The sequence below is a fragment of the Serinus canaria genome, chromosome 1 (genome assembly GCF_022539315.1).
Source record: "Serinus canaria isolate serCan28SL12 chromosome 1, serCan2020, whole genome shotgun sequence".
NCBI lineage: Eukaryota > Metazoa > Chordata > Aves > Passeriformes > Fringillidae > Serinus > Serinus canaria.
The window spans coordinates 92,180,986-92,253,074 of record NC_066313.1 but is presented as its reverse complement, the minus strand read 5'-3'; positions in this window follow the sequence as shown (position 1 = coordinate 92,253,074).

The window sequence follows — 72,089 nt, the reverse complement described above, 5'->3', positions numbered from 1 at the left end:
AGGATTTTCCCAAAAGGAGGTTTGGTAAATGAATGCACTAACATTGACTAAGGCGCAAAAGTCAAAACTCCCAGAAGCAGCAAGCAAAACAATCTTCCTGCACCTAGTATGATAGCACATAAATATTTTTTTCCTTAAGAAAATGGTCTGTGTTTCCCAAGGACCATTTCTTTTGGAAAAACTAGTAAGTACTTAATTTGTAACTGCTTTGTTTTTGCTCTCTTTCTTCGTTTTTCCCCTTCTGTGCAAGTCTACGGATAAAGCTGGAGGTGTGCAAAAGGCATTGCTCACAAACGAGCACTGCATGCTCAGTTTTTGGTTTAGGATTTGGATTCTTTTTGAAAGAGGACTCAGGCTCTATAGCACCTGATAGTGACTTAAAATACCATGGTTCCCATTCTCTGTGAGATGGAGCTCCATTTCTGGGCCATGCACACAGAAATTTCCCTGGGGCCCAGTGGTGGCAATCCACCAAGTGGCTCACAGTGAAAGAGATGCTTCCTGGAGTCAGGCATGTGTTCAGGTATCCCCTGCATCCTATTTATCTATCCCTCATGAAATTGCATCACAGGGTCACTAACCTTTGTCTGTGTCCTAGATTGCAAGGCAAGGCATACTCTATTACCATCTGTATGGCAGCTGTCTTTTGTCAAGGGGGCAATTTTTCCTTATCTCTCTCTGAATGATCATAATAACTCCTCCCTCTGGAGGGGACCTGTGCTGATAGCAGGCTATTGAATGCCACTGCATGACTGATAAGAACTATAGCATCCCATTGCGAGATGCTCTGCCCAGAAGAGCAGATGCCCAGGCATTGCTACCCAGATATAATCTGGAGATTCTGGAATAACTCCACAGCTTCTCCACTGGATTCCCCAGAGAAACAGCAGCTGCCTCTTCTTCCACTAGATCTTCAGAGGAACAATACATCCTTTCCTTCAGGATCCCTGCTCCACTAGAACCCCACCTGACACTTCAGGAGGACTGCAGCCACATTTCCAATTGGACTGCTACCAACACCCTGACCAACAGGGTGTCAGGTTGAGTTCTGACTCTGTCAGTGTTGTTCTAGTGCACTATATTGTTTATTTTATCCTTTTATTTTTCTTCCCTATTAAAGAACTGGTTGTTCCTGCTCCCACATTTTTTGCCTGAGAGCCCCTTACTTTAAAACTTATAGCAACTCGGAGGGGTGGGGAGGGTTTACATTCTCCATTTCAGGGGAGGCTCCTGCCTTCCTTAGCAGACACCTGTCTTCCAAACCAAGACAGTCTGTAATTAAAGGAGAGAGACGGTTATATTGAAGTGATTCTATACTGCACACTCGACACACTCCAGATGCCAACATCTTTTAAGTTCCTTTGTAGGCAATCCCATCATCTATCATAGGTATTTTGAGCCAATGGTCTAACATCAGTTATAATGCCCAAGTTAAATATAACCCTACCAACCCTTGGTGGATGGTCAAAAGTTTCCTTCTATTTCATAGGGAAAGATTTGAAGACACTGATACACACCAGCTCAAATACAAGGTGTTCTTCATATTCCCAGTGTAATATCAAAGTCTGATGTCTTCTTTCAAAGAACTGTTTAGAGTCCCTTCTAGACAAGTAAGAATCTGAATAAATTTGAATAGCAGAAGTTAGTACAGTCCAATAAAGCAGTGGAAATTATGGTTCAGTTTTATCACCCTAGTTGAAATAAGCACAGACAATTACAAATTTCTCTCTACTTTACAAAGTAAAATAATATTTAAGGTGTTTTTACAGTATTACCTGCTTACTGTATTTTAGAATTATTTTATTCTAATAGGAAACGTTGACATAACTAATATTTAACAATAATTTTTATGTTATTCCACTTTAAAATTATTCTAGTGTTTGAATGTACAGTAAAATGTTATCAAAATTGTCAAGTGCAACCCATTGATGGGTACAAATAATTTAGGAATTTCTTTAACAAATTTAATTTGTTAAATAGTATGGTCTGACATGCAATAATTTTTGAAAAATATTTCTCTAATTCAAAATTAAAAAGCTTTTTAATGAGACTCCTATCTGATGTTTAAAAATGAATTCCTATAATCAAATCCTCTTGTCAATGACTGTTTGATTTAAGCAGGCAAAATATCTTCAGTTTGGTATTAACTGAGTTTCCTCAACATGCTAAAAATATCATGGGTCCTCTTGAAGTCAATTTTCCAAGTACTTTACCTCTTATGAAGGTGAGATTACTCCCTTACTTTTCAGATGATAAAATTAAATTAAACTTATTTGAGGAGGAGATTTCTTTGTTATTATGGAAAATATTATAGAAACATTTTATTTTTTTTTAATGGATTCTACCCTCTTCATTTTCCCATCTCATTGGAAAAGCATAACAGGAGGAATATTACTGTTGAAGCATTTGGCATTTGTCTTGCAAACAATAGCAGGTGTTTAATTATGCATTTCAAAAAGACCATTGAAACTTTCCAAGCAATGTTGAGCAGGTCACACCATTAGAAAAATGCTTTTAGGGAAATCTGCACATATTGTTTTTCTTTTCTGACTTACTGCATTATACTTACTGAAGAAAGAGAAGTGAAAAAGGAAAATATAAAGTCAACTATATAAAAACTAAAAGCAAATAATTGAAAATATTTTCTTTCTGCAAAATGTTGAGCAGAAAAATTTGTTATTCATAGAATTCTGAATTTTTCATTAGAAGTCATCTGATTTGAATAGAACTATATAAATGTAAATTTAATAGCCACTTTTAAATGAAAGAGACCTTCCCTTGATGAAATGTAATGTACTAACCATACAGAAACTTTTAGGAAGGTACAGGAACAGCTGATTTGGCTCAGAACCAGCACAGAAGAGATATTAGGAAAATATTAAAGGCAGATTTCATGAACTGTCATAACCTCAGAAAATACAGAGAATAATAACATCTTTCCCAGTCATCCATATTAACAAAAAAGAAGACTATGAAATATCAAAAGTAGCTACGCCGTTTTGGACAACAACATAATAAACACACTCTCCTTTTAAATGGGATAGAAATGTTTTTAAGCCTCTGAGCACTTTGGGGAGCACTGACCACACGTGCTGAAGTTCAATGCTGTGTCATATCTCAAGTGGTGCACTTCCCAGCTAGTTAGGCAAGTACTCATCTGACTATGCAATACACTTCTTCAGAGACTTGAGATGAAAAATTGGAATATTCTCGATGTTTGATGGCTGAAGTTGCCATTTGTAATAATGACTCAGTTTATAATATTCTTACCTATAAAGTAGGTACATTTTCAGCAAGCTTATGTTACTATTCTGATCTTTCCTTCTTTGACATGTATCAGATAAGAAAGAGTTTTGTTACTTTTTAGAAAAAACCTTTGCAGTACCTTGGGTTTGGTACTAAAAGTTAGAGCTTGAGAATTTAAAAAAACACACACATAGTGTCAAGTTCTCTTTTCACAGAGTGAAGAAATCATTCATAATATTTGAAGTTCCCATTGTAAAACAATAGCCTACAGGAAGATTTCATAACTGAAAGCTAAGGAATTTTCAGTTATTGCAGGAATGGGTCTTAAGCTCTAAGCTCAGGAAACAGAGAAGGCTATAGAAATTCAAAGCAGCAAGAACCAAGTAAAGGGATGTATTTTTTTTTTCCAGGTTACTGCAGGTAACAAGCACCAAATTCAAAAGACGGAGAAAAAGATACTAAATACCTGAAAACAAAAGCCACTTTTCACAGCTTAGAGGTATGATAATGAAGTCAAGACAATTTTGGCCTTTGATTTAATGCAATTTTTCTTTCTGTTGCACTTTTATATACTTAAAAGTTCAGGTAAAATTCATAGAAAATCATACTAAAGCATATATAAATAATTTAGTTCATACATATGATTGCTTGTATGATATTTGAAATTAAATATTGATGAAAAAGATGTAGTTTATTGGAAAATTGTGAAAAATTTATTTTTCAATTGTGCTTTTCTTGGTCAGAACATTAAAAGTCATCTAACCAAAATCTGCTACATGGTCTTAACTGGAAATTGACTGTGGGTAATTTGTAGTACTTTAATTTTATTACAGATTTTAAAGAAAAAAATCAATTGGTGGATGAATGTCCAACCACCAGTACAGTCTCTTCTGCTTTTTTTCCAAGTTTATCAGAATAAAAAATATTTCTGAGTAATATTATGTGCAGTATTTGGCAAGCATCTATTTGAAACAAGTTTCATTGCAGCATTCATATAATTAAGTGTACTTTCATGGAGCACATAGTAAATATTAATAAGCAAGAGCCATTAAAAATGATGCAATGTATGCCAGTCATGGTTGATATGAAAACAATGTTTGCATCACATTATAGTATATTTCTTCAAAGTTTTTTTTTTTTTCCCTCTTTTGTTTTTTTTTTTTTTCTCAAATTTGAATTTTGATTCTCTTAGTGTTTTTTACCTCTTTTTGGACAACAATTTCCTTCAATATTTTCCTCTCTTGCAGTGCAACTTACTCCTTTCTGGATAGCTGCTCTCTAGATAAGATTTTGTGTAGGTGTAGATTCACCTAAAAAATTAGTATATTTCTGCTAAACAAGAATGGAGGATATTTTCAATTGCCTTTTGATGTTATCAAAAGAGCATTTGGAGGCAAATGGAAAAAACCTGCATCTTCATAGACTCAGTTTTGGAGAATTGTCTCAAATTTATTATGAATATGAACATCAGACATTTGGATCAGCAAGTCAACAACAAAGTTTAGCTAATAAAATATATTTTGAAGGATTTTCAAAACTGAGAAGCCCTGAAAAAATTCTTCCATACCCTGCTGAAATTAGAGCTTTGACAAAGATTTTTGGTTTAAATTTTTTTGTTGATAGTCTAACTACTCTTAGGTAGAGGTATAAAAAATGGTTATCTTTACATTGTTGAAGACTTAATGGATATGGTTTAAATCTAGCCCCAAAATCCTATTCATTTTTATTGAGGTTGCAACTAGAAGTATGTGGAAAGCACTCACTAATACACACTGAAAACTTTGGATGTAAGTCTACTAATTTTAATTTCTGCCAGTTAGATGCTGGAAAGCATTCTCCATGGAAAGCCCTTAACTGGATGTTTTCACCTTCTGACCAGTAACAGAAACACATATAGGCACCCTATAAAATCCTTTGCTCTGAGAAAATATAAGGATGTGATTTCTTTCATATAGGCATACAGTCTGCGATATAAAGACTTGATTCAGAAAGCTTAAGTTGGACATTGACTTCTTGACTTTGTTAAAAACCAGGTTTTGCATTAAAGAGGCTACAAACCAAAGAGATCTCTTGAAGGAAGAAGTCATGCCCATGAAACAGTGACCAGCAAAGAGGTGGAAGGTGTTCTTAAAAACCTCTGTGAAGGTCAAGGGTGGGAGTGGGGCAGAGTTCATGCCTTTTTACCATCTTACAGGTTTGCATGTTTTACCTGGTTTGCTTTTTTTCTATAATCTTTTTTTTTTTTTTTTTAATACTGAGATCTGAATGTAAAAGCTGCACATGAAAACTTAGTTGTTATTCATAGCAAGAATTTTCTTTACTGTTGCAAAATCCAATAATTATGCTTAAAAGCCACAATGCAGAGAAGCATATTCCTAAATGCTACATAGCGTTGGGCATATAGAAGGCAGAGTGGCAAATATTCAGATATAAGTTAATAATGATACCAGCAACAATAACAATCATAATAAATTACTCTGAAAATAAAACCTTTCCCTATGTAAAAAATTTTCCTATGGAAATCAGATAGTATGGTGCTGAAGTCAAATGCTTCCTCTTAATGCAACAGATCTGTGAAAATTTTATCAGCATTATCTTACAAAGATGAACAGTGCAGCCTAATAATAAAATGCAGAACACTTTTCTCTTTTTGTTTAGCCATCCAAATCTGCAGACCATTAGTATTTGTGAACATTTCATTTTGTTTAAAAAGTGTTATATCATTTCCCATCAGAGAATTCATATATCTTTCAAATCTTCTCTGACAAATAACATGAGGATATTAGGAAAATATAATGCTGGTGAACTTTCTTTAGGATAGAATGTCACAAAAGGCAGATCATCTGATTTCTTAGCAGAGAAGTGGTGGCTGATTGACTTCAAATTGCCCTTCTTTTTTACAATGGATTGGCACTGTAGAGAGTGACAGCCTTTCTGAACATTTAGTTCTAATGGGTACAGTATCAGAATCTGCTGAGAAGCCAGATTTCAAGGCATTTTCTTTTTTTAGTTCACTGCTTGCAATTGGGCACTAACATCCATATTACTTTTTTTTTTTTTTTTGTGTTTTGTTTTCCTTTAATTTATTTTGATTGAAGGCTAAGGCAGATGGAAAAAATAATAAAAAATAAAAATGAGTTGGTAAGTCCAAAAACATGTTCCTATTTTTACACAAAATCCATGTTATTACATCAGCCTGATTAAAGCCTTCCTAGGCAGCTCATATGTCATTTGCATCACATTTTACTGGATGCTTTCTTGCTTATATTAATAGCCTACAGCTCTACCTTTATGAGCTTCTCAGGCTCTAAAAGTACTGCTTTCGCAGCCAGCCTACATTACTCTCAAAAAATCTATGAAAAAAATACTTTTCCATTTATCTACTGTTGTAAATTTACACAGTGCTTTCAAGGGAGACATAGTCTTCCATCTTAAGTTCCTATAGGCAAGGCTTGGTCTGTACTTACACAATTTTCCTTCTATGACTATGTCAGATATTGAAATCTTTTTTTAACCATTACAACTACATTAATAAAAAACCTCGTATGGTGGCACTTATCCTAGTGAAACCACCTTGAAACAATATTTGTGGAAACATACAAACTTGAATCCTTGGATGCCTTTCTGTTATCAAAATGAATGAACTAGGTGTCTAAATACTTTAGATGGCAGGACTTATTTAGCCATAAATTTCCCCTGAAAGTTGTTCCTAAATATCAGTGGTTTTTCTGCCAAAGATTTATTTCTGGAAGCATATGAAAAAAAGCTGCTCAAAAAAAAATCTAAGATTGTGAGGGCCAAATACCAGAAGAAAATGCACACTGACAAATTAAAAAAAAAAAAAAATAAAGGGAACTTCTCTTTGGCTTTCAGTCTTGTATGATGTACTTCCATTCCCTTTTTCAATATACTCTTTCCAGTGCACTGAAAGTTGGTATTCGAGGCGTATTTTGTCCCAAATTTCCATTTACCCACTATACTTCACATGCTTTGTCAGCACTCCTGCTTATTCAACTGCTTCCTCATTCTGAAAACTCTTGAATTTTCAGTCACCATCACCTCCCCTTCATAAACTGGCCTTTAATGCACACTAAATGTAGCAAAATTGTGCTGAAACTACAGTGTAAAAACAGCATTTGAGTTGTTTGTCCACCTACACTTATGAAAAAAAATGACCAGCCATTTACCTGCATCTCTACTTCTTGACATGTGCTTATTATCATCTTTTCCACCACCATTTGTGGACAGACCACTGCCATCATAGGGAGTGGTGAAAACAAGTGGCACTAAGTGGATGAGGGGAGTAGTACCTGCCCTTTAGTCCTTTCTGGATGTGCAGTCCTGCAGATTCCACAGCATGGAAGTGGCAGGCAGTGTAAACTGGCTATATCCTACCTCCCACAGCTGAGTAGGATTTGATCAGGAACATGGTGACTTCGTCAGCCCCGTGACAGCCATTGTGGGGAAAAAAGTCCATTGCAACAGATGGACATTTGTATCAATTCAAGTCCTTCTCTAGAGCAGGTTGGTGGGGACATAATGATGTAGGAAAATATATTACTCCCCCAGAAACTCTCCAAGCATAAATAAAAAGTATTCAAAATTTATCAGAACATGTGCTTAATTGCATATTACTGTCTTAACCTCTGATGTTTTGGTTTCCAAGGAAAGCATCACTTCTCCTATTATATTTTGTGTGAAGCATCTGCAGGACAACCATGTAATCATAAAAATAACTAATTGCTTTCAACAGTTGGATAGGAACATATTGTTATTTGCTACTCTGTGTATGAGGTATTCAGTACTATGCCAATGTGTAGCATTATTATTCATATATGTATTTGATATTTAGATGTTCTTCATACCTCCTCTGAGAAAAGTGTAGTTGCCATATTTGAAATTTAAGAGCTTTATTTTAGCAATGATAATATTTTGCATGTCCACATGCTCCAGGAGGCATATAATGTTCTTAAAATATGTTTAAACATCAGCTTAGACTCACTTGTAGAAGGAACCTGGCAAACTGTTCACAGTGTATATTGCACTTGGCATATAAAATCTTTTATTTGTGAATTGTGTCTGAGCAGCATTTGATTTATTTCCATATTCAGAAATGCTCAACTATAGCTTGACCCACTGCCAGCTTCTGAATTACTCTTACAAAATCTGTATAATTTTCTTTTATGCATGATGTAATCCCTACCCAGATAAAACAGCATTATTCCCTTTCCCTCAGCAATTAGCCACAGCCAATTAAAAAAAATAGTTTTGTCTATATAACAAAGAGGCTAGATTCACCAGAATCACAGAACAGCAGCTTGTAAGAGGTTGGAAAAGATGTTAGGGAGGCAACTTGTACAGTCCTCTTCTTCATGTAGGACCACCTGGAACCATTTACGAAATTTCAATATTTTTATGTGTGGTATTTTTTAATTGTCTAAGTTCAATTATTTTTTTTCCCCTAGGTATTAATCATTTGTAGTAGGGCTTTATGAATGAAAATGCTGAAAAATTTGCTATTTTATATTTTGTTTTATTATAAGCTTGACTTTTTCTTTGGTTTGTAATCATTAGTTTACATGTTTAGGAAAAAAAGTTTATAATAACAGAAAGGACAAACATCTTTTTCTTAATATTACATAAATTCTGTTTAGAAGATTTCCATTGTGATTTAATAAATGTGGGATTATTTTTATATTTTTTTAATACTTCCCAATTTAGCTGCTTCAAAACCAGAAGACTTTAGTTTTTAAGTAATTTGAAGCAAACGACACAGTATTTCTTGTGTGTTGGATTTATAATTAAATAAGGATACATCATAGCAATCTAACTATTCTAAATTATTTTTGCACAGTTATTTTCTCTATCTGAAAAGTTTTAATTAGCTGTACATTTAGCAGCTACTGTATTCCAATAGGAAGTGTTGACAATTGTTCTGCAGAAGCAAGAATGTGTCTTGAGGCAAAAATTCCTGAATGTGATTACACAACTAAATAAAAAATAATTTCCCTATAGCTATATCATCACAAGGTGAAGACTTGTATCTCTTTATTAATCATGGGAGATTTTCATTTTTTGTTTTCTTTGAGTTGTTACTGCTTGCCTTTTCTTCATGCTTAATAAAGAGACATAGGTGACTCGAGATCATTCTTTTCTTCAGAACTCCACAATAAAATAAACTTTGGGGAGAAAAAAATCTAATAAAATTATACAATTCTACTTTGAGTGGATGATATTTTCAAAATTTAAAAAAAAATAGAAGCTTTTTCATTTTTTTAAAGCTAATCTTTTCCAATCTCTGAAAACATTTCTTCTGTTAAGTATTCAAGCACTGAAGAAAAGTTAGCTCTTAGTCAAATAATCTTACAGTATTTTGGAGCCAACAAGGTAGAGTTTCTTGGAAGTCATGGGTTAGAGAGTCAGTTTGATTGATCTGGCAGGGTTTCTGGATATATTTTTAAATTAATAAAAATGAAATGTCTCTGACTTACCGTATATTTGCAATGAAGTTTTCCTGTAGCAGTAGCTGCCCTTGTGTATGCCGCTTACTCTGCTTTAATGGGGTGGTTTTATGTAGCTGACAGGTTGAGAAATGGGGGGTTTATTTCTGCTGTTTTATGTTTCTGCTTTCATTTGTTGTTTATATAATTCTGGAAGAAACAACATAGGGTTTGTATTGCTTCTGTAATGTGTAAGAAGCCATTCACTCTTACTTCCCAAGTTTCAGAAGGGTGCCCATTAAAGAAAAATCAAAGACTATGGAAAAGGTCAGTCTTTCAAAATGTAAATGCAGGTGCAAACCTCATGCTGTTAGCCATCAGTCATATTGATTTCAAAAATTCGGTTCACTTTCAGTGTTGTGCTTTAATAAATTTGACTTTGACAGACAGTTGAGATTGATTTAATGTAGTTATTCACCACACACAAGTCAGACTACAAGCATGTTTGTTTGCTCTTGATATAGCAGTTTTTTGATTTGAGCTGATGTAATCATGCTGCCAACTCCAAGTCTTCTGCTTGTTGCCTTGGCAGCCAAAAAATAGATTGATAAGGCACCTAGGGCTTCTTCTTACAATTAGCAAATTGTACCAGTATAATCTCTAAGTCAGTAAGGTGGAAAATCTAATTAATTTCATACAGTATTCTTAATAAATAAAGCTTACTGAGGGAGTGCAAGCTTGTGGGAAGAGAAACTTGGTATAAAACTCTCAACTGAAAAACACTGGGACAGAACACCACCATTTAGACTGCAATAAAACAGGCTTGAATATGTAATTAATATCTCAACTTTTCACCCACAACCTTGATATTTCTTGACTTTGGCCTTGCATTGAGTCATGATTCAGAAGATATATAAAACAGAAAAGTTTCTTTAGGAAAGACCTCTTGTATCTACTTCAGCTTGTTAAAATTTGTTCAGTAGCAGTATCACCATATGACTTTTAATTGCTTATTTTTCCTAATTTCTGCAGCACTTCTTTGAAATCCAAAATAATAAATTTACCCTGAAAAATGCACTACCATCAACATTAGAAAAAAATAGGAATACAATGGTTAGAATTTTTTAATTTTAAAGTGTATTTATTTCCTGCACATTTTGTCAGTTTGAAGTTCTATACAATGCCTCAAGAGGGTTTTCCCACTGTATGTACTACAGGAATTTAAATAACCTTACTTTAGTCTTTGAAGGTTTGTTTCAACTAAAGTTAGGGATTTTTGGTGTAGACACTTGGATTTGGTCAGTCTCTTAGAGGTTCCTTTTGAGGATAAGGGCAGAAACATTAACTCTGACAGCAGACTTTATCTCATTTATGCTAAACACTAACCATAAGATGACTCTCAGGTTCTTCCAAAATATAAGGCAGCCCATTTTCACCCAGACTTATCTTGCAGGGTGGCTTCATTCCCTGGTCTGATGAGATTTCCTGAGGAGTCATCTCAGGTAAGTGTAAATTAAGTGATGTCCCCTTCCTTTTCCAGATCTTCATAGCATCATAAAACCACAAAATCATAAAATGGCCTTGGCTGGAATTGACTTTAAAGATCATCTAGTTCCAATCATGCTGCCATGGTCAGGAACACCCTTCAGTATACCAGATTTGTTAAAGCCCCATCCAGCCTTACCTTGAACATTTTTAAGGGTGGGACACCTACAACTGAACCTAATTCTTCTTTAGAGAGTTCTAAATATCTTCCTGTGCTTCTTTCTGTTGGAAACTTTAAATACAAGATTGGTTCAGTTGGCCATCACACCAGAACCCTAGAAGGTTCTCCAAAAGGACAAATTATCTGTGCCTTATGATGTGTGTTCCTATTACTCTATACCAATACCTTTTCCTGGAAAATTCTAGAGGCATGCTCTTCTTCTCATCCAGTAGCAACTGGGGAAACACAATGATATTGAAAAAATTGAATGTAACTGATATCTAGATCATAATCTTGAGGTTCCCTCTAATGCTCTTCATAAAACCAACTTTGAAACTAGAATCAATCATAAACTAAATCAGCACAAAACAAAGTATGTCTTTATTTTGGTTGATCAGCTTTTATCAGCTCTTAAATGTAAACATATTGCAGTTAATTGAATTACACTCTTATTAATGCTACTATATTTAGGTAAGGTATAAATAGAATGCAAAAAGATTTTGGTTTAATGTATATTTTTAAAGTTTTAATAAAGAAAAAATACTTTCAATATCTCATTATTGGAATGGTGGAAAAATTGTATTTCTCTGGTTTAGATATATTAGCCTTCAGACCTTTCTTGTGTTTTCTCTCAGTAGCCTATTATTCTAAACTGTGCTACCTTCAAGATTCGTATCAGAAGAGCTCTCTTAACATCTTGCAATTTTCTGCCAACGAAGAGTAACAATCTGTTCAGTGTCTGTAGTGGAAAGACATCCCAGCAGAAAAACAGATAAGATTGCAAGAGAAATACACAACAAGAGGAAGCTCCCAAAAATTTTACATGGCAAGAAAACTCAGGAGGGAAGTAGAATCTTGTCCTGCATTCTCCATCCTGATTTTGGGTGAATTTCTGGTGACGAAACATGTTTTCAAATATTGCCTTGGGTTACAAAGTGAAATAAAGATGACAATTTCAAACTAATTTAAGTTCATATTGTGTATTTTTTTACTTGTCATGGTTTAATCCTGGTGGGCAGCTCAGCACACCCAGACACTCACTTTGACGGAATAGGGAAGAAACTCATCAGAAGGGTTGAAACAAACATCCTTAGGGATTGAGATAAGGGCAGGTTAATAGGTAAAGCAAAAAGCTGCCCAGACAATGCAAAACAGGAACTCATTCACTTCTTCCCATCCACAGAGATGTTTGGCCATCCCCAGGAAAGCTCTATCACACACAGCAGTTACTTAGCAAGACAAGTGTCATGAAGTGTGTACCCCATTTTCTTAGTCTTTCCCCCATTTGTAACATTGAGCACAATGTTGTATGGTATGGAAAATAATTTTGGTTAGTTGAATAAATGGTTCCTGCTGTGTGTGTCCTCAGTCTAATCATTGGCAAGACATCATGAGGGGCAAGAAAGAATAATAGAATTATAAAATGTTTTGGGTTGGAAGGAGCCTTAATGATCATCGAGTTCCAATTTCCCTACAAAGGGCAGGGACACCTTCTACTAGACCAGGCTGCTCAGAGCTAAATCCAAGCTGGCCTTAAACACTGCTAGGGATGTCCACCCATTTCCTGGAAAACCAGTTCCAGCATCTCACCATGCTCACAGTAAATGATTTCTTTCTTATCTCTAATCTGACTGCTCTCTTTGAATTTAAAACCATCACACCTTGTTCTGTCACTGTATACCCTTATAAAAAGTCACTTTTCAACTGTCTTGTAAGCCTCTTTTAGGTACTGAAATAAAGTATTGGCAAAATGCCTCCCTGGACTCTTCTCCAGGCTGAAAGACTTCAACACTGAACTTTTCAGCAGTAACTAAATCGTCCCAATGCTATCAACAATGTTTTCATCAGAAATACACAACATACTGTCCTCTGTGGAGAAGTTGAAGTCAAACCCAGACAGGACCAGTAGATTAGGTATTGGGGTTTTTTTTTAAATAAATTAGGCCTTTTGGTAAAATGACACATGTCAAGTAGTCCAAAACCAGACAGAACCGTGTTGAGGAGTAGGAAATGTATTTCTAGTAGCCAGGCTATTCCCTAAGAATAACCCAAGAAAAGAAAACATAGCAAAACAAACAAACCAAAACAAAACCAACAAAAGCTAAGTATCTCAAAAAAAACCTCAAACAAACAAACCAAACCAAACCAAACCAAACCAAACCAAACCAAACCAAAACAAACCAATCAACCAACCTAAGAAAAACCACAAACCCAAAAACAAAACCAAAAAAACCCACCAAACAGAAGAAATACAAAGAAAAGGGAGAAAACCCCAATATTTTCATTCCCAGTCACAGAGACCTACTTCAGGCTCTTATGAATTTCTGGTATTTTGTTGATTTCAACAGACTTTGCATAGCTTATTTGCAGGTAATTCTTGAAACAGCCCTCTAAAATCAAAAATTTGTCTTTTGCATATCTAATCACAGAATTGTCCTCTGAAAGGTAAAAAACCAAAACATAGTACCACAGAAGTGCTGAAAACAGAGGAGGGCTAAACTCTGACACTTTAATTCATGAGAAGATTCATCTTTTTCACTTTTATTCCAATTTCTATATAGCTTTCAAAGCAAATAATGAAAGAATGAACATAATGAAGGAACAGAAACGCCAGAGAAATGAACTGTTACTGTCATGCTAACTCTACTGAAAAATATTTCTTAAGACACAAAGGCCATAGTTTTATCCATGACATAATGGAATTCATCTATTTAGTTAGCCCCTAAAGGGAAAAAAAAAAAACAAATAAACAAGCAAACAAACAACCTCACCAAAAGCAAAAAATTATTTGTCCAGCACAAAATGCAAATGCACAGACACATACTTTGGCTTTGTTATCCTTTTACAAGACAGTCAAGTGCAATTTTTTTATTTTTTGAACTTGTGTTCAACTTCCAGCAGAAAATCAAAAAGCTTTGTAAAGTATTTTTAGGATTCAGGTACAGCTGGTAGCTTTGACCCTTTTGCTTCCCCCTCACACACACTTTAGCTGGAGGACAGTTTTGGTTGGCTTCTAGCAGGGAATTATATTGATTAAAAAAATAACGTATGAATAAATTGTGTAGTAAAAAGGATGATCCCCTAACAGTGTCTAAATGAAATTTAGTCAAAGTGTTCTGGAACTAACTACAGCAATATGAAAGCAGGAGCATTTTTTAGCAATGACCCAAAATATATATGCCTACAGATAACATGGAATTGCTTCAGAAGTAATTTGATGCAGTGAAATAAACATTTGTATGTTTCATGTACATTATGAATCCTAATTGCCTTGTTCCAACAAAAGTTATGAAAACCATTTTACCTGGTCTGCTCAAGAAGCCTAGTTAAGGAAGAGACAAAATTCAGCTTTGGAAATGAATTTTTCTTCTTCTTTTTACCAATGTAATTTAATTACAAGATATGTGTAAGTTAGTAGATGCTTTATTTGTTCAGATAAATCTTCTTGAATTTCAGTTCTTAAGGAGAGCATGTTCCACATAGAACCATGTGCAAATTGATATCAAATAGGGCACTTTGAAAACAGCACTTGTTTTAAAAAGTTGCAATTTCTGATTTTTTTTTTAGAGTGAATAATACAAAATCTGACCTTTAAATTTGAAGGGAGAATACTTTGGTGCATTTCAGATTAACTGAGATGAAAACCTCATGTTCATGGCAGAGTTTCTTCAGTATAAATTAAGCAAGTCATGGCATTAAACAGATAATTATCTGTAGCTAACCAGAAAAATGCAGAGAGAGAAAGACAGCGAGACAGAGACAGAGGAACAAACTACAAAACTTCTTGGTGTTTTTGGTGACATGTAGTGGGAAATTTTATCTTAGAGTGAATGTACTACAGCATACAGAGTCAAACCGCGGTATTATTAATTATATATACAAGGCAATAGTGAAACTGTATCTGCAAATCCATGGCTTTTCTTATTATCACCCATTCCAGACAGTCTGAAATGCCTACAGAGAAATCCAGCAAAAGTAGTAAGTGAAAAAATAGAAAAAGAAATCAAAAAGGACATCAGTTTTGACATTAGAGAAATGCTAGTGGAGAGGCAATATGATATCTCCCATCTGAGGTACCAAGAATGGGAAAAAGTAAATTACATTAAATTAAAATTGGAGTAGATTTGGATGGCTTATTCAGGATCCAGGAACAAGTGGAAAAATATTTAGCCAATGTTTGACAAATTTAAGCTTGCAACTAGACTTCTAATCTTTAGTGTGTTTAATACCACCCCATACAGGCAAAGTGAGGCCATAAAGGTGGAGTTTAAAATAGACTTATGACAGGAATTTATTATTTTTTCTCTATTGTAATATAAAATGGTGTACCAGAATTATTTATTGATTAAATAAAAGAAAGGAAAGCTCCATAGAATCTCTGAGATTTTCTTATGAAATCTCACTATTTTCTTTCAGCTTACACTGGCATTTGCAACAAGTTCCTTCTTTTTCTAATAACTAAAAATAAAAATTGTAATTACATTGGGGCACTAGAAGTGATGCAGAGGGTAGGAAAACATGCATATTACCTGTCATTAAACACAGAAAAACAGTAAGGCAATTCTTTGAATAAATGTACAACAGTTTTACAAGACTAATTTGAATATGCATATTGATATATTATTCCAGAGATTCAGCTCCTTGACTGAGCACAATTACTTTAGGCTGGGTGCCACCAATTTTATTTCATTAAATGTTAGTTTATTAGCTTTTCAAGTCATTCAGTTATCTAGTTAATATTTACTCTGCTTTCATCTGATAGAAACTTAGGTTTCAATGTCGAAATCATGTCCAATTAAAATCATATAAACACAAGTGCACATTCATCATTTGCACATTCACAGCTTGCCCACACTCTATAAACTTAAAATGATTTTTCAGAATTTTAAAATAGCTTCCAGCTAAGAATATAAACAGATAATTTCTTTCCAATTAGTGCCATAAGAAATAGGCAACATTCTAGAGGTATTAAGATCCTCAGTTTCCTTTTATACTCCATGTAAAAATTTATGAGTCATCTATTTTATTATTTTAGGCTAACTACTTGATTGAGTCATTCCACTGACATCATGAGAATCGTTTAGAAAAGGAAAGACCATTCAGTGTACCTCATGGTGGCAAAATCCTCAAGTGTATAGGAACTGAATTTTATAAAATTCAGTGACATATCACTCATCTTTCATTTGTTGGGAATTATGTGGTAGTACAGCAGAAGAAATATGTAAAGGTTTTTCTTCAGTTATTATTGTATTGATTTCAAATTAATTGATGTAAAGAACTATCTAACATATAAAAAAATGAAGGTGTGAATTGTAAGTAATGTACGTATTATTTTGCTATTGCTGAGTTCTTATTTCACTTAATAAACCAGAAGTGGTCAGCAGGCCAGAAATGAAAAGTGCTTATTGCCTCAGCTCATGCACACAGTGCTCAGAGCAGCTCTTGGGAAAGGTCTGTCAGTGAAGAGTGGAAAGTGAAGAATGGTGGGTTATCTAGACATTTTACATGCAAAGTGAGTAGCTAAAGGTAAGCCAGGCAGCTAATCAAGCATCTTTAAAGCCTGCATTTTATCTGATTGAGTCAACATTCATAGAAAAGAGTTTGGCAGGTGAAAATTAGGGAGAATAGCTAGCTGTCCAAAGAAAATTGCTTTTTCAATTCCCTGTAAATTGTTGTGCTCTAGAACAGTATTAGAGGCAGACATTCAGGCTGAATATAAAGGAGGCTTGAGTCTTTAAGAAAGGTCAAGAAAGTGAGTGGGAAAAGGAGTCTTCATACACTAGTATTGTATACTACCGATTCTCAAGAAAAAACACTCCAGAAATAAGATATATAATATACACTGATTATACCAATTGTACAAGTGTGAGTAGTGTAACATGTAGGTCTGTTCTTTAAAATAAATGTCTCCTTGTTGTATATTACTGTTTATGCCTACTTGTACCCTTATTTGCACAAATCCAGGTGGTTAAGTGTTCACTGAAAAACTTAACTGCATGAATGCATTTCTGTGAAATTTGTTAGATAATACATACCTGTCCAAATTATCATGCTTTGCCTTCAGGTGCAGAAATCACCAAAGATTCAGCGAGTAAATTGTATTGACTGACTATCTAACTTCATCATACAACTAAACATAGAATACTCTGAAGAAAGGGCTTGAGAAACCCTCTCCTTTTTTATTTCTGGAGCACCAGGTAAAGGTCAAAGACAAAAAAAGAAGTTGAACATAGAAACTGCTATGCAGTAACTGTAATGAGTCAGTAGTTCAGAAGTCAGTGATGTAGCTAACTGTGTATTTGACAGCCTTCTGAATTTTTAGCCAAAATGAACCTGTAACTACTTACAGCTTGGCAGTTCTGGGAAGAATTTCTGTCAGAAAAAAAAGCTGTTAAAATTGCTCTTCCATCTACCAATATAATCATACCTTTGAAAACAGTTAAAGATGTCTGGCTATACATTTTGCTTCATCAAAATTGAAATGACAGAGAAGAAATAATATAAAATTTTAAGTAATTGTCTTCCATCTATAAACCATAAATCAGGTCCGAGCACTGACATAAATAAATAAATTTTGACCTATGTCAATCAATATAGTCATCTGACTGATAGAGTTAAAAAAGAAGTGGGGGCATTCAATGCTCTTTTTGCCTCAGTCATTATAGTGATAGACGAGTGTGGATCCACTGTGAGCAAACAGCAGATTTCCTTCTGTGGATGCTGAAATTTTAAGGGAGCAGCTTTATCAGCTAAACCTTCACAATACTATAGGGCCCAGTGACATTCATCCCACAGTACTGAAGGGTGTGGAGCTATTGGGTGTTACAGCTAAAACCCTCTCAATCATCTACCAAAGTTCCTGGGACTCTGGGGAGGTTCCTGCTAACTGGAAGACAGTGTTATTCCAGAACACAAAAAAGCTTAAGGGAAGGCCCAGATAACTATAGATCTGTTATTTTGACTTTTTTTTTCTGGAAAAAAAATCTATGGAATGTATTATACTAGGTGCTACTGAAAGCCATTTAAAGAATAATGCAATCACCAGGCACACTCAATGTGGGTTCCAAAGGGAAAGTTCCTTTTAAAAAATTTGAGATCCTTCTATGATAACGTCACCCACCTATTGGATGGAGGGAAGGCAGTGGATTTCTCTGGATTTTAGTAAGATTTCTGATACTTTTCCTTTCAGCATCCTTCTTGAGCTGTTATCCAGCAATGGGATGAGCAGGTTCACCATGCACTGGGGGAAGACTGGTGGAAGGTCAGGGCTCAAAGGGTTGTAGTGCATGAAGCCACATCTGACTGGTCTAGTAAAAAGTGTCCCTGCTCCTTGTGACAGGGGAGTTGGAATTAGATGATCTTTAGGGTCCTTTCCAACACAAGATGTTGTATAATTCTATGACAATTCTACTTTTCACCATATTCTACTAAATGAGGTTGGATGTGAAAGTTTTATTTGTAGAACACAGTGTTCCTTTGCATGCAGGCCAGAGGAGACAGCTCTTAATAAGATGAATTTCAAGAGATTCGACCTTTCTTGATTTGAATCTAAATTTTAAAATTAATTTAATCTTAGCTAATTTTTCCTTATGCTCATTTAAGGAGTTCTCTGAGGTTTGGTTTGATTGGTTTGGGGGTATTTTTCTGTTTGTTTATTTGTTTGTGATATTTTGGTGCTTACTTAGACTGCTTTACATCTGATGAATTTCCACACATTAGCTTTTCAGAGTCTTTTGTTGTCTCCACTGTAATTTTCTCTTTTTGCAGTGTTTCAGGGGTTAGGGTTTCCTTATTCTGTTTTTAGCAATGAGGAAACAAATGAAATTTTTCTTTGTTTTTCTCTAACTGTCTTTTACTTATTTCAGTATCTTCCAGTTAATGTAAAAGAAAGGCATGTCAGAACACATGCAAACCAGATCAAATATATTATTGTAACACTTGGTTGAAATATCAGCTAATTGGAAGAGTTGCTCAGCTGGAGTACAGTGTGAGAAAAAATAAATAATGGATGTATCCATTTTGTCTTTTCTGAAAAACTCAGTGCAGTTCAGTACATGCACTGGAGTCCCTGCACCTTTTGTACCTCAAAGACTGTCAAAGGATTTCACTCCATATTTAATACCAGAAATTCACAGTCATCCTGTGAATTCTGTACACTGAAGGGTAGTGAATGAAGTCTAAGATCTCTTCACAGATATCTCTGTCAAAGGGTGCAAAATTTGTCCTCTGTATGCTCACAAAGTAGCATTCTCCTCAAGATAAAAGATATAGCAGTGCAAATAATGAGGTGAATGACACCTTGTACCAGTCATGAAGAAGGGTGAATTCACCCCAGCTGAAAACTGCAAATAGGAAGAAAAAATGATAAAGAAAAGCAGTAAAACTCTTTAACCTTAAAAACAGCTGAGAGCTTTATTTTCTTATTATGTTTTTAACAATAAAAATTACTGTTATAATACATTATAAGAGCATCAAGGCTGTTAGATCATCACTTACTACTTACTATTAAACACGGAATTTCAGAATTTTTATCGATTTATTGTTCTCTAGAAATTCAAGGAACTTGTTCCAAATGTAGTAAGAGGTTTAGATTTTTAAATTATCAAATTAAAACAGAAGTGAACTGAACTTAAGAAAGTTTTAATAGATTCTTCTGACAAGCATGAGAGTTCCTAGAGCTGAAACAGATGGCACAATATGTATATATGTAAGTACAATATGTATAACCTGTACAATATGTATAACATCTACACTCTGTTCAAACTCCCAAACACTTCCCATCTTGTAAATACCTTACGGGTATTCAGATTAAAATTGATAATTAAGTTCAGGCATGATACAGAGATCAAATAATTGCTCTATAATTGTATGCAGAAAAAACTAATTTTATGCTAATTTTAAGATCAACTACTAATATATTTTTGAGGCTAAGTTTACTCTTAAAATTAGATCATCATATCTCAAAATACTTTACTGTGTAACATAATATTTCGAAGTTTTTATGCCTTCCAAAATTACCATATATCTTGCATCAATTAGGACACAGAAGCTGAACTCTATTGTATTAATATTACATTTATAATTCCAAGATAAGTAACTATTGGTGCATTTAAAGTTCTACAGAGATGTCGTAGACATTCTCGAGCCTCATTTCAGCTTGAGTTTTCCCAAGTCTCTCTTCCTACATGGAAGGAATTGTCCTCACCACAAGGCAGCAGTCCTTGCTCCTCAAGGCTTATTGTGAAGGGAAAAACAAAACCAAACAAAAATCCCCCAAAAGAAACCACAGAAAATAACTGTTTGTTTTTTAAACTGTTAGTACATTTGTAAATACTTATATTCAGGCCACCAAGCTCCATTTCATTCATATGTCTGGACATTTAAATCTTCACCTGCCTTATCTATAACTTTTACATATTTTGTGTATTTTGTAACACTTGTAGACTGTTTAGATTCACCCCACCAACCCAATTAAATAGGGAAAAAAATTTAGAAGAATTTAAAAAATCAATTTAGTCCTCTGAAAAGCATGAGATGCCAATTAATTAATTAAGAATAACAGCAATGTATCAACGGGACAACTTGCTTCCTTTCTGCATACGGTATTTACCAATCTTTTTCAAGAAAATAGTTTTGGGGTTTTTTCCTCCTAAAATTAAAATTTCACTGTTAAAGAAAATAAAAAGAGGGGGAAAAGGCCCTTTTTATTAGATTTGTCCAAAACTTTGAAATTTAACTGAAATGATGGCATTCCAATCAAGTCCAATTGCCTCTTTGTCTATGAAGACTAAATGACTTTTGAGATCCTAGTGTGTCAAAAGTATTAGATTGAGAAGTTTTTCTGGGACACTGAAAAAGCAGTTATTCTTGTACTGAAACTTGGTTTGGACCACTTTTTGGTAGTGGTCCAACTATTCATGCAGCTTTTTAGATTCTAACTTTTTCTAACACAGAGTGAATTAAATAACATAGACTTTCATAACAGTTTGCATTTTGAGAGTCTTTTCTTGTATCTTTCTACACCCAGATAAGGCCATTCAGGAAAAAAAAAAACAGCAAAAGAAAAAGAAAAAGAAAAGAAAAATAAAATGAAAAGACATGGGAAAAAGAAAAGAAGAAGAGAAGAGGGGAAAGGGAAATAAAGGGCTTGCAGAAGAACATCTGTGTTTCATAACTTGAAAAATAGTAGTTGTTTAAAATACATAGAATCATCCTGCAAAAATCCAGTTTTGGAAAACTTCATTACAATTTTAATTTAGTCTAAACTTTGCCACACAAAATATTTTGGGATGTAAGACAGAGTTCATAGGGAACACTGGGTTTATGCTTGAGGTAGCAAGGTAGTTGTACATCTGTGTTCCCAAGGTGAAGTGAGAAAGATGTGAGGAAGAAGGCTTGATGGAGACATGCTCACAAACAATTTGAATTATTATCTAGTAGCAGCATGAAATTTGACGGTGGATTACACCTCACAGATAACCCTGTCCACTGAATAAATGTTATTTTCTCAAGCAATATAATGCATCATGCATAAAAAAGAGGTAGAGACGAAGAGAAGAAAGGTCTGCTTATTTGTACAGAATTCCCTTAGGCATTTTCTTCCAATAGGTGCAATTCTTTCCAAATCTATAGTTATAGTATATTAAAAGAGATAAAATCCTCAGTGTATTTCATACTAAATAATCCAGTTCATGAAAAGAGCTCCAGTTCTCAACTAAATGTATGCCTCAAAATCATTAAACAATAACATATTGGCCTAGAGATCAAGTTTGAGAACAATAACTATACTATGGTTATTTGTTAATTTTGAAACAAACGAGTTCCTGACTAAGAAAACAATAAATAAATCTTTGTCTAAAATCCATAACTGGGAATATGTTATATAGAAATATAGCAGCAGATCATTTATATTAGTGGAAGCCAGAGTTATTTTGAGCTTTAGGGCTCTTGTTGCAGAAAGCACATGAAGAACCTTGTAGTTATAGGATTTCAAGAAATTTGCTATCAGGATTTCCCCAAAAGGATTATATCCTGGATTTCTGCCCAGGAAGACATCAGAACTAGTCCTGACAGCATGTAGCCAACATGTAGAAGATGAGCTCATTAACTGCATCTCTGGAACACCTTGAATTGCAAATCTCCTGCATGCTCCTCCTTGTCAAAGAGTTGCATTTTCCTAAATTGTGGGGATTCAGCAAGAATGGAGTATTGGTATTCCTACTTGTTCTTAGCATCAAATTGGTATCCCTGAGGCATAAATGAAGCTCAGTCTACACAGTAGCTACAAACACTGCTCTATTATTTCTTTTTTTTTAATCTTAAGAAATTACATAAACCGGGATATCTCTGCTGATAAATGAAACTAAAAAATTGGAAATTCTGTTCCATATAAATGTGTATTAGCTTGATCCTTGTTCTTCCATTATGGTCTTTGTGGATGCCTGTAGTGGTTTTACCTTTGATTCTTTTTAGCAGCTGGTACAGTGCTGTGGTTTTGGATTTAAGCTGAGAATAATCTTGATATTGTTGATAATATAGATGTTTTATCTGTTGCTGAGCAGTGCTTACCTTAAATCAAGGACTTTTCAGTTTCCCATGTTCTGCCAGTGCAGAACTTCTGAAAAACCCAGAGGGGAGCATGGGCAGGACAGATGACCTGAACTGACCAAAGAGAGTGATTTCTGTGAGAATGAGAAGTATATTAAAAATGAAACTTTTCAAGCATAGAATTAGTTTTAGAACATAAAATAGATTAAATTTGGTTTTCTGTAATGTAACTTTCAAGTAATTAACTGAAATGTAAGTTTCACAGAAGTTCAACTACATTATAATTTTTAAGAGGGTTTTTTGGTTTCTTGGTTGGTATTTTGCAACATAGATAATATACAATTCTTTTGCTGAACAATCATCTTACTTGACCTCTTCTTTGTTTTTCATTATTTATGTTAAAAGTCTTAACACAGAACAAGCTGCAGTTATTTTAGTTAGAGTTCTTCCGAAAATCTTCAGCAGAAATATGACATGTGTTTGAGTTGTAGTTTTGTTTGGGTATTTTAATTTTGTTTACATGCCTGGGCATTGAATTAATGTTACTGGCAAGTTCTTTCTAATGTATGACTACATAATCATAAAAATTTCAGTGATCTATTAGATTAATTAAATTCTAAGCAATCAGGAGATAAATACTTCTTAAGTAAGATGATAGTATAGGAAAGAGAAATTTTCTTTGCACATCTTTTTTATTAAATTAAGCTGCTGTAAATGAATACCTTTCAACCAGATGAAAAGACAGAGATTTAAATCCACACAGTTTATAACAAGTAAACTATCTGCAGGGTTTTCATATGGCTAGAAATGACAGGAACAGAGTACTAAGCAAAAAAAAAAAGAATTTATGCCTGGTTTAGAAGTCTTAGAAAGAAAAGTCTTAGAATGAACCAGTACTCTTACATCATGCTTTTTTTTTTTAAAGCAATTATTTTCATTTATTATAAATTCATAGTGACAGAAGTAGACTTTATATTTTAGCATAATTGAATACGAGATGGGAAATCACACAAAACAAGGGAGCACTAAAAGAGAGAACTCCAGTATTTTCCTGGAGTGAAGTGCTGAAACTAGCACTTCTTTCTTGAGATACAGATTGTATTCAGAAAAAAGCCCCAGTGTATATTTTCTTTTTTTCTTTAATTTTAAGTATTTTTCTGTTGTTCAGAAAGAGATTAATTTACTTCCTCATCTAATGAAAAATGATATTTCTTCTTTTTTGTTTGCTTCTTCTCAAAGAGAGCAGTTTGCAGAGATGATTATTGGATAATTCAATTAAAAGAAACTATTTTTCTCAACGGTCATGGTTTTCAGCCATTCCTTTTTCTCAGTAGCCATGAGGGTGTGGAGCCTGGAGCCCTGTGGATGTGTCAGTGTTTTTATTCTATGCCATCTACTGGGGGAAGAAATAAGGGATAGTCACCTCTGGGAAAGAGGGGGCCATGGCTTTCAGAAGAAAGATGTCACCATTAAGGATTCATTCACCATTTTGTTCATTGTCTCATGGTTGTGCCATGAGCAATGGTGAGCAATTTTTGTACATAAATCACCTTAATTTTCTTATTGATATTGTTGCTGTTACTGGTTTGTTTTTTTTTTTTTTTACTCTCATTGTTGTTACCAGTAAATTGTTTTTATCTCAAACAATAATCTCTCTCTTTTGTTTCTCTCACATTAGGGTGTAGGAGGAGGGGAGAGAGAGTGTTGTTCCTAAACTTCAATAATAATTCTGTGGGGTTTTCCCATCTCTGTATCTGTGATATTTTCTATCCGTTTCCTAGAACACTCCTAGGGGTTAGCTACCCAAGTCTTTTTTTCTCACAATATTTATTTTCCACAAAGATAATTTGGCTGTTGAATCAGGGAGACCTATGGCTTCCTGCAACACCTGAGAGTAAAAGAACATCGAGATCTTCCATGTTTGAGAAGTGCAATATCAAATTTTTGATCTAAAATATTAGAAATTATGAGCAATCTGTTTGGGTTTTTTTTTCCCCAAAGAAATGGATATTTCACAAAATTAAAAAAAGAAAATTCTCAGAAAAATTCCAATTTAGTGTAGCAGAAGTTAAGAAGCTCTCTACAGAACCTGGAATTATGTCAGAGGTTTTCCTGCATCAAGTCCTGCTCTCCTGTTGCTGTATCAATTGCATCCCTTGGGTGACTTAAGCATGTATTTTAACATGCACAAGAATATACCAGTAGTAGTGTTGCATGGGTGGATTTCTCTTTAGTAAATTCTTATGCAAATTAGTCAGTGTGCAAAAATACAAATTTTGAAGACTTTACCCTCTAGAATTAATATGTAGCTGCAGACAGAGTAGACACATCTCAAGAGTCTGATTTCAGAGAAAACTGTTGAGATTGTTACACGATTAAGCGCAACTTTCAGAAAACAATCATCAAGGAAAACTAATAAAAATATTACCAGGGTAAAGAAAAGGTAATCTTTATAAAATAAATATGCAAAAGGCTTTCAGAGTGAATTTTTAGAACGTTATTGAATCAACCCTTGGGATTTTCTTAGAAATAAATTCTTCAGGTTCTCATATATACTGACTTGCTGGAATGTGCTGTAGGTAATTAGATATTGATTCTCACTGTCAATGGGTATACCACCTATTATCCATTTCCATGCAATGTGAAATGTATAAAGTCTGAACTAATCTTGGAACTAATTTTAAATAGCTACATTTTAATTACATACTCTGTGCCACTAAGAAAACTAATCCCATTAGAAACTGACGAGTGTAAGAAATTTCTAATGGCTAAGTGACTCAAACATGAGGAACAGTAACTGAAATTTGCTCACCGCTCTTTTTCATATATACATATATTTGTATGCTTTCTGATTTAATCATGTTTGGTCTCATTTGTTAACAAACATCTGTAGAATAGATGTTAATAGAAATAACTAAAATCAATCAAAGAGTAGTTTTTCTTGAAAATTTATTACCAGATCCATGTCTAGTTCCATCTACAGTAACTATTATTTTTAGAATAGCTAATCATAGAATCACAGAATATGATGAGTTGAAAGGGACCCAGGAGGATCATTGAGTCCCAGCACTGCACAGGACCATTCCCAAGAATCACACCACGTGCTCCACAGTATTGACTAAACACTTGTTGAACTCTGACAGGCTGGTGCAGTGACCACTTCCCTGGGGTTATTGTTCCAGTGCTCAAAAACCCTCTGGGTGAAGACCTTTACTCTAAAACCCAGTCTAAATCTACCCTCACACAACACCAGACCATTCCTTCAGGTAAATGTGACCTTAACAATCTTACATTTTATTCCTGTGTGCTCTACTTGATGATATTATTCTTCTTTGTCTTAGATAAATTTAGAGAAAAAAATATTTTTGAGTGAAAAAAGTAAACAAACAAAGCCAAACAGAATTGTCAGAAGAAACATAAAAAAGCTCAAAAGAAGTAGCTAAATATGCTGCTTAGCTGTACTTACATATTGAATATTTTGCTAGTACAACAATAGGCTGAATTTTTTTGGCCTTGACTGAGTTTCTATCTGCAGTTTCTGTGCAGAGTAAGAACTGGGTATAGAGAGTTGAAAGCCATGGCTTAAATGTACTTTTTTCCTAAGATATATCATATTGAGCATGAAGCATAAAGGTTTCTTTTGAAGAAATTTTGTAATTATATGGTGCTAAGAGGATCAATACGTTCTTAAGTTTTCTTTGTGTTTCCAGGTGTTTCCCTGCCTTGATGAATTAAGAGTATTATTTTTTCTTTTTAGCAAATTAAAATTCTTACACATATTTAAAAGTCTATAGGAGTAAGATTTTTATATGGATGAACTCCTTTGTCACGGAATATAGTACCTAATTTATATTACAAAAAGAAAATGTTATGTATCCTAAAACCTTTCTATTTTTCTTAATTATTTTTGTTTTATTTCTGAGTTTAAGGAGTCTGCTGATATGAATTTAGAATATTGACACAACTGTGCTATTCCCTGCAAAACTTGTGGCTTAAGTTTTGCTTAAAGTATTTAATTGAGAGCTCAAAATTGAGTAAATCACCCTAATTATTTTGATGTCTCACTTAAAAATTATCTCACTTATGTCAAATTATCTGAGCCATGAGTAAGCTTCTGAAAACAGGTACTTTCTCTGTTATTCCACACATGTAGTGTGTCTGAGTTTTTTTCATGTCTTTCTGGAAGAAACAGAAATAGAAGTCCAGAACTTCCAGGCAAGAAAAGTGTGTGCAATGCCTTATTGTGCCAAAAGCATACATTCTAATGAAAGGATCTCAATGAAAACAATAAAAAAAACCAAAACAAAAAAACAACCAACCAAACAAGAACCCCTCCCAAAGCAGACAAAAACTAAAACAATAGGAAAAACAAGATTTATCGAGATTTAAATGTTAGTTGTTTACACAGTTTTGAATAAAGTAATTTGCCTCTTGCTGTCTCTATCCAGAGGAAAAAAATAATTAATGTTGCAGTCTGCTAAGGACAATTTAGTTTTCTCCTCCTGGCAGCTGATGAAGCCAAATAAATGTGGGGTCTCAAGTTTATATAACTTGGCAGCATTCTTTAGACATTAACAGCAGATGGTGATATTTTCTCATTTCAAAAATTTCTCTTCTAGAGATGATCATATTAAAAGATATTCAGGCTTTAATAAGAATTATTGTTCCATGAAAATACTTTTTTTCTTCCTTCAGGTTTACAGATTAGAATCTCAATAGTTATTAAAATTAGTAACTTAAATAATGACATTAGCCTTATCTCTGGAGGAAATACATAAGATTGGATGTATCAAACAATGAGATCTTATTTTGTAGTAATCTTCCTATCACTAAAGCCCAGCAGGAAAGATCTATTTCATCTTATATAGTAAAGATGGCAGACTCCCAGAAGTCAAGAAAGTATTTTGTTACTGGCTTGCTAGTAGCACAATAAGTCTAAATGACAAATTTACAGTATTATGGACACCCTTTAATTTTTCCTTAAGGCTTGTCAGAACCCTGCCAATAACTGAGAAAAAGTGGGTTGGGTTCAGCTGCTGAGAAGAAAACATAACAGGATGTTGCCACAGTGTTTGCAACATTAAATATTTGAGTGAACATCTAACCCTGAGATCAGGTGGGAAAACACAAAATCAATGAGAATTAATTATCAGCTGCTTATCATCACAAATTCACACACAAATTATCCATTGCTTCCTAGCAGCTTGAATGGTTGTCACAGAGATGCACGGGCAGACAGTGAAAGCATGTTATGGTACCACACAGAAGAAATGGTCAGCAGTGAATATGAAGGTAAATTGCAACTCCTGCATAAATTTTAATTCATCTGACACATCTGACAAGTTATAAGAATGATATCAAGCTGGCATATGCATTTTAGGAATACGAAATCAACAAAGGAGTAAAGCAAAAGGAAAAAAAAACTATGTTTAAAATCCAAAAAGGCCATGGAAATTATCAAGTCAAGTTCATAGACACCATGAGCTTGATATTCTTCTATGACAACACTACCATCCTTAGTGGATGGAGAAAAAATCTGTGCATGTTGTATATCTGGACTTCAGTAAAGCATTTGCACCATCTCCTAAAGCATTCTCATGGAGACACTAGCTGCTCATGGCTTGGATGAGTGCACTCTTCTTTGGGTAAAAATGTCTGGATGACTGCACCCAGAGAGTGGTGCTGAATGGAGTTACACCCAACTGGCAGCCAGTCATGAGTGCCGTCCTCCAGGGCTCAGTATTGATGTCAGTCTTGTGTAACATCTTTCTGAATGGTCTGGATAAAGGGGATTGAATGTCCCCTCAGTAAGTTTGTCACCAACACCAAGCGAGAAAAGGATTACTGGCTCAAAACCACTGAAGCATGTGTATGTGTGTGAGTGTGTGTGTGTCTCCCTCTTCCCCCCAAATATTTCAATTGTTTTAAACCAGTAACCATTTTCTCCATCTCTCACAAGTTAGGGTATTTATCCACAGGAGGGAACAAAGGCTCTGCAGAGGAATCTGGCCAATCTGGATCCATGGGCTGAAGCCAATTGCAAGAGGTTCAATATGGGGCTGTACCAGGTCCTGCACTTGGGACACAACCTATGAAGCCCGACAGGCTGGGGGCAGATTTCCTGGAAAGCTACTCAGAGGAAAGGGATCTGCTGGCTGAACATGATCCAGAGTACGCACAGGTGGCCAAGAAGGCCAATGGCCTCCTGGTTTGTGTTAGAAATGTTGTGGCCAGCAGGACCAGGGCAGTGATTGTCCCCTTGTACTGAGCACTGGTAAGGCCATACCTTGAGTGCTGTGCTCACTTCTGGACCATTCTCTACAAGGAAGTTGTTTAGGGGCTGGAGTGTGTCCAAAGAAGAACAAAAGGCTTGTGCCTCCCCAGAGAAAATAAACAAGCTTTTTAAAAGTATCAGAATTGAAAAAAAAATGTCGTGGAGTTGATTTTCTTAGGTAGTTTAGACATGTTGAGATGACTACATATGCATTTGGTCCAACTTTGTAATATATCATGTACTTAAAATCCCTGTGGATGCAAAATTATTCTTTCAAAGCAGATTTTAACATCAAGCAGTTTGTCTCTTTGAAGCAGTTTCCTGACTCAGTGGTATAAATTAATTAATTAATAAAAAATGAAAAAGGTCTTGAAAACTTAATACATTGCTAACTGTAGTTGGCTATATTTTTTTCTTTCTCATTTACATTGCAGATACTGTGTTCTAAATGTTGATTTGCCTTCAGCATATTATTTTGCAGGAAATGGTATGTAATTGACATTCAAATCATTCTCCTTATACTGCTAGTAGTGGGTTCCTTCCAGAAGGGAAAATTGTCTTTATGTTCATTTTAAAAATCCAGCATGTTTTCTTATAAGTCACTGGTTCTTTTCTGACATAATTTAAATTTAAAAGAGTAAAATAAATTCCACCTCAACTCAATAACTAGGTTCTGTTTAGAAAATAAATGATACTGTGTTAAAGTAAAAACAACATACTCCATCACAACAATTTGCATATATTATCGATCATTTGAGTACACTTCATTTGGTATTCTATGAGATAGCTCTGAACAGAACAGAGCAGAACAGAACAGAATGTCCTCTTCACTCTCATAATTTCTTTCCTTTATTTTTTTAACCATTTAGTGTTATGGAAATCTTCAATACTGAAATCAGAACCATTTTTTATTCTGTCATAATAATCAGATGATTAAACATATAGAAATTTAAAATGCTGTGTAAAATTATCTTGAACTGCAGTACAAAAATGATGAAATTTGAAAATGTGTGTTGAATATATTTTCAAAGAGATGTAATAGTAGAACTGAAAGCAACTACTTTGTTGACAAGGTTTTAGACAACTGAAGAAGATGTTGAAAAAGAGAGAACAGAGAGAAAACAGAAAAAATGTTGATCATATTTGTGCTGAATAACAAAGTGATGAAAGTTAAAGATAGCACCATCAGGGAGGGCTGGATCTCACACGTCCAAAGCCAACTTATGAGAAACAGCCAGATCCCATACAAAAAATGGAGAGGAGCACAGGGGAACCTCTGCAGAGTATGATCTTGCAAGGAAGGCAGTGCCTAGGTAACTTTACCAATAACATTGTGCAAGGCTGAGACTGCCTGCACAGCAGTATGAAAATGGGTTGTACTACCATTTGGAGGTACCTTTCCAGTTTGGACAAATGGGCAAGGAGGCAGCTCAGAAATTTCATCAAGAGGCATGTGCTCAGTCCTGCAGCTGGGAAGGAATAACTCTATGTGCCAATACATGCTGGGGGTTTACTGGTTGTAAAACAGCTTTGCAGAGGAGAGCCTGTGAGTCCTGCTGTACCCCAAGCTTAATATGAGCCAGTAGTGCACAATCACAGATAAAAGAAGAACAAACAGCCTCCTGGATGCTATGAGGGAGCAACCATCAGATTGAAAGAGTGATCCTTCTCCTCTACCCATATGGGAATCATCTGGAGTGCTGCGGTGCTGGGTCCAGTGCTAGCATCCCCATTACAAGGAGAACATGAAGACCCAGAATTGAGTCCAACAAAAAGCACAGATGGTCAGTAGATTGGGGCACTTCTCATAGCAAGAGAGACTGAGAAAGCTAGGGCTGTTCAGCTTGAAGTGGAGAAGGAGATTTTTCCAATGTGTAGAAATGCCTTACGTGAGGGTGTTCTAAAGAAAATGAAGTCAGACTCTGTTCAGTGGTGCTCAGTAACATGGCATCCACTGATCAATGGATGCAAATGAAAATGCAGAAAATTACATTCAAACATAAGAAAACAGTTCTGCTGGGACAGGGTTCAAACACTGGAACAAGCTGCAGAAAGAGTGCAAGGTTTTCTATCCTTGGAGATATTCACAACATGATTGGATCAGCCCTGAGCAACCCTGTTCTAGCTGACTCGGCAGTATTACAGGACCTCCAGAGGGGTTTTCAAAATTTAACTATTCCATGGTCCTGTAAGTTTATAAAATATTAAATGTCCATACAGATGTCACAAATGGGGGAAATCAATACAGACTAGATGTTTATCTGGAAGGACAGTAGGACCGAGAAAAGGAAGGAGGGCTGATGGAGGGGCAAGGGCTGCAGATTGAGTGGTTTGTGCTTCCAGGCTGCCTGGAGTCACTATCAGAAACCTTGCCTGGGTCACCCTGTCTGGGGCCAGACATTAAATCTAACCCATCACTGTTGATACTTCATAGGAGAGGGGCTGGATTGAAAACAAGTGGAAGACTTTTTTGAAAAGAGACAAGGAGAAAACTATTTTCTGACATAGAAGAATTGAGACCCTTTTTGTATCTCAAAGCCCCACAGGCTTATATTTTAAGAAAACTTTATTTTTGTATTTTACGATTACCTGCAAAGGCTTATCCAAAAAAGAAAAGTAGATCAGAGCAGTAGAAGAATCAATAGGTTGTGCAGCATGTCCCACTGTTTTTCTGGTGAGAGAGAATCCACCTGTATCAAAAGGATTGTACAGGACAATTGTAGCAGCAGCTGGATATGAATAAAACTTTCTATCAGGCTACCCTAGGGATGGAAGCAGCTGTATTGGCTTTTGTCTGCATTATTTTTTTTTTGTTTCGGTTTTTTTTTTGTGGTGGGTTTTTTTTTGGAGGTGTTTTTTGGGTTTTTTAGTTGTTTTGTTGTTGTTGTTGTTGTTGTTGTTGGGTTTTTTTATTTTTTTCTCTGTCTAAGTAACATCAAAGCTAAGGTAAGTAGGTAATCCTTCCTGAAAATGTCTTAATAAGGACTTCAGACTTCTTCTGTTTCTTCAAGAATGCTCCAGTCAACAACAAGGATGTTGCACAGAAGCAGTTAAAGAACTGCTAGAAAAGAAAATTCATACATGAAGTCTGGACACTCAGGAAACCTTGTGGGGTCAGATTACCTAATTAGGAGTTGAAGAGCTTTTTGATTTCAGTACTCTTTTATAAAGGGACAAAACCAAAAAAACATAGGTGTTTCCCAAGTGTTTGTGGCTTTGTGAACCTTTGTGAACTCCATTACTTCAAGGAAAGCTGGTTTTTGATGAATCAGCAGTTTAAGATTTAGGGAGCTTTTGTGGTTTTTGCTCATCCCTGAACTGTAATTATTGAGTCATGTGGTACATTAGGATGAACTCTTGGGCTCTCTGGGTTGGTTGCACAGGTTATTTTTGCTTTTGCAACTTTCAATAATCCTTCAGCTAAGCAGAAGGTTATTACTAAGAGACTGAACAACATCCTCAGTTATTCAGTTTAGGTAACTGGAAGTTTTATTTAGAGTATTCATTTGTGGACCTGAGATGGCTGTATTTGAAACAGCCTTTTGTGTATGCCTGTGTCTACCTACACAGTTTATTGAAGATAAATGAAAGGAATTAAAAGAGAGGCTCAAAGAATTTATTGGTGTTGTCAGTTGTGAATTTATAGCAAGGAGAAATGCTCTTGAAAATTAAGACACTAAAATAGATCAAACTGGGAAAAAGGCCACAGGAAAGCTTAGTAAATTTTATGCAAATTGATAGACCCAAATAAAACCATCAGACTTCATAATTGTGTAAGCACAGGTACAGCTTCTCTATCTATACAGGATATTAGCTATATAACTCAAGTCTTTGCTATGTAGATAGAATCAACCATTTCTTAGAGGAAACTACCAATTCTAGACAACATTAACATTAAGGGATATTTTAGCAAAAAAAGTTCAGTAACAAAAATTTAATATTTACAAGTTATATACAAATACACTCTTTATACATGTACAAATATGAAATAGCAAACGTGTACATAATATTATAAGTAGGAATAAAACTTATTATATAGTTTGAATGTGAACTTTTTATACTAAAAAGAGGTTATTTAGCTAAACAGCAGAGATGGAAATGAATTATAACTTGCCTGCTTGATTTGCCCAGAAAACTGTTTTTCTTTTATAGAAAAATATTTCTAGTTTTAAAATTTCCAAATTGGTCACCTGATCTCGGTAGAAGACCACCAATTTGGAAAGAGGATGAATTTTAAATCTCCATCTCGACACTTCCAAATTCCAATTTTATGAGAGAAAAGACTGTGTCTTGCTTTTTTGATGTCAATGCCTTGCTCTTTGCTCAGGTAAGGCTCACTGAGCTCAGGGCCTCCACTGAGCTGTGTACACCTTCAGCTATCAGCCAGAACCTGGGACTGGGCCACATGTTTTTAAGGGGTGACATTGGAGTTGATGTTTACTTAAGTTATTTAATTTAGGTCCTGCATATGGCTGATATGGCTAGATCCAAGAAATCAATGGAGACCTGAATAACTTTTACTTTGTTATCATTCTCCTGGAAAAGATCAAACTATTCATCAATTTGAGGTTGTATATACCGAGGCCTTGAGAAAAATCCTGCAGTATATTGCAGCCACATATATTATAACAAGTACTTAGTAGACACCAATCACAGAATCACAGCAAAACTCAGTTATGCATAATTAGTCAAATCAAGCTATTTTTGAACTCTTTTAGCACTTGGCAGAATTTTTCTCCTAATAGTGCTTCGTGTTCCTTAAATCCAGCCACTAATTCTTATGACTGTCAAACGCCCCAGTGAGGGTTTATAGAGCAACATGGAAAGTTCTGCATTTTATTAGCTTCAAAGAAAGAGTCACTATATACAGCACCAGTGGGTGTTTTTCCTCTTAGTGGCAGAATAAAGAATTTGGCTGTACCTGTTTGCTTTAATGGATACATCTGTTCCTTTTTGGCCTATAAATTTCAATGTCATCCTAATGTCAAATTCAGATTCAAGCCGTGTTTTAAAGTGATAGTGCATGACAAGTTTATGCAATTTAACAGCAGATTTCATTCTTTATAACTGCTTTTGAGAAAATTGTTTTTGTCATGGTGACACATCAAATAATGTTTAGTTCTTCTGGTTTTAACCCTGTTAAAACCTTACCATTTTAAAGATTATTTCATCTTTCAGCTAAGTAAAAATACTCGATTCAAAAGATTGTTCTCCCGTCGTGTAGTAAAATCTTTTGAAGATGTCTGCTAAGGAGTGTTATCCAATGGCAAGGAATATATTTTATTTTACTTATAAATGTTAAGAAAAAGTTGATAATTTTATGTCACATTCACCCAGCTTATTTTGTCCTGCATATTTAGGTTCTGCTAATAAGACAACATATTTCTATCTTGGAAGAATACTCGCCTTCGGTTAGTGATGGAATTTAAATCAGAGAGAAGAAGATTACATGAGAGGAGTCTTTCCCCATTTTCACAGCCCAAATGAGGACTCATCTTTCAAATCAGGTCACAGACTCATAGCCCAGGCTTGGATTTTGAAGTCTGAGGAAGACAACTGGCAGCTTCTTTTCATAATTTCCTTCCTTAAATGTATTATCAGGACTACCAGTGAACATACCTAAAGCCCCATACTTTTTCAATTTGTTTTTGATAGATGAAAACTCAATTGACTAATTTTTAAATGTTTTTACAATTCTGTAATTGTAGAAGGGATTAATATAGCTATAGAAATAAAGAGAATTCTAGTGTTCATGAAAAAGAATTAAAAAGAAACATCAGGGTTTATACAGGAGTGGTCCTGTGCAGGGCCAGGAGTTGGACTCTGATGGTTCTTACGGTCCCTTCAAAGTCAGCATATTCTATATTTTCATTATACTTTTTATATGGGATATAAGTTTGCTTGTGCCTGTTTGTGCGATTACAGCAATCCCTAAGTCACACATTAAATGATACTAAACTGTGTTTTTTGCCTCTTGTATGCTTTATAATTCTTCTAGTCCCTATTTTAGGTTAAACAAGCTTTACTAGGACCATGTATTTCTTATAGAAATTTTTTTACCTTTAAACCAACTTGCATTTAAAGAAAACCTCTGGGGTTTTTTGGGGTTGTTTTGTTTTGTTTTGTTTTTTTGTTTGTTTGTTTGCTTGCTTTGGTTTTTGTGGGTTTTCTTTGTTTGGGTGGGTTTTTTTTTTTTCTCTTGTTATTTATAAAACAATTTTTATTTAATGGTTTCTGGAATTCCTGTTATTTTTCTGTGTGCATGCAAATCAGTGTCTTTTGAATTGAAACAGAATAATAGATGTATAAGAAAATAAATAGATATAATTTATGTATAAGAATAAAGGATAGATGTAGAAGAATAAATAGATATAATAGATGTATAAGAAAATAAAGTAAGTGTTTTTACAGATAAATAATAGAGCAGTTTGCAAAGCACAAAATCCCTATGATGTTCTACAACATGCAATATCTTTTATGCATAGATTTGTGATGGAGTTTTAGAATTGTATACTCAGATATTTCATGTATAGGAAAATTCCATAGGGATAATACAAAACTGTGAAAGTTTTCGAAGAAGAGTCAGTTTTTTTTAAAGAAATAACCAAATCATTCATTTGATAAGCTAATTTTAGGAAGAGGTATTTTCCTGGTAAATCTGAAATTGCAAGGTAAGGAATTTTTTTTTCTTTTTCTGCTATATGCCTTACAAGGATAAATATACACTGAAGCAATTATTATATTGCACTGTCATATAAAACTAGGGTAACAAGATATGGAGCTCATTATGCTAGGATGAAGCCATTCTATTTAGTTACTTTCCTAGTAAATTCAATGAGCTTCTTTCAGGTGTTTACTTTCAAGCTAACTGGGTCTGAGGTTTTCTGTAAATTAAAAATATTTCTCTGTGGGGTAGGCTTTAGATTTCCAGCTTCTAAATCCACTTCTGCTGCCTTTGTTTGTGCTGAAAGACACAATTAGAATTCCTGTGCAGTAAAATGCTTCTCAGTATTCCTGAAAAAGGAAGATCCATCTATTTTAGTCACAAAAACATAAATAAATAACTAGACCCTGTATTTGCATGTGTTTGTAGAGACTCAATTTGACTTTTAGATATCTTGGTTGAGATGTTCAATATTAATAGGTACTCAATTCAAAGATTAGGCTCTGAGCTGCAGCAAACAATGGGGGATGGGGGTGGGAGTGGATGACTGGATGATAACACTTAGTTGACACTTGGGGTTATACCATGTGGTATGGAAAGGAATTTCTTGAAGCATTTTCTAAACAAGGTGTTAGAAAAACCTACAGACCACCTAATATCCTGAATTTACTTGCTTTCCAATCCTGAAGAACACATTTATACCTATTCAAAAGGAATAGTCTGAAGTTCATTACACTGAGATGAGTGCTTGCAAATTCAGTGAAATGAACGGGATCACAGTTTCAACTCCCAAAAACATTTCCCTGCCCCCCCCTCCCCCCCCCCCCACCAAACTGTTCAGGCAAAAGGAAGGCATACTTTCCTTCTCATTTCCTGGCTTCCACTGGGAATTGATGGTTAGGTAGTGAAAACTGAGTAAGCTCCTTTTCCCTGTTTGAAAAGAAATTCCTTTTTGGTACTTACGGTACTGAAAATGGCAGCATAGGAGACTGCTTTCTACTTCCCACTGTAGACTCCTTAGTGAAAATTAAAGCCACACAATAAACTAGCAATTCTCTTTCTTTCACAACCTTCAAATGGAGATATTTCAAAATACTTTTTTTTTTTCCCCTGGGTAAAAGATGTAGCTCTACATACAAAAAAGCAATATAGTCCTTTGTTATTGTAGCACATGCCTTTTAGTTACGCACTCACTGTATGGGCAGCCAACAGAACTATTTCCTAAGTAATTTAGAGGGTGAGTTAATAGCTTCGTTTTTTCTTCAAGGTATGTGTTGTACTGCAGAGATAGAAGGACGTATTATAGCTTTTTGTAAGCCTTTCTATCATGAAAAGCAGTGTTAGATAACTTTGCATTCCACTAAAGATATTGTTAAGGTTGTAATGAGAAGTGATGCCACACTTAATTGAGTGAATCCTGATATTAAAAAAAAAAAAAGAAGTAATTTTCTTTCCCCTTTCTCATCCTTAAAACAAATATTAAAATATTCAGCAAAATAATACATACACTCTTATAAGAAACTTCATAGGATTTGCATTTTACTAGCTCAATTTCATGCCCTTGAATAGCTTGGAAAATGAATTGATGAATATACTTAAATGCCAAACTTATCACTAGGCTTGTCAGTTTCTGAAAGAAGCACCTACAGCATATAAACTGGTATGATTGGAGAGATTTTCCAATTCACCTTGGATATGTCCTCTTATGTTGATACTTACATGAATAGCCAACAGCGCTTTTATGCGGATGATATATGACTTACATATAAAACTGTGCCAGCTATGTGTCTTCTACCTTCTATAAATGAAATATTAGGCAAGTCTTCAAGATGTTGCTTTTTTTCATTTGAACTTTCATAAAACTATTTTACTGACAACCGAAAGCGCAGTCACACTATAAAAGCAAACTTGCATTTATCGCAGATACAGAGGTTTTATCAGTTCAAGGTCATATTAAAAGGTAGCTCATCTTCTTTTATCATATTTCAGAGTGCATGAAGACTTATATGATCAAATGTTAATGAAGAATTACATTTGTAGCTAAAACGGTAGCAGTCATTATATAAGAAAATTTTTATCCAGAATGGTGCTGTTTTTCAGATGGGGTTATATATATGAAAATGAGAAACTGAAATTTCTCCCTATCTCCAAAATTTGATTTTTTGCCAGAACTCAGCTTCTTTTCCAAATCTTCTTAGTGTGAATAAAATATAGTTCAATACATTCCTATTTAATCCCTCAAATAAAATACTAATTAATCTAAAATTTCACAGAACTTCCAGTGCGCAAATTAAATTCTAACATTTCCTGAAACTTCTTAATAACTTCAGTTATCATTTATCTCCATGAGTTTAGGCAGTCATCTCAAAAATCTACTTTAGACTAATTTCTAAAACCATGGAGACATATATTGTCACCATGTGAGACTTTTGTATGCTAAAACCCTGAAACCTCTTTTACAGTGTTAAGATTAGCTCAATAGAAGTTCCATGTGGCAGACTAGAGTTATTTAAATAGGGAAGACGACATTAGGAAAGCATTTAGATCAAGTCATTCATGAGAGGAAGCAGCATGCTTCTATGCGGAGGTTTTTGAAATATGAACAATTATTGTGGCACCATATGCTTCAGAACATGCTCACTTTCTGGTCAGTTGAATAATGTTTTCTATATCAGGAAAAATCAGTGAATGAAAAGATAAACACATAACAAAAGGACTCCACTATGGGGGTTTCCCTCAAGAAGTTAAAAATGCTTGATATTTCACAAAGTGGTGGACTACATTGTTTAAAAAACAATTTTGTGTCAGGATGGGGTAGCAGAGGGAAAACTTGAAACATACAAACAAATTGGAAATAAAACTGATGCTACTGCTCACCAGGTTATCATCATCCTAAGTAGAGAATAATATAATTTATAGTCTTAGAAAAAGAATATATCTAGATATTGCCCCAACATAATGTTGTTGACATATTTCTGCTAGTTGTCTCTAATGAAGTGAAGATGTAACATAGGGGTTTTTTGATAAAAATAAGTAAAGAAAGAGGAGGTAATATTTACCTTGTTAATCTGATAATGCATTCTCCAAATACTCAGGACTTGCTTAGCCTCAGGCCATATTAATTTCCAAACAGAAATGAATATTTTCTAAGCAGAAAGGAGAATTTCCTGCTTGAAAATAAGTCAGCAAAAAGGATCCTACTCTTTACAAGTCAGACTCCTAAGCTGAACTTTATTTTTTTAAAGAAGTCCTGATGAAGTGAGTTTGTTTATTTTTCTTATCCTCTTCTACTATTTTGATTTCAGGAACATAATAAATTAAAAAATATGACTTTTTATTCAAAACGCATACATGGAAGAAAGGTTATCTGATTATTTTTACATCAAACTCACAGTGATTTTCCTTTCTTTTTGCCACAGGACTTTATGTTACCTGAACTTTTTCTACTTTATATCTTTTCATCATATATTAAAAGACCAAGAAGAAAATGGCAAGCCATAATATATGTTCCTGTCACAAATAGAGAAATTCATTGTAATTTAAGGTTAACTAAATTTCAAGTGATAATTACAGAGAAAGGTTAACATATCTGAACAGTCGAGAACTCCCAGCAGCACAACAACAACATAAGTATTTGATCTTTCCACAATAGTGTTCTGTAAGTCAGATAACATTTAAAAATATTTGAATTTTGAGAAGAAGTTATTACCACCAAAAACTTTACATGAAACTCTCTAGAAAAAGACCAGGTGCTTGAGGAATGTGAGAAGGTCATTGATGCAGCTCTTTGTAAATTGCAAGGACAGTCACTCACACTGGGACAAACTTGATTAACATGGACTTTGTCAAAATCAGATACAAACACAATTTTGAACTGTCAGTGGTAGTAAGTGATAAGATCTCAGATGATTAAACTGGAAAGCTCTACTTGTGTCCCTGATTCTTTTTTTTTACAAATTTTTTACTATATTCAAATGATTTCTAGTACAGAAACTTCTACTTATTTCTTTGATACAAGACCAAAAAATATACTTCACATTTTTCTTTCCTTGTTTAAAAAAAAAAAAAAAGGAATCAACATAAATTTCTATTTGTAATCTTTTTTGGTATTGTCTTTTTTTTTTTTCCAGTTAGACCTATTTATTTTGTTAAAAGTGCTTAATAATTACTCTTTAATTGTCCAAGGTGTGACATCTTTTGACATGTGTAAGATTTTGCAATGAATAATAATGCATATCTTCCTGAGAACATATAGGAATATATCTCTTTTGGTAGTTTTGTATTCCAGTAGTGGAGATTTTGAGACATGACTTTTTTTTTGCAAAATATTCTCTGCTTTATCTTTCCCAAAATTAGAGTAAGGACATCACCAGTTTCATCTTCCAAGTATTTTAACATCAGATGTTTATCTTGAGACAGCCTTTGAATGTGCTCAAGTTCTGTCACATCCAATCATCAGGTTTTATCATCAGGGCTTCAACACATCTGACATGGACCTTGATTTCCCAGGTGATGCTCAAGACACTACAAGATTTTAAATAAACAGAAAATAAGCTGCAACAGTATGTGAATGAGAAACCTATCTCCCTTGACAAAAACTCATGAATACTTCAGAGAACAGAAAGTGCAGGGTGTTATAATATTTTTCTTTCTCAAGCATAATTCTTTTAATAAAATGGCAGTTTGGAAAAGAGGTTTTTTCTCATTCTGCAATGGCATAGGGAAATATAAACTGAATTTCTGCAGGGGAGCATAAGCCACTTGCAATGCACTGGGCTATAATGAAGAAGCTTCATTTTCAATTCATCAGATGCCTTCATCCAAAGAAATCTTTTAACAAATTCAGTAAATATGCTGATTCATATTCAGTGCAGTAGTAATTCATATTTTAATAATAATTCATAGTGTTTATACTCATCAACAATGTAGGAATACATTTACTAGAGATGCCTCTGAAAAGATGAGCATGTTGTACAACTTGCAGGCACACAGGTTATCTTTCTGGCATCCTCCCATTTGGTTATATATTTTCTGAAAGAAAAGGGAAAGTGGGATATGTTCCCAGAGTTTTGCTTTATGTAAAGGTTGTTTTGAATGTTTTTCAGTGATTATCATCTAAATTTTCCTTTGTAAGGTTTATTTGACTTCATAATCTAAGGTCTATTTGGCTTCATTATGTAAGTAAGGGATGAATTTCCCATAAGCATTAACAATGTCTGCGCTTGCAAACACATGCGAGTAGGCACCTTGCAAGGCAAGGTACAGCAGACACTTCTATCATTAATATCTCAGTACAAAAACCCACACTGGAATATTCTACTTTAAATTAAAAACCAGTGGCATAAGAGTATTTTGATTTTGAAACACTAATGAAGAATTCTAAGCTTTCAGGTTGTTAAGTAACCTAAGTTTACGAGATTATTTTAATGTCTCTTACTCACACTTCCCTCCACAGTTATTAAACATAAGAAAAATGCATTGAACTAAAAATAAAACTCCATTTAAATGTTTCAAGTTTAAAAAAAAAAAAAAAGGCACCATTAGGTAAATGAAATTGTTTACAAAATTCCCCCAGCTGTTTCAATCTGTTTTTAAACTCCAAGACACAATGTTATGGATTAGATTCACAGAATAAGCTCAGACAAGGAACGTTCCCTTATTCTGAAACTTAGTGCTCCACTTAATTCTCAGCTTTCACCTGCAAAAGTCATACTTGGACAAAGACTCTCATGCAGAAAAATTACGGGCCTTTTTTATCTATGAAAGATTTTAAATAGATATTCATAATGTTTATTTTCTTACATACACTATTTAATGATAATATAAGCCTGGAGAAAAGGAGACTCAGAGTTGACTTCATCACTCTTTACAACTTCCAGAAAGGTGGCTGTAGTCAGGTGGGGGTTGGTCTCTTTCTCCAGGCAGCACTGAGAGAACCAGAGGACACAGCCTTAATCTGCATCAAGGGAAATATAGGTTGGATATTAGGAAAAAGTTTTTTACAGAAAGGGTGATAAAGTTCTTGAATGGTCTGCCCAGGGAGGTGGTAGAGTCACCATCCCTGGATGTGTTTAAAAAAAGACTGGATGTGGCACCCAGTGCCATGGTTTAGTTGAGGTATTAGGGCATGGGTTGGACTCTTTAAGGTCTCTTCCAACCTAGTCGTTTTGTGAATTCTGTGAATTCTGTGGAAGTATGGATCTAAGTAGATTATGAAGGAGTGAAGACTCCTACCAGTATGAAAGACCTCAGAAATGAAATGTTGATGAAATTAGGAACAAAAAGAACTTAAAAACAATTTACAGAGGATACAATGTTCTTATTTTTATGCATCTGATAATGTCTTTAACCAGACAAATACTTTTAATGAATGATATCCTGAAGTCATCAAACAGCATTCTATGAAAATACATCAAATTTTCATATAATGGTCAAAAAAAGAGACACACTAAGGAATTATTGACAAAAACTGTTAAAATTAGCAGAAATATTGAAACAAGACATAGAAACTGCATTATGTGGCCTCCATTTGAATATGTTAACAACAATGTGTATAGCTCATCTGAGTCAGGTACAGATGAAGAGTTAAGCAGTTAAAGATAGAACCATTTTAAGGGAATACTTAAATTAAAAACATTCTCCAGCATTCAGAGTGAGAGAAGATGTGATAAGCATAAGACCGTGTATGTCATTAAGAAACTGACCACTTACAATTGATCACTTTCTCCTCAACTGCAGAATTCTTCAAAGACATTGTCAGGCTGAAGATTCAAAATAGGAAGCGTCTCACAGAACACAGAGTTAAACTGTGAGTGGCATGACAAAGTCATTACAGAGTTCCAATATCCATATTCTCGGTGTTGAAAATTCTGCTGACTACACAATATAGAATATCAATCCAGACAGGGTTATTGCATGGAAATATAAAAACAAATATTGTTTTCTCAAGAGGCTCAGAGTAGGATCTCACTGTAAACTCACTAATATCCTCATTAAAAAAAAAAAAAAGAAAAAAAAGAAAAAATTGCTTCTCCTCCCCTCCCCCGATATTCTTTCTTAGTCCTTAAATATTGGACTGGTACTCTTGGGCTGGGTTAATCTTGTATCTAACCCAGTTCATTCATTTTTACATCTCATGGAAATTAAAATCAAGAAAAATCATTTACTTAATTTTATGGTTTGCATTTGACAAAAGAAGATGAGCTGGACTTCTACATTCTGCCTAATTTTATAAAATGTTTTTCTTTAGTGGTCGCTTAAAGGAGAAAAGTGAATAAAAAGTAAATTATATAATTTTTCCTAGTAGGTGTTTTCTTCAAATTTTCTTCTATGAAATGCAGAAAGCAATTTATGAACTGTGCTAGATATGCATTTGGTTTTGCCTGTCTACACAGAGTACCTGGACAAGTGGAGATTTTCTGGGAAGTATAGAAGTAACAAAGACAATCCGATTGCCAAAGTTTCAGGATGTTTCTTAATCATAGATGTATTGAGCTATAGGAGGGCAAAAGAATTTGTTATATTGTTTTTCCTGCCCTGTAATTATTCTGTCTGATTTACTGGAAAATGAGGGAATTTCCCTGGGTATTTAAAATTTGTTTATTTTTTACAGACAAAAAAAAAGAAATCTAAGTACATGAATCTGCTATGATCCATCAACATTGTCTGTAGAGATTTCCTAAAATTAGCAGCTTTGAAAATTTTCCACTTTTTTCCTGTTATTCATAACTAATTAGTTTTAAATTATTTCAGTTATATTTTAAAAATATTTTAGTTATACATCTAATTAAGACAATATTCTAAACACATGGTAGCATAAGTGGCAGCACAAGTGGAATGTCTATGCAATTTTAATTTATCCACATCTTTAAATACTTAATTTTAGGTTTGGTTTTGTTTTTTTTTTTTTTCTTTATTATCATCGATTTCATTCTAGTAACATAGAAAAAAGTAATTTTTTTTCAAGACTCTTCTCAAGTACATTCATCGATAACCTAATATTCTTGAAAACAGACAAGTAAATGATGTACTAAATTTAGTCTAGCAAAAGGGCTTATCTCTTGGCTAATCTCCAAAATAACCCAAAATAACCCAGAGCTCTGGGGGAAAAGCTGGGCCTTACTGTCCTTGTCCAGTACACCCAGAGCTTCTTCCCACCCCTGCTCAAGGCCCAGGACTCCATTCCAGCCCAGCCACCCATCCCTTCCAGAAGGAATATCTTAGGAAAGTTGGTCTTGGTCTCCAGTCCCATCACCTCTTTCCCCTGGCTGGCCTCAGGCCCTGGATCATCACTTGCTGCGCCTGGGGACATCAATGCCCCTTTTCCCAGAAGCCAGCTCTGCCTGCTGTTGGTTTCATTTTTAAGGTGTGGTTTTAACAACTGGGATTAGCTCAAAGAATGAGAGCATGGTGCTATAGTGTCATCATTGTCAGGTGGACTTTTTTTTTTTTTGCAGTGATTAATTAGCCCAGTATTATACAAGACTAAAATGAAGCAAGTATTTTCTTATGGCATTCTTAGAATGGTTTTCACGTCATATTCAATGGAAAGGAAAAAGCTCTAAGTAATAAAGTTTCATAAAATATAGTCTCTTTTTCAAAATTTTGGGTAATATTTCAAATTAATGATTGAAACATTGAAATATCATGTTGGTTTTTGTTATATTGGTAGACAGGCTAATCCAAATGCATATCTATATTGTTTTTTCAACTACAAAAGTCTCAGAGAATCAACACCAGCACCTAAAATATATCATTACAGACTTAATCATTCCCACTTTGAAAACAAAAGAAAAATATTTTTCAACATAGTCATATATCTAGCTTGTCAATTGTACAATATTTTTAAAAATTTATCTTATTTAATATTTGCATATGTAGAGAGTAGAGGATCTAATCCAAAGCCATCAGAATTGTTTACTCAGGACTATCAATAGTTTTGAAGGTATTTTTCCCAAAATTAGAATGCGCTTGCAGAAAACTGCTTCTTGGTTTCCATAAGACTTTATCAAGTGGAGTAAATTGGTTTTGAAAAAATGAGGTGGTATAAAGTTCATGGCTGTCAGGGTCTCTAGCTGATCAGAGTGACCCCGAGAAAAGTTCGAAAGTCTCCCTTCCCAGCCCGGCACCTGAAGAAGGAGTCAGGGCTCTTCATTTCTCGGTCTCAAGGTTGTCTGTTGTATCTTATCTATAAAATAGATAAGATACAATAGACTTTCTCCTCTCCTGCCAAGGTCCGCTCAACAAGACAGTCAGAGGCACTCTGCCTGCCTCTGGGGTGGTGTTATCTTGTTATACTAAAAACTATGTGTACAGTATTTACAATTACTTTCCAATTCCTACCATCTATGCTAGACAGTGAGCTTCTATTCTAAACCAATCTAAAAGTGCCAACATTGCAGCAGAAGATGAAGGTAGAGAAGAAGAAGAAGAAAGGCTAGACACCCCCAAATCCCTCCATCTTGTCCCTAAAAACTCCTGTGTCGCTATGGAACTTGAAAGAACACAGGCGCAAACCACTGCTCTCAAGGTGAAGAGCAGAAGGGGAAGTTTAATTTCTGACTCCAACATTTACAGTTTTCCAGAAGTGACAGTGGATTTGAGGGTGACAGTGTCACCCTCACAGTGTCACTCCAATGGCACTGGAAAAACCAACAGTCCATCAAATTTCTCCTCCTCCATAAAAGAATGCAAAACAATGCGTTATTTACAGAAAGTGTGTGAGAAAGTTCTCTACAAGAATGTCAGCATCAGAAGGCTTAGAAAATCTTAAAAATCAGGGCGACATCCCTATACTAAAAATCCCAAAATCTATATTTACACCCTGTAATAACTTTATTATTACACTATTTTAACTACTGTGGCTTTTAGATCTTCATGTAAAGGTGGCAATTTGCTCCACGGTTCATAATCTAAGCCACTGGTGTTCTGGGCTGTGTGCCAGGGTCTCTGAGCCCCCTGGCAGGGGTCCCAGAAACTTCGGACTCCCAAAGGGATGTCCTGAGTTCTGACATGTGGCCACATATCTGAAATCTGATCTCTAACAGTCATAAACTAACAAGGTTTATTAGCTGACCAAAATGCATTTTACTTTTATGGATTTTTTAGACTAACAAAAATCTTTTAGGATACAATATCATTGTAACTAGAAGCCTAGTGACTGATTTTCTTAATGTTTTATATTATTAACTTGAAGCATCTCTGATTGAATTGAAAATGATTTGGCCAAAATCTGTCTAGAAACTTATAAATGTAGGGCTTAAATGGCACTTTATAATACCAAGAGAAATGCAAGCATTTATTAATCTAAAAGATAATGCTGAGTATTACTGAATGTTGCTGTCAGAAGACAATCAACCTAATGGAACATTCTTGTTGAAATAGCAAATTGCTACATGACTGAAATATTTACAAAGAATGGTTAAATTCTTACAGTTGAATCATAGTGTAGATATCACTGCTAAATCATGAAAAAATGTTGGTAAAAACAGCCATTCAGATTTGTCAAGTAAATAGATTGACTGTTACTTCTAAAAATTACTTCTTTTCAAGCCTTGTGAAGCCATATTTTAGGGGAGGATTTCTTTCTCCTAATTGGTGCATAGAAAAACCAAAAACATTTTACACAGCATCTATCAACTCATTCAATGCCTGATGAATTATCAACTCATTAGCATTAAAATAACAAACAATTATACTTCCATGGAGAGTACTTGCAGTGCAATCGGCAATGACCGGTTTCTGCAGCAGCTACCCCAAGATCCCAATCTGCCCAGTTGGTGGCACCAGGGTCATGCAGACCTTTGAGACTGCAGCTCCACTCCAGTTCTTGTCACACACATTTACAAATGGAAACAACTATGTCCAGGAGCTGCTCCAGACCTACAGTCTCCCCTGAGACTGAGGTCTTCCCTGAAGCTGAGACTCAGGCTTACATTCCTGAGGTAGCAGCTCTGCCCTATGGTCTCTGCTGTATCTGACTTGCAGAGCCTTCATCTTCCCTCATCATTTCCCTCCAGACTTCTGGTCTCCCCCATAGCTGGAATTCAGACCTCTTGTGCCAGCTGCTACTGCTTGAAATTTGGTTATGAATGACACATGCATACATACACACACATAAAATTAAGGTAATGCAAAGAAAAAATACACACACCCCAGTGTCTCCTGGTATCAGCACCCAGCTCCTGGCTTAGGCACTCAGCACAGTGGCAGAGTGGGTGCTCACCCCTCTCACATAGGCATGGCAAACAGGAAGGTCTTCACATGAAACCCTCCTGATGGAGTTTATTTAAAAGAGCTTATTTTTTGTTAAGGAGAGGTTGCACTGTTGGTACAGACACAGCTGGGCACAAGGCCTGTCCACCCAAACTTCACACCTCACCAGCCTCTTTATTTTCTTTCTCCTGCTTCTCCACTTTTATCCCTCCTTTTACTACATTTGCCTCTATAATATCCCTAGAAACATTCCATTCGTTTTGCACAGTCCCAAAATACTTTTTGCCAACCTCACCTAGCATGCCCTGTACTCTGCTAGACAACAGTCTAAATCATGAAAGAGATTTTAGGGAAGAATTTTTCTGACCCTTCCAAGCAGGTTTCACAGTTGGGCCCAGGACTGGTTTTTTCCCCCTTTGACAGCTGCAGGAGTGGCCAAGTCATGGTGGAATGTTTCCACGACTCATGTTATTGGAGGTCCTCCTCTGTCTTGACTTTTCCATACCTTTGTGGTTATGGTGAATAGGCTTATAGTATATAACCTAGGAGCAGCCTAGGAGAATGCAGTTTTTGAATCACAGGTCTTGACTATCTCAAAATTTCTTAAATCAATTCTTCTTGTTTCAGCACTTACCTGGGGTATTGGTAATCACCGTGGGGGATGGGGTGCTTTCCCAGACTGGCTGAGGATGTCCAGATGGATAGACTCTGGAAAAACACCAATGTCCAGATGGATAGACCCCGGTAAAACACCAATGTCAGTCCTGACTAAATCAGCATCTGCCTATCACTTCCTAGCAAAACCACAGACCACTCAGTCCACCAGAACAGGATCTTACCTGCCTAAGCTAAGCACTTCATGTCAGCTAAACTGTCAGTACTGTAGAAAGTACAATTTAGAACAAGTGCCCAGGTATCCTGTTGGAGAGAATGGGACAGGGAGACTCCTTTGATGGCATCAAGTGTAGGCTTTTCTACCTGAGGTAGTTTCTGGTTGCTGAATGTAGTTTATTATTCTACTGCACAGCATTGAAGGTAATAAGAGATTGCAGACTACTTCCTCATTTAAATATTTTTTATGAATGCTCTTCTACCTGTAGATGAAAAAGTATGCTTTTCCTACCTTTCACAGACCTTGATCATATCTCTTTCCATCGTGCATGGTTTTTTTTTTTTTTTTTTAAAGTTTTCTTTTTTTTTGGTAAATATTTAATCTATTTTATATAAACACTTTTTTTGTTGAACGCAATTAACTGTATTCTTAAAGCTTGGAAAAATATGACTTCTCTGAATAAAGACATTTGCATAAAGATATTTAGAATATTTGCTAAAATAACATTGTTGTTTCAAGCACTGTCGTGGGCCTGGTGATCATTAAATCAGAAGAAATGAAATTATAAAATAAAAGCAGTCCAGGTTATTAAATTTTGAACTTAAATGGCCAGGAATGAGTGTTTGCAGAAAGGCATGGAAAGTATGTTAGAAAGTAATTGCAGGTCTTAAAAGTCTCAGTATAAATAATGATGAAAAAGAGTTTTAATCTGAAGAAACACTTCTACCATGTAATGAAAGAAAAGTATTGTGATATTTGCTCCATGCCATTTCTGACTGGAAAGTAAATTCTTTGCACTGATATTTCAAAGTATCTGCTGGGGTTTTGATCAGTCAAGAAAATTGATATGATATTGGATAATTGGAGTGTGAACATAGGTCTAGGCCCACAGTGGGATGTCTTTATCCCATTGTGTGACTATACTCAGAAAAGTCAGCTTAATACAGATATCAAACAGCAGGAACAATAAGCAGGTTTTTCTTCTAAGAAACATAAAGAAGAAAAAGCAAATAATATTTTCTGTAATATTGCCATATTTCAAGTGTGTCATACAGTTAATAAAATAATTTAAAAAAAATAGAGAAAACATCCTCTTCCATTTTCCTTATTCAAATGTGCAAATTAGTTCTATGACACAAAAAGTATCCTAATTCTTTGAAATAAATGAAGAAGAAGGAAGAAATAGAAAAATATGAAAACACAAATTCTGTGGGCAGTAACAGGAGTATAAATGTGCTAACCTTTACTGAAATCAAATGTTCTATAGAGTATTTGTATTAGGGGGGATAAGGACAAATTGGACGGGAGAACTTTACAAAATTGCTATGTTTTACTTTCAGACTTAAACAGGTTTCCGTGAGGTTTAAACCTCTGAGAGTCGGAAAATAGTAGTTTTAATTTTCAAAATACTAAAACCCCACCTTAAATCATTAAAAAAATTATCTCTCTTTTATTTCTCCCCAATTTCCCCCACTTTTTGCCCCTTCTTTTTTTGCATATTCTAAAAGCAAGATCGACTTATTTTAATAAATAGCAAATCTTCCTGATTTGATGTACTAGTTATGTCACAGCCAGCTTGGTCAAGCTGTGTTAAGGTACACAGACAAGAGATTCACATTAGCTTTTAGCCACGGAATGAAGATAAATGACTTGGTGCATTTGAGAAGGAATGTCCTGTGGGACGTGAACGTGAAATGCACTGGTAATGAGCATAGCTAGGGCCTGTGGTCAATACAAAAAATGATGAAAAATAAATCTTCATGCTGGCTTTCTTAAGGACACAAGATATAGGCTGTGCAATATCAGACCAACTGAAAATGAAGAATTCTCTGGAATGTGAACTGTCTAAAGCTATTCTTTTCAGGCAAGACCAAAAATCATGATGCTATACCCTCCCATAAGTGAATAATAAATCGAGCATAATTAAATAATCAATATAACTGGAAAAAAATCCATTATTGTTTTTGCATGAGATGGTGATATAGCAAATTCTGCCAAGATGTAATGTGCTGAAACACAGGTTCTTTGTTGCAATCAGAGAATGATCTTTGTTCATAATGTCTTTATACCTGTGTCTATTGAGAATTGCTGAGTGAGAATAGGAAAATAAAGACCAAATTTGCCTTTCTGATAGAATCTCCACACAGCTTTAGTTTTGTTGCTGTGCTCTTTTGTGGAGTTTTGTTAGAATATGTGTTGGAATTAATGATCTTGAAAGGAAATGTTATACAACATGAATTACGATTGTGTGTATAAAACTACCCTATGCAGAATGACTTTCAAGATGTCATAGACCTTGAAAATATTTTTCAGAAATTAATACTCTACCTTTTATCCATGAATCCTGGACAGCCTCCTGCAATTCCTGAATTATTCTTCCTCAATTAATAGAAGTGGTTTTAGTTTACATTAGTCTAACTCATGATACACTACAAGCAGCACTGCTCAGTAAGGTCTTGTATTTATATTATCATAGAGAAATAGATAAATAGAATATTTAAAATAATTACTTGCTAAAAAAAAAGGCTGAATAAATTGTGAAGTAACCTCTTTTTCTATACAAGAGCAAATAACTTGAATGCAGCTCTTAGAAAAATTAATTTAATTATGGTTTTCCTTTAAGTAAATTTTTAATTAAGTGCATTCAATGATATATCTACAGTATATCTTGCACAGTATCACATAAAATATCATTTCATATGACAGGGAATTTCATATATGTTCTAGGTTTTTACCTTCATACTGTCTTTAAAGTCTTGTTTTTCCACTCTGTCAATTTTTTTAGTCTTTCTTTGAATATTCATTTTTAAAACATATTTGTTCAGATTGAACTATGTCACCTGGAAAGACCTGTCAGATAAACCAACAGCTATTTCTTTTCCTGATATAGCCAAGATTCTACAAATGGAAAGTATTGGCACAGCTTCTAGAAAAGTTATTGTAGGTCATGGTTCACAAACAGTGTGGTTGCCAGAAAAAGGTTTGGATTAGATTTGGATTCTAAAGAAGCGTTTTAGAAGCTTTCTAGAAGAGAAGAACCTCACAGTGATCTACAGTATTTGACTGATCAATTTCATTTTAGATACATATGATATTGTATCTACGAAACTGTACCAAATTTTTTCTCACTCAAATTAATTATTTTCTATTCCTGGTTTATTTCATATGGGTATAATTCTTGACCAAAGTATTTATTTTCTGCTTTCTTTCCTAAAACACTACGTAGAAAAAAAGTAAAACAAAACAAGCCTTAACCTTGGGCAAAGTGTGCAGGAAAGTTCTCAAAACCAGAAATTTCATCTGCTATATATTTTTCTAAACTCTTTGGCAAAATATATTATTAGTAGAAAAATTGTCACTCTTGTCATTTTTATCAGTCAAAGAAAGTGACATGCCATCCTTCATTGGGAGAGAAAGTTGAAATTTAGCCTTCATTCCAATCAGGTGTGCTTTTACTGCTTTATTTCTACTCTTGTGTTCCTCTGCAATATTTGCCCTTTTCAACCTTTGGTCATGAGACTTCTCTCTGTGACTGCAAGTTTTCCTAGATAAAGAATAATGCCATAAAATCATAACTCTAATTTGTGTTTCCTTAAGCTAGTCTAAGCTAAAATCACCCTTCCAGAGCTAGATTTTTGAACATTTGATATGCCCCTCATAAATAACATTTCCACATCCCAGTGCTGGCAATGCAGAGACTGACATCTGAAATTTCAATTTTCCATGCTATCAGCTCCGTACTCTTTCATCTTTAACCATATTAATTTACAGTATGTTTGTCCAAAATTTGGCAGTAGACTGGTGCACCAGGTTCAGCAACTTACTGAATACTTGCAGTTTGTTGATATTCAAATTACTGTCTCTGGCAGATTAATAACTGCAGGTAAGCATGACAGTAGTATTTCTATAATCTTCAACTGATATACTGTATTAAAAAAATGGTATTTTTTCTTTTCTCATTGCAACTGTCCAGGCAGTAGGACTGTTTGTTCACTTTTGAAACTTGCATTTTTCTCTATTCTATCCAATTCAGTGACACAATTTAAAATATAAAACTTTCTCATTTTGTTTTCTATGAAGTGACCTGAAAAACATTTGAATACGTAGGTACTTAAGGACATGCTACAAAGAGATAATAGACTTAATTCAATAGCCACTCTAAATCAAATGAAGCCATGTTTTTGCAGCATACAAATCACTGCAGATGAGTTTAGAAAAGTTGTTCTGAATGTCTTGGAGAGAAAATATTGAAATCCTTACATTTTGGTTTCCTGATCTTTTTCAGTTGAAATACACTTCTGTGTTTAAAAGGAACTGCACAGTAGTGTTACTTGTATAAATCTTTGGGATTCAGCTGAGGGAATGGTATTGCAAAATAGTTACTTTACCCGGCCTGCAGAATTCCATTCCCTTTTTCCCTAAGGTACAAGCTGCTCCTGTTTTACAAAGTTTACTTTTGTTCTTTGGGGAAATTTTGGAAGGATGACAATGAAAACAGTAAAAACACAGGGCAATATTGCTGCTAAAGCATGAACAATACGGTGGACACATCCCACACCACCCTGAAATATTGGCAGCTATAAAGAGTGATGGAAGAACAACTGGTATTCCAGCTAGAGATCTTTCCCCAGGTGGGTATCATAAGTGGCACATAAAATGGAATGCACTTCATTATTTTATTCTGCAGGGTAATGACAGACCATGTCCTAAGAATGACAATGGCATGTAGCAGTACCAATGTATAGGAATGTTGTCTTTTTAATAAATGTTGTCTTTTTAATAATTTTCTCTATGTATTTGGGGATACAGATCAAGAGATAGCTTATTGGAGGCTGAGAGTTCAAATTTTAACAATGTCATGGAAGGGGCTCTCCAATGACTCTTCAGCTCAGGGAAAATGAAAAGTTAGCAAACTGAAAACACAAGAGAAACATTAAAATTTTATTTTTAAAATAATTTATTGCCATTTTTTGTTATTTTTTAATTATTATTTAAATTATTTAAGATCACAGTTCAGAGAAAAGAAAAAGAAAAAATACCTTCATATGAATAATCTGGAATTTTGCATTGCATAACACAAAGTACTGTAAGCCTATCCAAAAAGAACCTAGACTTGTTCAGCCAAAAGCATCTCACAAGCAAACAAATTTAAAGTTAAATGGGGAAATTAAATTCTGAATTTTGCTTGTTTGTGTACATTTTTTTCCTGTATGAAAAGAATTTATATATAAAACCACTGGTAGGTTTATTCCTTTGGGGTCATATCAAGGGAAATTTTCTTCCTGCAGTAATGATATACTGCAAAATACAATCTCCTTGGTCAAATTTCATTATAAGTTTAAGAAAGCACAAAATCTATCCCAATTATTATTCTATGATTTAGTATTGGTAACAATTGGAATCACTATTAACCACATGTAATTTAAAAATTGTTCTTCAAAGCAAGAGTTGCAAGATAAATACAACTTAATTGAAAAATGTCTTAAAAATATGTCAGTGATGAATTTTAATCATCAAAGTGAACAACTCTTTGGTTTAAAATTGCTGAGAAGTCAACACATTTTATTTCGGAGGGATAGGTAAGAGAAATGTGACCGCATAACTGTTATAGCAAAATGAGCTGTGAAGTTTAAATTCTCATAGGAATTAATGTATTTAATATGTAGTCGAAATAAATGAAAAAATTGAAAATTATGCCACCATAGGTTGGAAAAATCAGGAGGTTAACATAATATGCAAATAGATTTTAATCTATTTTTCTATCTTAATTTTAAATTGTTATGGAAAAATATTTAATAGGGTTTTTTAAGTCACTATCTGAATTTCTAGTATTCCTATCAATGCATTAGGCTGAGATCAGATGGGAAAAGTAGATGGAGTCATGAAAGAGACTGACTATGCAAGCTATCACCTAATATTATACTACACTCATAAAACTGTATAATATGATCTACCTTGTTCTTCAGGGTCTTTAGAGGCTGAAGGATGAAATTCCTTGAGCACGCTGATTAGATACTGCAATCATTCCGATAATGTCTTTATCCAAAGGTGCCAGGTGAAAATGAGATCTGGTTTGTAAATTTTGCAGCTGAAATGACATGCTACAAATAACATTTTGCAACTAACCACAATCTATAATAGAGTTTGTATTTTCTTCTATCTGACAGAATTTTATAAATATATAGATATATATGCACATATATATATATATTTATATTCCCATATATGTACTACATATATACACCTATAATTTTCATTTTACCAGTATGGCCAGAACTGACATGCAGAAAAGAAGGAAAAAAATTCCTTTACAAAGGCCTTTATGATTTCTATTTCTCTTACTGTTCTCTTAATTAAAATAAAGCTTGTATCTCAAACCACGGATATTAGTTGTTGGATTTGTTTTTCTCCTCCCAGTTTTTTTTTTTTTTTGTGTGGGGTGGAGTGAGTGAGTATTTGTGTGGTACTTACCTGCCAGCTGGGGTTAAACCATGAGAAATTCTTATATTTTGAAGACTCAACCTTCTGCAGAGAATCCCTATAATCAAATATTTCTCAACATTCTCCCCTGTATGGGAAGCTGTACTCAAAAATAGGATGAGCACTTGAGGGGAACAGTAGAGGCTGCCTTGACTAAATGAAGTTTGAAGTGGAAGCAGGTGTTAAAGGAAGTAATTTTATGAAAGCTTCAGCTTTGATAGATTTTTAACCACTGAGTGTTGTTAATCTTGAACACCTATGGAGTCCTTAACCTCTAAACCAGGCCTACTCTATTATCAGGACTTGACTTGTATCTACTGTGTTGACTTTGGAAATATTCAGTTGATATACTTGAAGCTATGAAGGATTCTGTATCCCTTAAACTCACTTTTTCAGATGGAGAAAAGGTATTTCTTTCATGTTCAGAGAATATTTTATACTTATCATGTCTGGGCATGCTGTAAACATAATTCAAAACTTATGGTCTCATCATCTTTATTCAACTCCAACTCTTCAGGGGGAAAGAAATATGTTTAAACAGTATCAATGTATCCCAAAAATTCAAACAAAATAGTTTAAATTCCACAAATTTTGAAATTTTTGAATTCCCAAGTCCCCTAGAGTTTTGTTCCCTATACTTTAAAGCTCATAAACTAGAATTTGTTGTTGGTTCTACTAGTGTAAATGATTTTATGGTCTTTAGTTTAAATTTCATTGCCCAGCACAACTTTTTGTTCCTAGAATTGGAAGGCCATTATTACTGCTGTTTGAGTCTTCTATGTGAAATAGAAACACATTTCAGCAGACTGGTTTCTCCATGTCTTGATTGACCCATCAGGTCTTAAAATTCTTTCTACGTGTTTTCCCTTTGCCAAAAGATTTATACTTTTTACCTTCAGTAATTCTTTTTGCAGAAATAGATCTACTTGCTCTGTCTTCCCTCAGAAATAGCTCACAGGTTTGTGATAAAAACCTCTCTTGGAAAGTGAAAATTGTGATTTTTAGGTCCCTTCAGTCTGAGAGCAACCTGGTTACAAAACCCTAAGGAACATTTTGTTTGCTGTTATGTTAATAATCACTTTTTATAGTCAGGCATCTGATATTTACTATGTCTATATTTAAGGATCTTATAATGGATTTTATGCCATATTCTTCCACTATGTATGTGTTCTTTAGATATAGGCTCAAAAGAAGATAATACTACAAAGATAGTTTGGAAAATATACTCTAAGTAAACTACTTTGTTATAATTTGCAAATATAATCAGAACACTTTTAAGCAAGAGCAAAATTTGCATTAAAATATTTTCTTTATGTTTTTTCCAATGCTAAAGGTTATGTAGATTAAGAAATATATATTTTTCAAGTAGTGATTATAACTAATTTATATATGATGCATTAAAAATATTATCATTCTGTGTTCTATTTAATAGGATTACTTTTATAACACTTATTTAAGAGTATCTGTTACCCAAGATGGAGTTAACAAAAAGCATGGGATAAAGTGAGAAGCATTTTCATTTCTAAAGGTATTTACCAAAGTTTTTAAAGTGTCTGATGTAAATCATTTGGAAATTCATTTCCATTTCTTGACTGAATTTTTCTTATTTTTCCTTATTTGAAACCAAGTATTTTATATGCTTAAAGATTTATGGACTTTTTAATATTATTAATATCAGTATCCATTTATTGGTTGCATATTAAAAATTAAATTAGAAAGATACATACTTTCAGACATAGAAAATGGTAGAAGATTATCTTTCGCACAATTTGCAAGGGGCCGAATGCAGTTCAATTTGCACTGGATCAGAATATGTTAAGTGGGCTTATGACTTGAGAGAGGAGCAATATCAGTATAGTTAAAGAATACACAAACTTGCCTCTCCTTTTTAAATATACATCCTATTTACCTGAGAGTAACTTTCTTTCTGAGGGAGGAATTAATCATTGACTAAAGAGGAATCATTTTTGCCTGACAGAGGTTATTGGAACATACAGCTATTGAGTTCCAACTTCCATTTGACTGGCTTCAAATAAAAATTGTAAAATATTATTATGATGTATTTTAAGATTATCATTAGTTAGTGTTATACTACTTCATTCCATGTTATCAGAGCTGCATGACTGCTGAAAATTAATGCATATAATATTTTCAGTAGTGTTATAAGACATGTAGGTCAGATCCATGTCTTATGGAAAGATAATTCTTATCTTTCCCTGCTTCTAAATATGGAGGATGTTTTCTCCATCTAATAGTTTAAACTTAAAGAAAAATCTTGTTGTACATCTGAAACAAACAAGCTTTTCCTTTGATAAAGAAAAGCTGTAGCATACTGTTTGCTGTCACAAAATGAAACACAACAAGATGATTGTAAACTACCAAAGAATAATTTTATATTTACCTTAAAATATTTTCAGATTCTTTTTACAAAATGCATCATTTATTTCTATTACCCATTACCTTAATAAGTAAAGCCCAGGCTCACTATAAGTAACTTTGTCAAAATCCTACTGGATATTTTTTCCCTTCTTGCAAATTCATACAAGTATCCTAGCAATTTTTTTTGTCATGGAGTGTGAACAACAAATGAATACCCACAAGAAATGCTCTCAGAAGCAGAGTATGGGAATGGCAGAAAAATAATGAATCAAAAAAAAATTTTGTGTCATAAAATTTTTCATATGTAAGTGAGCTATAAGATTTTAGAGCAAGCTCAGGTAGGCTAGATATTTTACATATTGAGACTAGGGCCTAAATTACGGAGTCATAGAATTTGTGAGGTTGAAATGGAACACTAGTGGAGACATCTGGTTAAATAGGATGATGTTCAGATTGTTCTTCAATATCTCTAGTGAGTTTACAACCCCTCTGGGCAACCAGTTCTAGTGCATGGCCACATGCACTTTAAGGAAGTGACTCTTTATATTCAGGTAAAAATTTCTGTGCATCAATTTCTGCCCATTGCCTCTTATCTTATTGTTTGGCACCACCATTACTTGGCAAAGGTCTGATTTCTTCAGTTTTGTGCTTTAAATGAGTAGGTGAAGCTTCTGTTTAAACAGATATCATCAATTAATTTATACAACAGCCTATAAAAGTAAATTCCCTCTAGACTTGCTCTTTGCCTTCTTCCACGGTAAAATGTCCCCAAAATCCTTCTCTGTAAGTTTCCTTGTTGAAGTTTCTTGCCTGAAGAACTAATCTTCTTTATTTTTCCCCTTTGTGACCTATAACTCCTTTTCCTCTTCTCTTTTGTTTATAAACCTGCTGCTTTGTCATGAAAAGGACAATATGAAATTTACCAAGAATTACACTGTTTATTGTATTTTCACTTTTTTTTTTTGCTAAACGAGGTTGCTTCAAGCTTTTGAATACTTTCCTCTGTATGCTCAAGAAACTGATAGATTTAACAGCTTGTAGTCATACAGCAGAAAACATAACAAGCCAACAGATGAACAAAACCTTAATTGCTGCATATATATAATTTGGCAAAATGAGCAGCAACATGTATCATTTAGTTACAAGAATTTTTTTCTACTTTTAGAGTGAACATATTTTATAAACACCAATTAGCAACTGTATAAAATATATTTATTCCCAAGACTTATAAAAGATTACCTTCTGAGGTCCTGAGTGATGTACTTCAATTATGTAATAATATTTTTTTCTGCTACAGCTTACCCCCTTCCTCCATCCTATTAATTCAGTCAAGTTTCCAGCAAAGTGCACTGAGGAAAGAATTCTTCCTTGAGATTAAAATTAGTTATGAATTAATGATGAAACTCTCAAATATTTTGGAGAGATCAGCTTCCTAAATCTTGGAATTAAATATAACCTTTCATGGTGTTTTCTTCTTTTCTAAAATGAAGCATGTCCTTAAAACTAGAAATTATTCTTGATCAATTCTATTGACCATATTTTTGATGATTTTTATTAGGTTTTCTCTCTCTCATTTATCCATTTGCATAGAGAATTAAAATTTCAGAAGAAAAAGACTGATGATTAAGTGTGAATGTCAAGGTTAAGATGCAAACCTTTTTTCGTCTTGCATTTGAATAAATTTTCTTTAACAACTGCTATTTGAAACTGTCTATAATGTACCAGAGAATAGAAATAACACAATGTCCTGTTTTCCTAAGCATATAGCAGAAATTTACTCTGACTTTCATATGGAGAGCAAAGGTTTCCTAACATATCCTAGGAGGTTCTCATGACCATATGACATACACTCTGTGTAAACAATTCTCTAAAAACATTTGAATTTTGAAAAATCGTTGGACACTACAAAAAATGAACAAGTTGGACACTCATTTAATGGTATTGGATTTGGGTGGCAAGGTTTTTGCAGTGGAGGACCTTCACGAGGTGGCTTCTCTGTGGCTTCTTGCCCTGTGTCTGACAGAGCCAATCCCAACTGGCTCTAAGATGTACTTTCTACTTGCCAAGGCCAAGCTCACCAGCAATAGTGGGAGCTCCTCTGGTATAATGTAGTTATGAAGGAGGTAAAAATGCTGCACAACACAAACAGGGAGAAATTAGTTATATATGAGAGAAACAGCCCAGCCTACAACGAGGCCAAGTGCCAGAGCAAAGGCCCCCCTGCAGCCCATCCTGCAGACAGCCCATGGTGAGGCAGCTGTGCCCCTGCAGCCCATCCTGCAGACAGCCCATGGTGAGGCAGCTGTGCCCCTGCAGCCCATGGAGGTCCACAGTTGAGCAGAGATTTGCTGCAGATTGTGTAGGACCCCACGCTGGAGCTGGTGGACACCCAAAGGAGGCTGGAACCCCATGGGAAGCCCACACTGGCATAAGAAATACCTAAAATCTAAAGCATGCACCACTAGAATCCTGAAAGATATAAGATGCAACTTCATAGGACAAATTCTGGGTCCTGAAACCAAAGTTCTATTCAATTGTATATCACCAAATACCAACGGTGCATATGACAGTGCCTAAGCACCTAAATATGGTGGCAAACTGACAATTTCTGTGGCTCCTAGAAAAACGTGAAAATCCTGCAATTATTATTTTTTTTATTTTTTATTAAACAGAGCAGAGGTAATATTTTTAAGAGACAGTAACTATATGCTTCACGTGACCTGGGGGAAGAGTATCTGTTACACAAGAGTAGATTGCAGATCTTCCATCACTATCTACTTGCTCCATCACCCTGAAGTAACAGTCTCCATCTTTGTTCTTCAACATTTGTGAGCAGTGAGCTCTGAGCTAAATTGTGAGCTCTGTCTAAACAAAATTCAGTGCCAAGGACAGCAGATTTGCTATTATTACTTGAGAAAAAGACTTTGCTTGCATATAGCATTGCAATGCTTTTTGTATGGGGGAAGACAAATTAAATTATAATAGAGTACAACTGCTAACGGCGAATTTCCTTGCATGTTAGTTTCTGAAATGCAAATTTTGGTTATAATTGACAACAGCATAACTACTCAACTCTTGTTCTGTCTTTAGCAGAGATTCAGATTGTGCTTTTTTTTTTTTTTTTTCAAATTGCCTGGAAAGATACTCCTTCATCCTTTGCTACATATGCTGCATGAATTCCTGGCACAAAATTAATGAGTAATTTTTAATGTCAGCTAGAGACAAGAGGCTATGAAGTCAAGTGGAATCCTGTGAAGACAAATCTCATGATGCTCTGGCAACTCTTAGAAGTCCTGTCTTTCTTGAATCCTCGAATAAATATTAGTGATTAAAAAGTTAGTCATGGCATCCCTTTATTACAAAACCCATATGCACACACACATTTAATTTGCACTCAAAAATGTCAAATTGTTCTTTAATGTATCAGTTTTCCAATTTGTTTCTTATCAAAGTTGTATAAATTGCACAAAGTTGTATTAAGACAAATGTTGAAAATATAAATTTTATACACAGGATTTTTGCCCTTTATTTTTATTGCTGCTTTGCCTAGAAATTTTGTATATATAATATTGAATTTTGTTAGCAGGACAAGCTTTGTTATATTCACATGTATTAGAAATTCTTCTAAAAAACATAAACAAACCCCTTTATTTTTCAAATTTCTTTACTTTGGATTTCAACATGTTTATCGTACACATAATTAAAAAATATTGAAAGATTTCAATAAAAATAATGGTTTTATTATATAGTTTTTGAATCAAAATGTAAGTATAAAACTTATCTTTTTTGTTTTTAGCTGATTTGGTTTCATCTCTTTATATTTTCCAGCAATTTTTTTTCCTAAGGTCATAGTCATGGGACACTGGTAAAAAAAAAAACCTTGGGATTAAACAAGTTTCCAGAACAAAAAAGCACTTTGGAAAACCTTAAGAAAAGCACTTTGTGCTATCTGTAGGATTGTACCTCAAATTCACATTACTATTTTTCTTGTAAAATCTCCCCCTACTACAAGAAACATATCTGTAATTCTGATTGTGTTTTACATTCAAGTGATAAAAATTATCTCACTTTTATCCAGTGTACTGAAGTCTTTGAGGTTTTATTACAACTCAGTGTAAGTAACCACTAGGTAGTTTTTAAGCAGATATCAGGAAATGTTTTACATCCATTAAATATATACACTTTATCTGTAATTATGCCAGCACTCATAAATCTGTCTCTTCCTCTAACAAGAAAATTCTGCAAATCTTTTAAGTAAATGAAAGTAATACACTTCAAGGAGACAAAAACACATAAAAACAGGGGAATAGATGAAATAGATTCAGAAATTAAAATAATTTCAGCACTTCAGAAATGCTGAAGAATTGGAAATGTGAAAGTTTGAGCTCTCTATGGAGTCTTGTAGAAATCTCAGATATCCTTCTAGGTCACCAAAATATTTTCAGGGACAGAGGAAAATATCAAGAGATGAAGTGATCTCAGTGCTATCTCTATGTCCTTAATTGCATTATTTCAGAAAACAGCTGATAAAGAACCTCAGTCAGCACAGCAGACATGGTGCCAGAAAGATGTACCAGTATTAGCTGTTCCTATGAAGAATGAATGTTATTCTTACATTTATTTAGTTTTGTTTATTACTCTCTTTATACTAAACCTTCTCTAGCAGTGCCCAGAAAGTGGTCTAGATCCCAGTGATTTTATCTGGATATAAAGGTATAAACAAAGGAAAATATTATTGTAACAATTTAGATAACACAAATAAAAATTATAAAATAAAGTCATTCCACCAAAAGACTTGCTCATATTGAATAACTGTTTTTTTAAAAAATGTGCAGTAATTTGGTTTTTTTTCTCGTTCATTTTCCCCTGTGCTCTGAAGGTGGGGAAAAATTGCAAGTGTTTGAATCTGATTTTTAATTACAAAGTATTTTATTATAGCCAGAGATAATAATCCAGATATTTCTATATTGTCTGTCTCTCTTCTCCCCTCACCCATACTCCTTGGCCCCTTTTTGTCTTTAAATATTTTAGGTGTTTGATTATTATTCTGTTAGCAGTTCTGCAGTTTTGTCAGTATGTCAATGAGTTATAATATGCCTTAAAAAATTCCCCTTTATTCATTTTCTCTGTCTATTAGCTATTGTTCACCAGCAAAGCTAAGAAAATTATCCTTTTTGACATTCTTTATGGGTTTAGGGCTTCTCTGGGCAGTTGCCTTCAGAGCATTTCCAACTACTTCAGTGTGGAGTTGTCCATGGGCTGCAGTGTGAATCTCCTCTGATGTGGCCTCTCCATGGGTTAAAAGGGGACAATGTCATCACCACAGTCTTCTCAACAGGCTGCACAGCAATCTCTGTTCTGGCACATGGAACACCTCCTCCCCTCTTTCTTCATGAATGTGATTTTCTTCAAGCCTGCTTCCCTCACATTTTTTCTCACTCCTCTCTCCCAGTTGCCACTCAGCCCTATTTAACTTTTCTTAAAAAATTTTTGCACAAAGGGACTATCAGCATCATTTGGCTTTGGTCCAGTAGGTCTGGTCCATCATGGGCACAGCTGAAACTTGCTCTACCTGACACATATGTTTCTGGTCTCTTCTCAATAGTCTAAATAGTTTCTGGTCTTCTTTCACTGAAGCCATTGCTGCAGACACACCAGCACCAAAAGTTTGGTACAGAAACCCAATGCAACCCCAAGTCCAACAAAGTTTTGGTACTGCTAGTTTACAGGTCTAGATCTTTATAATAATGATTTTTTTCATCCTTTTCATAGTGTCATATTTACATTGCCTATAAATAAATGAAATAATAACATTCCACTGCCCCTTAGCCTGAAGTAGATAATTTTTGTTGTCTTCTTTGTTATTATTGATTGGTTTTGGATTGGGGATGAGGGTATATTTTTGTGATATCTACTGAATTTTCAAGTTCCAAGCTACTGAATTCCATTTTTACTGAATTCCTTATCTTCTTCTTTCCTCCAAACTTGACTAAAATGAATTACAATATCACTTTCCAACAACTTTGTCTCTTGGTTGCAAGTTTCTAGCTATTCTTTACTAGAAATACATCATGTATTTTGATCTTCATTTTCTCTGTCAAAGTGCTCATCATTTTTGCCTCCCATCCTTGGTTGTTAAGGCCATGCACAAAGACTGCCTAAAAGCAGAATACATGCAGCACACAGTGTAACTCTGGTTGACATGAAAGTTATGTGGGCTTCAGCAAAGTATGAAGCAAAGCATTGAGATGCTCCACCTGCACAAGGCACATCACTCACTTTTGCTGGTGTAACATCAGTCCAAGTAGAAGGTTCACTGTGAGTTCTGAACTCTACCCTTCAGTGCTGCAGTGCACTCAGCTTCTGCCAGCTCTATTGACAAGGGTGCTTGGTGTTTTGCTTTAACAATGCCTGAAATAAGTATTTTGTTCTTTTCCTTTCAAAGATTTTATACCTGTTCGTCTTCTTGCTTTTCCTCTTGAATTCCTAATCTACTAATGAATCATAGAATCATAGAGTCATTAAGGTTAGTAAAGACCTCCAATATAATTGAGTTCAATCTTTGACCAAATACCACCATATCTACAAAACCATAGCACTAAGACCCATGCCCAGTTGTTTCTTAAACACTTCCAGGGATGGTGACTTACTCTCTTGACTCCTGACCAGCTCCTTTGCCCTTCTCTAGACATGCTCCAGCACCTCAATATCTTTCCCGTAGTGAGGGGCCCAAAACTGGATGCAGGATTTGAGGTATGGCCTCAGCAGTGCCAAGTATCTAGGGACAATCATTGCCCTGGTCCTGCTGGCCAAACTACTTATGATACAGGCCAGGATGCCATTGGCCTTTCCCACCTTGCCATGCACTGGCTTATGTCCAGTCAGCTGTCAAATGGCATCCAGATCTCAAATACCATGACAGGTCTTTGTTTGCTTTTCAGCAACTTTTCCCCAGCCGGGAGCATTGCATGGGCTTGTTGTAATCAAAGGGTGCCACCCAACATTAGCCCTGTTGAACACCTCACCACTGGCCTTGGCCCATCTACTCAGTCTATCCGGATCCCTTTGGAAAGCCTTCCCACCTTCGAACCAATCAACACTTCCACCAATGTAATTTCATCCATGAAATTACAGAGGGTGCAAGTTGATCCTCTTGCACAGGTCATTCATAAAAATATTAGACAGGTCTCTCTCTAATTTTAGGTCTTTTAACCTTTCGGCAAGCCTTCTGATGCTTATTTTTCATAACTCTTCAGTTTTATCAGCTGTCTGAGCCAATGTTGGCAAGCTGTGTGTATCAGATCTTAGGCCTTGGGCCCATGGCATGCAGGCAACTGAATGCTTGTGGCAGGTGGGGAAGGCAGTCAAAAGGTTTCGGACTTGCACATCTTATTCTAGCAGCCAAGCTTCCCTAGCATGTCCTTGAGGAGCTAGACAAGCCTAGCCCACTCCTAGTGCTGGTAGAAGGTTATCCTATTTATCTTCAATACTGTAATGCATTGTAATGCCCACCAAAGCTTCTCTCTCATTGCCCTCTGCAACTGGACAGGGGAGACAAAATATAAGGAAGAGTTCTTGAGTTGGAAAAATGGTGTGGAGATCACTCACCAAACACCATCACAAACAAAACAGATTTGAATTAGAGATAGTAATCAAATTTATTAGTAACACAATCAGAGCAGGATAATGAGAAATAAAAATAAGGCCTTAAAACACCTTCCCCCTACCCCTCCCTCCTTCCCAGCTCAAACTCCCCACTTTGTGGCTCAGGGAGACAAGGAATGGGGTTTATGGTCAGTTCATCACTCTTTCCACCACTGGTTGGTAAGAGGAGTCCTTTCCCTGGTCTAGTGTAGGTTCCCTCAAACTGCAGACAGTTCTCTGAGAACTTCTCCAGTGTGAGTCCATCTCACGAGTTACAGTCCTCCATAAACTGCTGCCATGTGACTCACTCTTTCATGGGGCACATTCTTTCAAGGACAGGCTGCTCCAGCGTGGGTCCTCAACAGGGTCACGAGTCTGGCCAGCAAACCAGCAAACCTGGGCTGGTTGTGTGGGCTCCTCTCTCCACAGGTCTGGAAATCCCCACCAGTAGCCTGCTCCAGCATGGACCTCCCATGGGGTCACACGGGGTCACTTTGGCATCTGCCTGCTGTGGTGTGGGTTTCCTCCACAGGATACAGATGGATCTCTCCACCTCTGTGTTTGTCCATGGGCTGCAGGAACACAGCTGCCTCATCATTGGCTGCAGCACAGACTGGAGAGGAATCTCATCTCCAGCACCTGGAACACCTCCTTGCCCTCCTCTCCACTGACCTTGGTGCCTGCAGAGTTGTTCCTCTCACATGTTCTGACTCCCCGCTTTTCTGGCTACAATTTTATCTGCACAATACATTTTTTCCCCCTCTTAAGTATGTTAACACAGGGGTGTTGCCATTTCTAATTGGCCCAGCCTTGGTCAGCAGCATGTCTGTCTTGGAGCTGGCTGGCATTGGCTCTGCCAAACATAGAGAAAGCTTCTGACAGCTTCTCACAGAAGCCACCCTTTCTGCTCCCCTGCTACCAAAACCTGGCCACACAAACCAAATACAAAAGCATAGCAGGCAAGTACAGAAATTGAAACAGAACTGTTAAAAATATTAAAATAAATATTTATATTTGGCATGTAAAATTGAGTTATTTGTATCTCCATGGTAACTAATTGCTACCATCTATTTGATTGATGACAAGTTTACTGTCATAGATATTTTTTAGTTTTACTTGTAACTAATTTTGTGAAACATAAGTACTGCATTCAGACCTCTAATCACTTATTAGGAATTTGTAGAGACATAATTTGAAAACAAGCCTTTAAGAGTTTTCCCCTCATTTTAAATGCAGTTAATATAGCAAATCTGAAAAACTGTTTTTTCTGCATTTGTACTGTTGATTGCAGTAATAATAAAACTAATTGCCTGTAATCCAGTAAAGTATAATTACACCTAGCTTGATTTGGACAAAGATGTAGATACTTCATAATTAGATCACATGAAGCATTATATGAATAATTCATAAGAAAATATGATTAATGAGATCATTTTGTAGACTTAGTTTAAACAAATACTCCAACTGAGTTATGGGCACACTGTGTGAGATTCACATTATCTAACTTTACCTGTCTGACAAATAGTAATCTAGGCCTAAGTTAGTGTGTTAAGAGAGTCTCCATCACTAATGAAGAGTAGTCAACAACACATAAAGCATGGGAAAATACTGGTCAAGTCTCTTATTCAGCTCAAGATAATATTAATTAGCATATGAAAACATCTACACAGTAAAAGCATTCAGTCAATACCTGGCACTAGCATTAAACAACATTCTCCAGAGCTTTTGGAATGTTCATCAAGAACCTGAAAAATATTATTTGACTGGTCTATAAAAATCATAGATTTTTTAGATTCATCTGTTCCATATTTGATAAGTGCTTGCTATCACAATTAAAATTAAGTAAAAATCATCCATTTTATACTCAATTTGAATATGTAACTGATATTAGTGATCATAATGTAGGGTAAAAAGAAGCAGCTGTTTTAAAAGGTGCTTTTCAAGATAAGATGCTTTAAATGAGATATGTAATATAAGATACTTTGCTATAAAACTTGTAAAACTCAAGTGTTTAAGCACATTTTAATATGAAGTTTTCCTCTGTGTCTAAACAAATAATTTGTTTCCTTGCTTCTGTTTAAGTTCTAAAGGAAAATAATTGGAAGGTGTGGGGTTTATTTTCTAAATAGATTTATGATACTAACATTACTTCAAAGGCAACTAATTTTAAAATTTTTGATCCCTCGGATACATATTGAATTAGTTTCTAAGGATGTTAGAAAGGTGACAGAAGATATGTGAATATGCTAAGTCTGTGGAAGCATAATAAACCTTACATTAGGCAGAGATAAGGTAGGAAAAAAATCTTATACAGGCAAAGGGGTCAGCTGTAGTATTTTGGCTGGAAATTTTGCTTTTAAAATGTATGTCTATAATTTCTTTCATTCATGGCTGTAAAAATTAAATCCCTCTTCCACCCCAACAATCATTTTTAATTCCTTTGCTCTTTATTGAATCATTTATTTTTTATGATTTGTTTCATTTAAAAAAAAAAATCAATTAGTGCAGTTGAAAAAAAAATGGGGCTTTTATCAAATGTTGATGAAAACATCTTGGGGGAGATAACTTGCACTTCTTACAGAAAGATAATGCAAGGTTTTCTACTTTTATCATTAGCTATAGATAATCATAAAATCATTCAGTTTAGAAATTTTTTTTGTTTATTTTGCATGGATGTTGAGCCATATAGAAAGTCTGAGCAAAAGTAGGTCTGTAATATTCAAATGCAGGAAAAGTGAAGTAAAATCTGTTATTACCATTACTGAGCAGGAGGGTGAGGGAAGAAGCCTGTAACCTCTTTATAAGCAGCCCTAGAGCTGAAATGGATGAGAGCTTTGAGATGGAATTTGGCTTGGAAATAATTCTCATTTAAAAGAAATACCTTGCTTTCAGACAAAAATTGGTTTTCACTTCACCAAGGTATAAGCTTTTGAATATTGAATACTGACTGCAGTAATAAGGTTTTAAGCCTTTCTTTCACCTTCTCTCTTCCTTCCCCCAGTACATAAAATTTTCCTTCCATATGACCATTGAAAGTGTAAAATATTTTTACAGCAAACGGTGAAATATCATACATTGCTTCAGATTGGCAGTTTCTCCTGTTTATTTCCTAGTATTAAATTGCCAAATCCAGTTTTGATATTTCTGGTGGTTTGGTTTATTGCTTGTTATAACACTTACAATTTACACTCTTTTCACCTTTTTGCTGTCTTCAAGGAATAACTCCCTTATCCAAAACGCCTCTTTTGTTCCAAATCCTATCACTTCTGTATCACCTGTGTCTAATTTGTGGGAGTGTGAACTTTCACAAAAATTGAAACTCATACTACTATTATATGATCTCAACTGCAATACCTCTTTTCTTCAGAGACTTTTATTTCTCTCACATAATCCTAGATTGGCTTCCAATTATCCTTCTAAATCAATATAGCTGTTGCAGCAAACTCTGGCAGCCTTGGTTAACTCTCAGTCATTAAGAGTAAAGCACTCCTATTAAGTGATTTCATAACTGATAACACTCTTGCTATACAACAGGGAGATAGGTTAGATTCAAACTACAGTTTCAGAGGGCTGAAAAAATGACCTTTCCTGTTCATTCTTTATTCTATCAGGACTCCTCTGTGTGAATCAGTTAGGACAAGACAGCATTTACTGTTTCCCTTGCATGAGAAACTTTAAAAGTGTGAATGTCTTTCCAATTTGAGGACCCAAGATTGCCTCATATTGACTGGACTTGTCGTTTTCCTCTTAATCAGATTTACTATTTGTCAAGAACTTTGAGAACTTTTACTTTCATTGATTACTTTATTTAAAGTCTTCTAGAATAACTTTTTGGAAATGCAGTATTGTAGCTGCTGCAGCCACTAAGTTATCCATCTTTTACACATTTTGCAGAGTATTTGCTCTTTTTTCCTCTAAATGTGCATTTTTCTCAAAATAAACGCAAATTTAGTTGGTTTTAATTAATTAACATACTATGCACAAAGATTCAAGTGAAGACTTTCAGAGACTAAATTAGATGGACAAAATCACTGTACAAAAGTTATAATCAGAATTTCTGTCAATATATAGGATTTTTTAAATTAAATACAAAATATAAAGTCAAACTGAATTTTTTTTTTTTTTTTGAAAACTATTAAAATTAGATATCAGGTTATTTTTTCAAATAATCAAATGCAATAAAGTCTGAAGCTGAACTCTAGAGTCTTCCAGACAAGTAGATGACTGTGGATCATTTAAATTTTTTCAGTTTTCCTACTGTGGTGCTTGTTCAAGATGTGTTCATTGAACTGCAAGGCAATTAGTGTAGGCAATAACTTGCTAGAGAGCTTTTGTCTAAAAGGCATATGTAAAGATGGTTAAGAAACATCCCTCACATCACTTATTTATGACATTGGACTAAAGATTTGGTTCCCTTGGTTCAGTACATAATACTGAGGGCAGAGAAAAGCAGTCCCACAACTACCCCTTTCCTCGTCTCAGCCATCAGGACAAACAGGTCCTGCTTCTCTTGGAAGCACAGGCCCTTTCTAGTCCACAAGGAATTCAGGGAGCAGCACAGAGAAACTAACAAATATTTGTCTACTTTGTTCTGAAGCATCAAGATTCACACAAGTCTTGGTTGCTTTTTTTAAACTAGATTTCTTTGACATGAGAGTCTAGTAAATATTCTCTGGGCAAACAGAATTGCCATTGCAACTTCCCTCTCAACTTCCCTGGTAACACTTTTTGTGTTGATGCTTTTTGTTATTCTTTTCAACTACAACAATCTGTTAAAATCAAGATCTTCAAAAGCATATATGTGCTTAATTCACTTTGTTGGTTGAAAGAGACACCTAAATGTGCCTGAGGGATCTCATCCAATGTTTGCTTCTTTTCCCTTATTGCTACTCTGTATGCTGTCATTCCAAAACCTTATCCTTAGGGTGAAATTGTAGACATAACTGATACAAAAAATAATAGCTAGATTATTACATTTAATAGTTAGATTTTTACATTTAAAATTCCCATAATGGCTTCTGTTCTGACATTCATAAGGATTATTTATTCAAACGATCATTATTAATGATAATTGATTTAGAGGGAAAAGGCAATATCATTTAAGACTGTCATAGTTGAAAGAAACAAACTTACTGCTAAAATTATTTGGCCTATTTTGGCTCAGAAAATTGTTTAAGTTTTAATGGTGTCAAGAACTCTAATTAGTCATTACCTCCACAATATGTCCTATTTAAATACCACATCTTTCATAATCATCAAAGATAGAAATTTGACTAGATCACAGACTTCTGAAAGAACTCTGTAACTATTTTTATAGATTTTCCTCTCTGCTAAGAGTGTACTCCGTTTGTACAGACAGGAAGACTGTGAAAATAATTGATAGATTTGTGCTGCTAATGCATTAACTAAGCTGAGTACAGCAGAAAGTCATTTTGGATAAGGACTCATATTTAAGAGGTTTTTTAAAGTTATCTTTACTTAGTATAATACCTCATACTAAGAAGTTATTACTTTGTCATCAGTGCAGTACCAACTGGTAGGCTTAAAATATATGTCTAAATCTAGCTTTCATTCTAATTGAACACAAACCACACATAATATACATATACTATATATATATATATATATATATATATATATATATATATACATACACACACACATACATTGAATATACACCTTATAGTCATTTTAGCAGACATAAAGTAGATTAAAGGGTTATGTCACTACATTTATTGACAAGGACATATTTTTTTTAAATTATTATTTCTATCGTAATATATCCCTCTCCTTGTTCTCAGTTACTTCTATTTTGTAAGAAATGTCATACTTACAAAACACTTATCATAGTTCAAGCCATCTTTCTGGGATGATATACTTTCAATTTATGATGATGAATTTCATGTTACATTAAAGTATTCATTAAAAAATATACATAAAGAATAAACTGAAGGAGGATAATCAACATCTCCGACTTTTTATGAGATTATCCCAGAGAGTACTGCTATCTTTTTAAATAGCAATACAAATATTTCAGACAAAGAAGGGTAGCTGAGTCTAGAAGAATTCACTAATGTCTCTTCCATATATAAGCATCTGTTTCTGGATATAAGCACCAAGGATGGAATTCAGGTGTCATGATGTGACCCTGGCCCAATGCCAGGCACCCACAAGAATCATTCGCTCATCTTCCCCTGCCACAGCTGGGGAGAGAGAAGAAATTTAGCAAAGGTTTCATGAGTGAGATAAGGACCAGAAGAAAAACTTCAAGGGCAAAACAGGCTCAACTTTAAGGTTGCAAAGTGAATGTATTACTAACAGAATAAGAGGAGGATAATGAAAAGCAAAATAAGCCCTTCAAACACCTTTTCCCCTCCAAACCAACCTTCCTTCCTTCCTTCCTTCCTTCCTTCTTCCTTCCTTCCTTCCTTCCTTCCTTCCTTCCTTCCTTCCTTCCTTCCTTCCTTCCTTCCTTCCTTCCTTCCTTCCTTCCTTCCTTCCTTCCTTCCTTCCTTCCTTCCTTCCTTCCTTCCTTCCTTCCTTCCTTCCTTCCTTCCTTCCTTCCTTCCTTCCTTCCTTCCTTCCTTCCTTCCTTCCTTCCTTCCTTCCTTCCTTCCTTCCTTCCTTCCTTCCTTCCTTCCTTCCTTCCTTCCTTCCTTCCTTCCTTCCTTCCTCCTTCCCTCCCTCCCTCCCTCCCTCCCAGAGCGCACGGACACAGGGCATGGGGGTTTTGGTCATCAGCAAGATTTTCTTCTGCTTCTCTAGGAGAGGAGTCCTTCGCCTTTGAGACTGTGGGGTCCCTCCCAAGGGAGACAGTTCTCCATGATCTTCTTCAGTGTGGCCCCACTCTCACGAGTGGTAGCCATATCACACTTGCTGCAAACATGAGTCCCTCCCATGGGCACACAGTCTTCCCAAAACTGCTGTGGTGCAGGTCACTCTTCCACAGGGTGCACTCCTCCAAGGACAGGCTGCCCCAGCCTGGGACCAGGACCCCTCATTCCACTGGGTCTCTCACTGTATCACAGCCTCCTCCAGGCATCCACCCACTCTGGCCTGGGCACCTCTCCAGGGGCTGTGGGTGGATCTCTGCATCCCCTGTGGATCCCCAGAGCTGTGGGTGGATCTCTGCATCCCCCATGGATCCCCATGGGCTGTGTGTGGATCTCTGCATCCCCCATGGGTCTTCACGGGCTGTGGATGGATCTCTTCATCCCCCGTGGATCCCCGTGGGCCTCAGAGGCACACCTGCTTCACCACAGTCTCAGCTCGTCCTGCAGAGGAATCTCAGGTCCAGCACCTGGAGCACCTCCTCACCCTGCTTCTTCACTGACCTTGGTGTCACCATGTTGTTTCCCTCACATGTTGTCACCTCCTCCTCTTCTCTGGCTAGAAGAAAAAATTGTGTGTCCTTTGTTTTGATTCTTTTCTTAACTAGGTCGTCACAGAGGCATCACCAACCTCTCTCACTGGCCCAGTTTTGGCCAGCAGCATGTCCACTTTCAGAGCCATCAGGGATTGGCACTGCTGGACATGGTAGAAACTTCCAGCAGCTTCTCACAGAAGCCACTTCTGTGCCCCTCTCCCCCCCGTTATGAAAACACAGGCCATGCAAAACCAAAATATCGGGGCAAGAAAAAGTTTTAAATCTCTTGTGGACAACA